A 72,089-nucleotide genomic window follows, 5' to 3' on the forward strand; every position below is an offset into this window, starting at 1 on the left:
GTCAGGCAGCTGCTGCAAAGGCAAATAAAATAATGGGATGCATTAAAAGAGGCATAGATACTCATGAGGAGAACATAATTTTGCCTCTATACAAGTCATTAGTGCGACCACACGTAGAATACTGTGTACAGTTCTGGTCTCCGGTGTATAAGAAAGACATAGCTGAACTAGAGGGGTGCAGAGAAGAGCGACCAAGGTTATTAGAGGACTGGGGGGTCTACAATACCAAGACAGGTTATTACACTTGGGGTTATTTAGTGTGGAAAAAAGAAGGCTTAGGGGTGATCTTATTACTATGTACAAGTATATGAGGGGACAGTACAAAGACCTTTCTACTGATCTTTTTACTCTGAGGCCAGAGACGGGGACAAGGGGGCATCTTCTACATCTGGAGGAAAGAAGGTTTAATCATAATCACAGATGGGGATTCTTTACTGTAAGAGCAGTGAGACTATGGAACTCTCTGCCGCATGATGTTGTAATGAGTGATTCACTGTTAAAATTTAAGAAGGGCATGGATGCCTTTCTTGAAAAGTATAATATTACAGGTTATATATACTAGATTCCTTGATAAGGCGTTGATCCAGGGAACTAGTCTGATTGTCGTATGGAGTCGGGAAGGAATTTTTTTCCCCAATGTGGAGCTTAGTGTTTGCCACATGGTTTTTTTTTTGCCTTCCTCTGGATCAACATGTTAGGCTATGGGTTGAACTAGATGGACTTAGTCTTCCTTCAACCTTAAAAACTATGTTACTATGTGACAGGTCACATGACTCAATGACGTCATGGCAGGTCCTTCACACCACCGCGACCCATACAGCAGAGCAGACGGAGGGGAGAAAACACCGGGAGGACATCGGAAGGTGAGTATAATCTTTATTTTTTATTTTAAATTCTTTTTTTTTACAGTTTCTATGGTACCCAGGTCTGGATGAGAGTCTCCTCTTCTCCAGACCTAGGTACCATCCGCACATTGAACCGTGTGATATCCGCTTGTGCAGATGCAGTGATGCGGATGTCACACGATCCAATGCAAGTCAATGGCGGCGATTACGCTGCGTGTCCGCAAAATTAATGGACATGCTGCGTATTTTTCCGCAATGATAATCCGTAGCGGAAATTTCCGCAACATGTGCACAGCACATGCAGATTATCATTAGGGACCATGGGGCACGTATTACTAAGCGTTTTTTAAGCGTTTTCGCTGCGGCAAAAACGCTTGAAAAACGCATAGTGGGCACGCAGCCTTACACAGAAACTCCAGAGACAAATAGACAGAAAAAGAGTATCTTTCTTTTTTGGCGTGTATGTGGAATTGCAAAAAATAAGAATGACCCTGAGGCAAGTGCATGCCCAGCGATCAGTAACTCTTTTATCCTATTTACAATACACAATCACTTTTAAAACATTAAGTCCTTCTGCGTCCGCCCCAAGGCTGTTGTGACTACATGAATGCTCCCGCCCGCTCTCTCTCCCCTCCACATCGATGTCCAAATTTGTACCCGCCGGCTCAGTCCATGACATGTTACAATTCTCATCCCATGACACACCTGCCCGAAAATCCACAGCCCCCGGCCTGGGGGGCTGTTATTGGAAAAGCGGGGAGAGTGACATGTTCTGATCTCTCTTGAGGGGGAGATATAGACGCTGATCTCTCAAGACTGAGGGGATGGAGGTTGTAATATGCTCTGATCTATCTGGGAGGGTAAGGTGACAAGGTCTCATCCATATTTATGTATTACTCAGGAGATGAATAATGACATTTAATAAAAAGTAACAACATGGAACATAAATAGCACAAAATGTGATGGTTTTCAATAGCTTTGTTTTACTTTTGCCTAATAGACCAGGTTTGTCACAAAGTGACAGCTCTTAACAGTCAACTAATGTGTCAATAAAGTGTCAGTTTTGGTGCTGGCACACCTCTGCCTGCCTAAACAACAGTTCTTCCCATGAAAAAAAGCAATTGTTTGTGTAGGTAGAGTTATGCATGCCTCAGGATCAATAATCCCAATCATAGCAGAGCAGTCTCATCATATGTCTAGAAGTGAGAAAAGTCTTAGTGAATGCTTAGTGTATATAAACAAGACCTCCGTCATAACTTCATCGGCCTGCCCAACAAATATATAACAGTTGACATACCATACTGTGCAAAAGTTTTAGACAGGTGTGGAAAAAAATGCTACAAAGTAATAATACTTTCGAAGATAGAAGTTTGAAAAATAGTTTATTTTTATCAATTAGCAAAATACAATCAGAGCGAATAAAGGTCAAATCTAAATCAAATTAATATTTGACGTGATCACCTTTTGACTTCAATACAACCTCAGTTCTTCCTGGTAGTCTTGCACTCAGTTTTTGACGGAACTGGACAGGAAGGTTGTTCCAAACATATTGGAGAACTAACAACAGATCTTCTGTGGATGTAGATTTGCACAAATTCTTCTGTGTCTTCATGTGATCCCACAGAGACTCGATGATGCTGAGATCCGGGCACTGTGGGGGCCATAAGATCACTTCCAGGGCTCCTTGTTCTTCTTTACACTGAAGATAGTTCTTACTGACATTGGCTGCATGTTTTGGGTCGTTGTCCTGCTACAGAATTTATTTGTCGCCAATCAGACGCCTTCCTGATTTTATTGCATGATGGATAAATATCTGCTTGTATTTCTCAGCATTGAGGACGGCATTAATCTTGACTAAATTAACAACTTCCTTTGCTGAAATGCAGCCCCAAACTTGCCAGGACCCTCCATCATGCTCCACTGTTGCCTGCAAACACTCAATATTGTACCACTCACCAGCTTTCCGCTACAGCCAAATAGTTCACATTCTGACCCATCAATCCAGAACTTCTGCTGTCATTTTTCTCCATCCCAGTTCCTATGTTTTCATGCATAGTTGAGTTACTTGGCCTTATTTGCATGCCAAAGATATGTTTTTTGGCCACAGTTCTTTCATGAAGACCACTTCTGGCCAGATTTCTCTGAACAGTAGACGGATATAGCTAAATCTCACTGGTTGCTACTGGTTCTGAGCTGATGCCACTGATGGACATCTTCCGAATTCCAAAGGAAGTAAGCATGATATGTGTTTCATCTCCTGCACTATGATTCCTTGGCCGTCTATGGTTCTCAGCGTTTCCCACTTCTGCTCTCAGGCAGATACTTATACATCATGTAATGCCATCGGGGAGGCGTTTTATTGTCTCCAAAATTATTTTGCAATAATATAAATAATCTGGCTTCCGACCGCACCATTCTACTGAAACTGCCCTGACTAAAGTCACCAACGACCTAACGGCCAAATCCAAGTGACACTACTCTGTCCTTCTCCTTCTGGACCTGTCATCTGCCTTTGACACAGTAGACCATTCCCTCTTACTACAGACTCTCTCATCTCTCGGCATCACAGACTTAGCCCTATCTTGGATCTCCTCATACCTAACAGACCGGACATTCAGCGTCTCCCACTCACACACCACCTCCACACCTCGCCCTCTATCTGTCGGTGTTCCCAAGGCTCAGTTCTAGGACCCCTGCTCTTCTCCATCTACACCTTCGGCTTGGGACTGCTCAGAGTCTCACAGCTTTCAGTATCCCCTCTATGCTGATGACACACAGAGCTACCTCTCTGGACTTGATATCACCTCCTTACTAACCAGAATCCCACACTGCGTGTCTGCTATTTCATCTTTCTTCTCTGCTAGATTTCCAAAAACGTAATATGGATAAAAAGGAATTCATCATCTTTCTACCATCTCGTTAACCCCCCCCCCCCATCTGACCTATCTATCAAAGTCAATGGCTGTCCATTCTCTCCAGTTCCGCAAGCTCGCTGCCTCGGGGTATCCCTTGACTCTGATCTCTCCTTCAAATCTCATATCCAAGCCCTTTCCACTTACTGCTGACTCCAGCTCAAATAGTTCCCGGATCTGCACATTCCTCAATCACAAATCTGCAAAAACACTAGCGCATGCCCTCATCGTCTCCTGCTTCGACTACTGCAACATCCTTCTCTGTGGCCTCTCTTCTAACACTCTCAAACTCCTCCAATCTATCCTAAACTCTGCTGCCCGACTAATCCACCTGTCCCCCCGCTATTCCCCGGCCTCTCCTCTCTGTCAATCCCTTCACTGGCTCCCCATTTCCCATAGACTCCAGTTCAAAACCCTAACCATGGCATATAAAACCATCCACAACCTGTCTCCTCCATACATCTGTGACCTAGTCTCCCGGTACTTACCTGCACACAACCTCCGATAGTCACAAGATCTCCTTCTCTACTTCCCTCTTATCTCCTCTTCCCACAATCACATACAAGATTTCTCCCGTGCTTCCCCCCTACTCTGGAACTCTCTACCCCAAAATATCAGACTCTTGCCTACCGTGGAAACCTTCAAAAGAAACCTGAAGACCCACCTCTTCCAACAAGCCTACAACCTGCAGTAACCCTCGCTCCACCATACTGCTGCACAATCAGCTCTACCCTCACCTATTGTATCCTCGCCCATCCCTTGTAGATTATGAGCCCTTGCAGGCAGGGTCCTCTCTCCTCCTGTACCAGTCGCTGACTCGTTTTTCTTCAAATTATTGTACTTGTTGTTTGCTATGTATACCCCTTTTAAACATGTAACGCGCCATGGAATTAATGGCGCTATAATAAAATAATAAATAACTATCTTCAGTGTAAAAAAGAACACGGAGTCCTGGAATTGGTGATATGGCTCCACAGAGCCCTCATCTCAACATCAAGTGTGACTGGGATTGCAAGAAACGATAGAGCCTATTACTAAAAATCCTCTCCATTCTCAGGGACATAGGGATATTTAATGTTATTGGTTACTGTTTATTGCCTAGGTTACTGGCCACTGCTCCGGTCTATCAAAGATGGCCAGTCTCCTAGGCAAGGAGCACAGTGCTCACAAACTCTTTGAGAAAAAGCCTGTAATAACTGCTCTGCAGCTACCCACTCCATGCTCCTCTGATGCTGCAGAGGCAAAACCTTCTCTGCTTAAAGCATGAGAAAGCACAGAGTTTGGACTAGCAGCGTGACGATGCCATTGGTCAAAACTGTTAGGATCACTCCTGGTAAGCAGGAAGCTGAGAGGCAGTGTCGTTATTTGGAGCTTATGGGCCCCAATGCAAAAGCTCCAACAGGGCCCTCCATTATTGCAAGTCTTTAACAGCATTGGTCTCTGGTGCACGTGTTTCTATAAGGCTATGTGCCCACGATGCAGAAATGCTCCGGATTTTTCCTGAGCATTTCTGCATCTCCCTGGCAGAAAAAAAGCATGCGGATTGTACATGCGGATTGTACATGCGGATTGTACATGTGTTTTTCCTGCCAGGGACAAGCGGATGTGAAGCGTTCTTCACATGCATTTCCGCATGCGGGTGTCAAGCGCTTTCCAAGCGATTTTAGCATCACTTGGAAAGTGCTTGTCAACTTGGTCACACTATATAAATCCATGCAAACGGCATGGATTTATATAGTGTGACCGTAAAGAATGGTAAAAAATAAAAAAATAAATCTATACTTACCTTCCGATGGCCCCCGCAGTCTTGCTTCGCTCCATCCTGGCTGCCGACAGATCGCGGTACACTGCACTGACCTGCTGTCACATGACTATGACGTCAGTGCAGGTCCTTCAGTCCACCGCGATCTGCTGGCATGGGAGGACGAGTGCAGCGGGGGCCGTCAGAAGGTAAATACAATATTTATTTTTTATTTTATTCTTTTTTTACAGATTCTATGGTACCCGGGTCCGGAGGAGAGTCTCCTCTTCTACAGACCCGGGTACCATCCGCACATCTACATATGCAGTGATGCGTAATCCATGCGTTTCAATGGCGGGGAAAACGCAGCACTTCCGCAAAATAATTGGTAGTGCTGCGTTTTTTTCCGCAATGATAATCCGCATCGGAAATTTCCGCATCATGTGCACAGCACATGCGGATTATCATTGGGGGACATGGCAGGCCTTCTACCATGCATTTTGTAAGCGTTTCTGCAGCGTTTTTGCCGCTGCGGAAACGCTTAAAAAACGCATCGTGGGCACACAGCCTTATACTTTCCTCTGATTATTCCAATCCTGGTTTTGGCTTACGAATTCTGATGTAAAATACTGACCAAATACTGAACATGTGAACGTGGCCTTAATCTGATAATCCAGTAATCCTAGCAATTGATTCCAGCAGAGAAAATCAGTATAATCTAGAATCATACAAAATCAGAAGCAGAAAATTGCAGCCAAGCACTAGTATAACTTAACCTTAGTATCATATTTTATATCTTCCCGAAGGTAATCTACCCATATTAGTGCATTCTATATTTTTTTCAATAATCATTTGAAAATCCAACATACCTTCTAATTGGAAATTTAATATATTATTTGTGGGTGCAGTGAATGAAAAAGAGAATGGGGCTCCATCACTGCCACCATTGTTATCTTAAAAGGATTAAACATCACAAAATGAAGTTCTGACGCTTTCTAATATAATTTGGGGGAGGTTATCATTAGGGAACTTTTTTAAGTAATTTTTTCTTGTAAGGCTGCGTGCACACGATGCGTTTTTCATGCGTTTATGCTGCGGAATTTCCGCAGCGGAAACGCATCAAAAACGCATGGTAATCCGCACCCCATGGTCCCCAATGGCATTCCGCAATGTCAATGCACATGCTGCGGATTTTTCCGCAGCATTTCTGCAGCGCAAATAAAGCTGCAGCATGTTCATTAATTTTGCGGAAGCGCAGCGGAACTCCCGCCATTGACTTGCATTGAGACGCATAGAATCCGAGTCTGTACATTTGTACAAGCGGATTATATGCGTCTCTATATGCGGATGGTACCCAGTTCTGGAGGAGAGAAGAATCTCATCCAGACCTGGGTACCATTGTACCTGTAAAAAAAAGAATAAAATAATAAATAAAGTTTATATTCACCTGTCCGGCGGCTTCTCTCTGCTTGCCAGCAGCGCTTATCTTCCAGGACCTGAGATGACGTCGCGGTCATGTGACCGCAGGCTGTCTCGTGAGATGTCGGCAACCCGGAAGAAGCCAGGACGAGCGCGACAGCACACGCGGCGGGGGATCGGGGGTAAGTATAGCTTTATTTTTACAGTCACACTGTATAAATCCATGCCGGTTGCATGGATTTATATAGTGTGACCTAGTTGTCAAGCACTTTCCAAGTGATGCTATCGCTTGGAAAGTGCTTGTCAGTCCGCATGCGGAAACACATGCGTTAACGCATGTGGATACGCATGTGAATCCGCATGTATTCTGCAGGAAAAACGCATGCACAATCTGCATGCGTTTTTTCTGCCAGGGAGATGCAGAAATGCTGCAGAAATTTTCTGCTTCATTTCTGCATCGTGGGCACATAGCCTAACTGTGTTGCCATTATTTGCACAAATACATTTGATGAATCTTTAGATATGCCATTTCTGTTTGAAGCAGTCCTTCCACTTTTTACGCCACCTCCGTACTGGAGTGAATTTGCTACTCTTGTGTGATTTTAACTTTTACACTGTGAGGCTGAAAACCTCTTCAGACTTCATAAAGATGCAACAATAGTATCCAGTCTAAACAATCCCCTGGGGACTAAACATGCTAGTAGCAAGTATTTCTTTCCTCTCTTCATAGTTGGCTACAATGTATGAAAATAAAGATGTAAAGTGTATCAGGGTGTATCAGGAAGATTGTCTGAACTGGACAGAACTGAAACAAGTCTTCAGCTGTGAGAAGAGGACACACAGTCCCCAAAGTGGCCATAAACACTAAGCTGAATTGCCTCCCGATCCGAGGATGTACAGTGATGCATGGACCTATCGCAGGTCTCCTTACCTGAACCTCACAGCCTCTTTTATATCTCCGAGTCTGTTAAGTTTGGTTCAGTAGACCTGTGGTAAGTCAGTGCATCACTTTAAGTCCTTGGACCGTGATACATGGAAGTCTGAATACGGCCATAGGGCTCATTCATACGTCACTGATTGTTCTTGTACGCAAAACGATCCTAATTTCATCAGTATTTTGGATCCGATTTTCATCAGAGTTTAGTCAGTCATCAGTTTTTACCATCACTTTTTCTCATATATCAAAAACTGATGTAAGATTTCAAGCTTCTCATATCAGTCAGGGCACCAAGTGCTGTCCGATTTTTTCTTCTTTTTTCACAGACCCATAGACTTGCATTAGTGACTCAGATCAAAATCAGATGTGCCACCATGATTTAGTGTGGACCACTCATTCAGACATCAGTTTTTCACATATAGGACTTGTATCTATTATAGTCTATGGAGTTGTCCACATGTCCGTGTATTTTCCTGGCCTGAGTGGTACGCACAAAATCACCAATTCGATCCGAGTCATGGATCAAACTTGGCAATGCAAATCTTAAGGTCCGTGAAAAAAATCTTCCAACACTCGTTTGCTATCTGTGTGCTTTACAATTTTCAAGGACCATTTGAAAGAAGCTTGAGAAACTTAGAATCATAGAATGGTAGAGTTGGAAGGGACCTCCTGGGTCATCTGGTCCAACCCCCTGCTCAAAGCAGGATTCACTAGATCATCTCAGACAGATGTCTGTCCAGCCTCTGTTTGAAGACGTCCATTGAAGGGGAACTCACCACCTCTCGTGGCAGCCTGTTCCACTCATTAATCACCCTAACTGTCAAAAAGTTTTTTCTAATATCTAATCTGTGTCTCCTCCCATTTAGTTTCATCCCATTGCTTCTAGTCTTTCCTTGTGCAAATGAGAATAAAGATGATCCTTCTACAATGTGACAGCCCTTGACATATTTGTAGACAGCTATTAAGTCTCCTCTCAGTCTTCTTTTTTGCAAGCTAAACATTCCCAAATCCTGCAACCGTTCCTCATAGGACATGGTTTGCAGACCAGTCACCATTCTGGTCGCTCTTCTCTGAACTTGCTCCAGTTTGTCTATGTCTTTTTTAAAATGTGGTGCCCAAAACTGTACACAGTATTCCAGATGAGGTCTGACCAAAGAGGAGTAAAGACCGATAATGACTTCACGTGATCTAGACTGTATGCTTCTGTTAATACATCCCAGAATTGTATTTGCCTTTTTTGCTGCTGCATCACACTGTTGACTCATGTTCAGTCTATGATCTATTAGTATACCTAAGTCTTTTTCACATGTACTGTTGCTTAGCTCTACTCCTCCCATTCTGTATATGCTTTTTTCATTTTTATTGCCCAGATGTAGTACTTTGCATTTTTCCCTGTTAAAAACCATTCTGTTGGTTGCTGCCCACTGCTCCAGTTTATTTAGGTCTTTTTGAATCCTCTCTCTCTCTTCTCTAGTATTAGCTATCCCTCCTAGCTTTGTGTCATCAGCAAATTTAATCAGTTTACCCTCAATTCCTTCATCTAAATCATTGATAAAGATGTTGAACAATACAGGTCCCAGGACGGAGCCCTGTGGTACCCCACTTGAGACATTCATCCAGCTGGATGTGAAGCCATTTACAACCACCCTTTGAGTCCGATCACTAATCCAGTTATGAATCCACCTAACAGTTGCCTGGTCCATTGCATACTTGGTCATTTTTTCAATAAGGATGGTGTGAGATACTTTGTCAAATGCTTTGCTGAAGTCAAGATATACTATATCTACAGCATTTCCCTGATCCACCCAGTCAGTGATTCTGTCATAGAAGGAAATTAAGTTAGTCTGACATGACTTGTTAGTTACAAACCCATGCTGACTCTGGTTAATCACTTCATTGTTATCCATGTACTTACATACATGTTGTTTAATAATTTGTTCAAAGATCTTTCCTGGTATAGAAGTCAGACTCACCGGCCTATAGTTCCCTGGGTCCACCTTCTTCCCCTTTTTGAAGATAGGAACAACATTTGCTCTTCTCCAGTCTTCTGGGACTTCTCCTGTTCTCCAAGAATTTTCAAAGATTATGGAGAGTGGTTCTAAAATTTCTTCTACGATCTCCTTCAGTACTCTGGGGTGTAATTCATCTGGACCTGGAGACTTGAACTCATTTATGTTAGCTAAATATTCCCTCACAATCTTTCTGTCTACAGATAACTTGGATTCCTCTATTCCTTTAAAAGGACAGTGAAGATCAGTTGATGTTACATTTTCTTTCTGAGAGAAAACAGATGCAAAATAGGAATTAAAAAGTTCGGCCTTCTCAACATCCTCTCTTACCATTTCTCCATTTTCATCCTGTAAAAATCCTATAGCATCTTTGACTTTTCTTTTACTTTTGACATACCCCCAAAATACTTTTTTATTGCTTTTGACATCTCTTGCAAGCCTTAATTCATTGTCAGCTTTAGCTAACCTGATGCGTGCCCTGCAGGATCTGCAGACTGCATTATAATCTTCTTTAGATATGCCTCCCTCTTTCCATTTAATAAACATTTCTTTCTTTCTTTTTAGCATGTGTTTAAGTTCTGTGTTCATCCATCCTGGTTTCCTTAAATGCTTCCCATTCTTCCTACTTTTCGGGATTGTTAACGATTGTGCTTTGAGAATCTCATTTTTAAAAATTTCCCATCCTTCCTGGACATTTTTGTCCTTAAGGACATCCAGCCATTGGATCCCTCCTATTCTCTTTCTGGGTCTCTTAAAATCTGCCTTTTTAAAATCTAACCTTGAAGTTTGAGTCTTCACATGTCTTCCTCCTCTAGTTATCCAAAATTCTATAATAGCATGATCGCTGCCTCCTAGGGTCCCAGCCACCTTTACCTCCTCAACCATTTCCTCCCTGTTTATAAGGATTAGATCCAAAGTAGCAGATCCCCTTGTTTTCTCCCCTACCTTTTGGAAGATAAAGTTGTCAGCAAGAGAGGATAAGAATTTGCTTGACCTGTTAGTTTTACTTGAGAGAGATTCCCAACAAATGTCTGGATAGTTGAAATCTCCCATGACCACTACGTCATATTTTTTGGAGAACTTGGTCATTTGAAACATAAAGAGTTCATCCATATCTTCAGCTTGCCCAGGTGGCCTGTAGTAAATGCCTACAATGGTGTCCTTTCTGTTGTTCTCTCCTTGTATTCTTACCCAAACAGTTTCCACAGAACTCCCAGTCTCTGAAGCTTCAATCTCTGTGCAGATATACGCTTTTCTAATATACAATGCGACACCTCCTCCTCGTTTATCAAGTCTGTTTCTTGCAAACAAGTTGTATCCTTTTAGCCTTTTATTCCAATCATGTGTATCGTCCCACCAAGTTTCAGTGATTCCAATGACATCATATTCCTTTTCCTGCATTAGTAGTTCCAATTCTCCTTGTTTGTTGCCCATGCTTTGTGCATTTGTATAAAAACATTTTAGTTTGTGATTGGTTTCTCTTCCTCCCATATTTTTATTATTTAGATTTTTTTGTCTTTGTTCTTCCTTTCCACTTCCAGTAGCAGAGATCTCAATAGTATTTGTCAGCTGTATGGCTTTTTCTGGCCTTTTGCTTCTGTGGCACCCCAGGGGTCTGGTTTCCACAGTAACAGCAATGTTATGTCTGAGAGCAGGTGGGAGGTCTCTTGGTCAGGGATCCTGTGCATGCCACACCTCCTGCCCAGTCCTGGGAGGGGAAGAACTTCCCCTATATAAACCTAGGGCTGAGGCAGGGTTAGTGAGTAGAGAAGAAGTAGAGACAGAGAAGAGAAGCAGATATAGGAAAAGAACATCAGGAGCTCTGTGGGAGCAGTGCTATAAGGAGTCAGGGGCTGGCAGCTGAAGAGCTCGCCCTGACTGAGAAGCTATCACCGGACCCGGAGTCCGAGGCTGTGGGGACTAATCTTTACCCAGCAGCAGAAACCGCCCGGCAGGGGATTTCAGGTCCTCTGGCCAAGAAACCCGAAGGCACGGTCACACGCGTGGGACCAGCACCGCCGTCGTGGAGCGGACGCCACTAGAAGGCCCCGAGTCACCGGCCATACGGGTGAGCACCACACGGTACACTCAGGGACGTGGGCTACTTATACCCGCCTCTAGCAAGGTAGCCAGAAGAGTACAGTCAGTTTGGGAGGCCTACAACTCCGCCTGGCCAGGGGAGATCCCATCTGCTCAAGGACTGACCAGGCCCCGATCGCTAGCCAGTACTCCGGGAGGGTCTATTTTTATCACCAGTAAAGACCCTGAATTACACCGCATCGTCTCTGAGTGATTCCTGCTACCCCATCATCCACGTCGGCTGCCCTGAGGCCATACCCCTCCCGTTGGGGGTGATACTATCACGCTGCACAATCCTACCACCGGCCTCAGCGGTCTGCCCTGCAGCGGCAGCTCCTTCGCTGCATTCAACGGGTGGCGTAGTCGTCCAACATCTACCGCTAATACAGCGCCACTTAGTCTGACTCCCTGGGCACGGACCGGGTCACCGCCACGAGACTACAACCCTCAACAGATCCGGCTCCGGGTAAGCTCCCGCGTGCGCAACGCTGCGCGACACAGGCCCAGGGGTGCGTCAACTTTTGGCGTAGTCGGCAGGATCTCGTGCCCGCAACCACCGGGTACTGCGTGCCTGAAAAAGACTGTTCAAACCTACCAGTGGTGAAGATTCCCGCCATCCGGCGCCATCTTCTGTCTTCTTCCCGCCATCCGCGAAGTTTTCCCGCCATCCGGCGCCATCTTCTGCCTTCTTCCCGCCATCCGTGGAGTTTTCCCGCCGTTGGACGCCATCTTGAAGACGCCGCGCGGGAAGAAGAGGGGCGTGGACTCCGAAAGCGCGCGAGAACTGAAGCCCCGCCTCACGTCCAGACGTTGCGTAAGGTCCTGGAAGGAGCCCAGCAGACGCCGACGTCACAGGAGCGCGACGGAAGGTCCTCAACCCTGACGATCCACTGCGGAGCCGCGGCCTACGGAAGAGGATCATCGCAAGGTAGGCCACGGTCCACTAGGGGGGAGAAGGATGTCGGATACGGAGGAGAGCTTCACCGCTTCAACCCCCGCCAGCGCCACCGCTGTTGCGGTCATGCCTTTCACCATGCCCTATATCCCGGGGGCAGCCTGGCTACCCCAGTACTCAGGGGAGTCACATACCCTGCATGACTTTAGAGAAAAGCTGGATAGCCTCTTCCAGGTGTATCCCCTCACAGAGGAGCAAAAAGTGAGCATCCTGGTGGCCCAATTAACCGGGGCAGCCCAAAGGGAGGTAAAGTCCTGGCCACCTGGGAGGAGGACTGTCGCAGAGATACTAACCCGGCTGAGGGACACCTTTGATACCCGCACCTCAGCCGAGATCAAGCTTAGATTCTACGGGTGCAAACAGCGGGCACATGAGAGTATAAGGGACTATGCCCTGAACCTACAAGAGGCCCTGAGAGCCATTAAGCAGACCGACCCTGACGGCGTGGGAGACGAGGACAGGCTGTTGACTGAACAATTTATAGAGGGTTTATATTGCAATGCCCACCGAACCCAGTTGCGGGCAATGGCCTTACAGGACCCTCATCTGGGATTTGCACAGTTCAAGGACAGAGCCATCCGGGTGCTCCGAGAACCGGCACCAGGTGGCGTTGTGACCCACAGACGCCCCACTACCACTTACCACCAGGAGGCGGCACCCTTGTCGGCAGGGCCTGTGGGAGCTGATGCGCAGGCTGTGAACAATGACCCGGCTCCAGACTTGCACCATCAGGTCCAAGAGCTAGCTAAAAGCGTTGCCGCGCTAACCCGAACTGTGCAGTCTTTACAGGTTTCCACTCCAGGGAAGATCCAGCTGGCATCCGGACCGGAGGACATCCCGTGGCGTCGACCAAGGAGGACCCCACCGGCCAGAGGAAGACCCAGCGACCGATACAACGAGGACGGACAACCCATCTGCCGCCGCTGCAATCAACCCGGACATATGGCAAGGTACTGTCCTTTAAACTGGCACAACCTGGGGTAGAGGGCCAAACCCCAGGAAAAAGATCATCAGGCCCATCGAACTGGCGCGACAAATATGTGGGAGGGCGTCCAGTCTTGCCCGTGGTACTGGATGGCATCCCCATGAGTGCCCTACTGGACACCGGGTCACAGGTTACCACTATCCCGTACGTGCTCTTCAAGCAGTACTGGAATGACTCGGATATCACCCGCTACCCTGACGACGACTTGAGTATCATCGCCAGCAATGGTCAGCCCGTGCCACAGATTGGATTTAAAGAGGTGACCATTAAAATCGGTAGAGTCAAACTGGCAGCACAGGGACTGATCATTGTAGACATTGACAAACACGAGAGTCACCCAAAGATAACTCTAGGAACTAATGTAATTGAAAATTGTCTTGCAGAGGTGATTTTCCTTTTACAACAGGTTGCCAAGAACGCCAGCTCCGGCCAGCAGCGAGTGCTCCAGAAAGAGATCCGGGCACTGATGCGACGGCAACAGATAGAACTCTCCGGTGGTGAGATTGGTAGCGTAAGAATGTGTGACCCTTTCCCTATTGCCATGCCCCCAAAAAGTGAAATGATGATTTGGTGCCGGGCAGCTATTGGTCTGAGAGGTAGAGATTACCAGGCAATGGTAGAACCAGTTTACTCAGACAGTAGGCCCACCATTTTGACAGCACGGGGGGTGGTCAATGTACGCCATGGGAGGGTGCCCGTTCGCATAATAAATATCGGGAAGAGGGAAGTGTACCTGCCCCGGTATGCCACGCTAGCCAAATTGTATACCATCAATCAAAATTCCATACAGTCCGTAGAACCCTTGCCTCCATCTTCCCCGGAGGAAGGTAACGGCTCTAAGGAAACAATGGAGGACTGGTGTCAGCAACTACATTTGGGTACTGACTCCACTCCCTCACACCAGAAACAGGGAGTCTATCGGGTGGTTCAAGAGTACGAGAGAGTGTTTAGTAAACACCCGTTAGACTTCGGGCGAGTCAAGGGGGTAGAACACCACATCCCCACGGGAGACCATCTTCCTATAAAAGAGAGGTATCGACCCGTACCCCCTGCACACTACCAACACGCCAAGGGGATGCTTAGGGACATGAAGGAGGCTGGGGTGATCAGGGATAGCTGTAGCCCCTGGGCAGCTCCACTAGTCTTAGTCAAAAAGAAAGACAACACCATGAGGATGTGTGTAGATTACCGGAAAATTAACCGTATCACACACAAGGATGCGTACCCCTTACCAAGGATAGAGGAGTCTTTGGCTGCTTTAAGATCTGCTAACTTCTTCTCTACCTTGGATCTCACTAGCGGGTACTGGCAGGTTCCTGTAGCAGAGGCGGACCGGGAGAAGACCGCATTCACCACCCCGATGGGACTTAGCGAGTTTACCTGTATGCCGTTCGGACTCTGCAACGCACCGGGAACCTTCCAACGATTAATGGAGTGCTGTCTGGGCCACAGAAACTTCGAGACGGTCCTGTTGTACCTGGACGATGTCATCGTATATTCCAAGACTTATGAGGACCACCTGAAACACCTGGCGGAAGTGTTCGAAGCTCTGGCAAGCTACGGCTTAAAGGTAAAACCCTCCAAGTGTCACCTCTTGAAACCAAAGGTGCAGTACCTGGGACACGTGGTGAGCGCTGACGGAGTGGCTCCCGACCCTGATAAGATCACCGCAATTAAGGAATGGCCAAGTCCCTCCAGTGTAAAGGAAGTGAGGCAGTTCCTCGGGTTGGTAGGCTATTACCGCAGATTCATCCCCGGTTTCACCAAAAAGGCAGCTCCTATGCAGGACCTCCTGATAGGCCAGTCCCGGAAGGCCAAGAACCAGAAGCCGCCCTTCAAATGGGAGAAGTTAGAAGAAGAGTCCTTCCGCCAGCTGAAGATGGCCCTCACGGGGGATGAAATCCTGGCGTACCCTGATTACAGCCAGCCCTTTATCCTCTACACCGACGCAAGTAACATCGGGCTAGGAGCCGTACTGTCCCAGATCCAGCAGGGGAAAGAACGAGTAATCGCTTACGCTAGCCGAAAACTGCGATCCACCGAAAGAAACCCTGAGAATTACAGCTCATTTAAGCTAGAGTTCCTGGCAGTGGTGTGGGCAGTCACCGAACGCTTTAAGCACTACCTCGCTTCTTCCCGGTTCACCGTGTACACGGATAACAACCCGTTGACACACCTGGACACGGCAAGACTCGGTGCCCTAGAGCAGAGATGGATGGCCCGTCTGTCCAACTACGAGTTCACAATCAAATACCGGGCAGGACGATCCAATACCAACGCGGACGCCCTGTCCAGGATGCCAAACCTACCGGACGTAGGAGAAGATCCAGAGGGACTGGAAGAAGTCGAACTCCCCGCGTTCCACCGTCATGGGACTATCCAGTATTCCCATCGGGTAAGGAGTAAGCAAGCCGCTACGTTTAACCCCTTGCCTCACTACAACTGGGAGGAAACGCAAGACAGTGACCCTGCCGTCCGGCTGGTGAAGGAGATGCTGACTCGGCCAGAGGCTCGCCTTGACCCAGACACTCCGGAGGAAGCCAAGCAACTGTGGGCTGAGAAGAGTCGACTGTTCCTTTACAAGGGGAAGTTGTGCCGCAGAATGGTTAACTCACGGACGCATGAACTAATCTGGCAAGTAGTGGTGCCACGGAGAGAAGCAGCCATGGTGATGGAAGCATACCACGATGGGGCTGGACACTTCGGATGGAAGAAGCTGGAGTTCCTGCTGCGTGGGCGGTTCCACTGGGTAGGCATGAGGGGAACCATCGAGAGGTGGTGCAGAGACTGTGGCCAGTGCAACCTAAGAAGGAAGGACCGTGCCAGCCAGAAGACTCCCCTGCAGTCCATCGTCACCCGGCAGCCGTTGGAACTGGTAGCCTTGGATCATGTAAAACTGACCCCAAGCAGAAGTGGCTACGTCTACGCGTTAACCATTGTGGATCATTACTCCCGGTTCTTGGTTGTCGTCCCCGTTAAGGACTTAACGGCTCAAACAGCAGCTAGAGCCTTCCAGCAGCACTTCTGCCGCCCACACGGGTACCCGGACCAAGTGCTGACGGACCAGGGACCTGCCTTTGAAGCGGAGGTCTTCCAGGAATTCTGCAATCTCTATGGCTGCCGGAAGATAAGGACGACACCCTATCATCCGCAAACTAATGGACTTTGTGAGAAAATGAACCAGGTGGTAATGGATCTCCTGAAAACGTTGCCCCTGGAAGAACGCAGTCTGTGGCCTGAGAAGCTGCCCGATCTGGTGGACCTATACAACCACATCCCGGTAGGTTCCACCAACTGTACCCCGGCTTACCTAATGAGGGCGAGACCTGGTAAGTTACCTGTTGACCTGGAAATGGGAGTCCTGACACCCGAGGACACTTCACCAGAGGCAGACTGGGACACAGAGAGGCAGCAGCAGTACCGGAAGGTACAGGAGAGCGTGGAGCGAAGTCTCTGTCAGGCTAGGGAAAGACAAGAGAAAACTTACAACCAGTATGCTCCCGCTGTTCCCCTGGTACCCGGAGAGCAGGTCTTGAAGAGGAAAAGACGGCTCCACAAGTTGGACGACCAGTGGGAGAAGGACCCGTACACCGTACTGCCCTCAAGCCACGAGAACCCGAAAGTCTGTACCATCAGTAAAGACGGAGGGGAGACCATAGCCATTGTATCCCGGGATCACCTGAAGAAGTGTCCTGAACAGCTACGGAACCCTGAAGAGGAACAAGAAGACCATCGACCCGTAGAGGAAAGGGAAGATATGGTTAGTACTGTGCTCGGAGACTTCCCTCGGTCCTGGACTCAAGTCAATGGTGCAGTTGTGGTACCCGTCCTCACGTTACTCCAACCAGCATCCCAAGTGCCTACGGAGCGACAGGTAGAGCTGGAAGAGCAGCCGGTCCAGGAGGCAGAAGACTCCACACAAGCAGAACAGGAGGATCAACCCTCTGCTTATAGTGAGCCTGCCGTACCCCTAGTGAGCCAAAGAGCCGGTAGACAGCTGCCCAGTTTACCCTTGACAGCTCCTACACCCTGTAGTTCAGGGCTAGACAGTCAGCTCCGTAGGTCCACTAGGGCCACTAGAGGCCAGTTACCCGCACGTTGGAGGATTTGAAGTGTATAAACTGTTTTATTTGTGGTTACCTGTTTTTCTTGTTGCTTGTGTATAATTATGTGTTTCTAGTTATTTATAGGAGTCCTTGGTGGATTTACCGGGAATCCTTGTACATGGTTGGAGCGTAACCTAGGAATGGACTAAAGACTGTTAAGGACTCGGGGCAGGACAGACCCCTACCTGGTTACGTCTCCCTGTTTTGGTGAAATGGACACCTTGCTTTTCTTCAAAAACTGCACCCGGTTGCGGACACGCCGTGACCATCTTTATATGTTTTTCTTATTGTACTATTATTGTTTATACCTTGTTATGTTTAAAAATATGTTTAGTCTCGGAGTACTAAATTTCACTAGGGGGGAATGTGGCACCCCAGGGGTCTGGTTTCCACAGTAACAGCAATGTTATGTCTGAGAGCAGGTGGGAGGTCTCTTGGTCAGGGATCCTGTGCATGCCACACCTCCTGCCCAGTCCTGGGAGGGGAAGAACTTCCCCTATATAAACCTAGGGCTGAGGCAGGGTTAGTGAGTAGAGAAGAAGTAGAGACAGAGAAGAGAAGCAGATATAGGAAAAGAACATCAGGAGCTCTGTGGGAGCAGTGCTATAAGGAGTCAGGGGCTGGCAGCTGCAGAGCTCGCCCTGACTGAGAAGCTATCACCGGACCCGGAGTCCGAGGCTGTGGGGACTAATCTTTACCCAGCAGCAGAAACCGCCCGGCAGGGGATTTCAGGTCCTCTGGCCAAGAAACCCGAAGGCACGGTCACACGCGTGGGACCAGCACCGCCGTCGTGGAGCGGACGCCACTAGAAGGCCCCGAGTCACCGGCCATACGGGTGAGCACCACACGGTACACTCAGGGACGTGGGCTACTTATACCCGCCTCTAGCAAGGTAGCCAGAAGAGTACAGTCAGTTTGGGAGGCCTACAACTCCGCCTGGCCAGGGGAGATCCCATCTGCTCAAGGACTGACCAGGCCCCGATCGCTAGCCAGTACTCCGGGAGGGTCTATCTTTATCACCAGTAAAGACCCTGAATTACACCGCATCGTCTCTGAGTGATTCCTGCTACCCCATCATCCACGTCGGCTGCCCTGAGGCCATACCCCTCCCGTTGGGGGTGATACTATCACGCTGCACAATCCTACCACCGGCCTCAGCGGTCTGCCCTGCAGCGGCAGCTCCTTTGCTGCATTCAACGGGTGGCGTAGTCGTCCAACATCTACCGCTAATACAGCGCCACTTAGTCTGACTCCCTGGGCACGGACCGGGTCACCGCCACGAGACTACAACCCTCAACAGATCCGGCTCCGGGTAAGCTCCCGCGTGCGCAACGCTGCGCGACACAGGCCCAGGGGTGCGTCACTTCCGTTCCCACATTGTTCTAGTTTAAAGCTCTTCTTCCATCAGTTTTTCTTTATTTTTGAATATTAGAAAAGTTAAAGAAACTCTGATAGTAAAAAATGACCAAACTGATGAAAATCTGTACATTTTATGCTTGCAAAAAAAATCCTTGACACCTGAATGGGGTCTTAAACTAACATAAATGGGACTGGCCAACTATCTAAGGTTTATATGATGCTTGGCAGATGTCGGGATAAAAAATGATTACACATGGCGAATTTCAACGTGCCTCTTCCTTTGTTCTAAAGGTAGATTAGCCTAGCAGCAATGTGTTCCCCTTGGCAGCACATAGGGGTACAGCATGGCAGCATCGTCCTCTGTGGGCATTGGATCTATGACACTTATTGGCAATAAGGCCATACACATGAAGTCCTGGACTAAAGTCGGCTATAATCACACATCCCATCATTGCCTCAGCTTAGGCTATAGTTTACCCATTTCCAATGTCAGATTGGTCACGTCTTCTCATAATACAAAAATTGACATATTGCATCATTTCAGAGCATTGCAAAAAACCACATAAGGTCCTGACATTAAACATGCTAATATTCTACTTATACAGTTATATGAAAAAGTTTGGGCACCCCTATTAATCTTAAGCTTAATGTTTTCTTAAAATTGGTGTTTTTGCAACAGCTATTTCAGTTTGATATATGTAATAACTGTTGGACGCAGTAATGTTTCTGCCTTGAAATGAGGTTTATTGCACTAACAGAAAATGTGCAATCTGCATTCAAACAAAATTTGACAGGTGCATAAGTATGGGCACCCTTATCATTTTCTTGTTTTAAATACTCCTACCTACTTTTTACTGACTTACTAAAGCACTTTTTTTGGTTTTGTAACCTCATTGAGCTTTGAACTTCATAGCCAGGTGTATGCAATCATGAGAAAAGCTACTTAAAGTGGCCACTTGCAAGTTGTTCTCCTGTTTGAATCTCCTCTGAAGAGTGGCATCATGGGCTCCTCAAAACAACTGTCAAATGATCTGAAAACAAAGATTATTCAACATAGTTGTTCAGGGGAAGGATACAAAAAGCTGTCTCAGAGATTTAACCTGTCAGTTTCCAATGTGAAGAACATAGTAAGGAAATGGAAGAACACAGGGACAGTTCTTGTTAAGGCCAGAAGTGGCAGGCCAAGAAAAACATCAGAAAGGCAGAGAAGAAGAATGGTGAGATCAGTCAAAGACAATCCTCAGACCACCTCTAGAGAGCTGCAGCATCAACTTGCTGCAGATGGTGTCACTGTGCATCGGTCAACTATACAACGCACTTTGCACAAGGAGAAGCTGTATGGGAGAGTGATGCGAAAGAAGCCGTTTCTGCAAGCACGCCACAAACAGAGTCGGCTGAGGTATGCAAAAGCACATTTGGAGAAGCCAATTTCTTTTTGGAAGAAGGTCCTGTGGACTGATGAAACCAAGATTGAGTTGTTTGGTCATATAAAAAGGCGTTATGCATGGCGGCAAAAAAACACAGCATTCCAAGAAAAACACTTGCTACCCACAGTAAAATTTGGTGGAGGTTCCATCATGCTTTGGGGCAGTATGGCTAATGCCGGCACCGGGAATCTTGTTAAAGTTGAGGGATGCATGGATTACACTCAGTATCAGCAGATTCTTGACAATAATGTTCAAGAATCAGTGATGAAGTTGAAGTTACGCAGGGGATGGATCTTTCAGCAAGACAATGATCCAAAACACCGCTCCAAATCTACTCAGGAATTCATGCAGAGGAACAATTACAATGTTCTGGAATGGCCATCCCAGTCCCCAGACCTGAATATCATTGAACATCTGTGGGATCATTTGAAGTGGCCTGTCCATGCTCGGCGACCATCAAACTTAACTGAACTGGAATTGTTTTGTAAAGAGGAATGGTCAAAAATACCTTCATCCAGGATCCAGGAACTCATTAAAAGCTATGAAGGAGCTCTGTAAGGCCCTCCAGATTGCCCAGCTGCGAACCTCCATTTACCATCTGCAGACAGACGGCCTAGTGGAGCGCTTTAATAAAACCTTAAAAGCGATGCTCAAAAAGGTTGTAGACAAGGATGGTCGTGCTACCGGTCCCCTGCTCTTCTCAGTAAGGGAGGTTCCACAAGCCTCTACTGGTTTCTCCCAGTTTGAGCTACTGTATGGATGACATCCGTGAGGGCTCCTGAACATTGTCAAGGAAACCTGGGAAGCTGAGGTTACGCCCCACCTGAGCATCATAGAACATGTTGCCCAGAAGCAGGAGAGAATGGCGAAAGTGATGCCTATCGTGAAGGCGCATTTCTTCCAAACACAAGAGGCCCAGGCAAGGGTCTATAACCAATCAGCAAGGCTGAGGCAGTTCCAGCCTTGGGCCGTGTTCTGGTGATAATCCCCACAGTCGAGAGCAAGCTCCTGGCCACGTGGCAAAGCCCGTATGAGATGGTGGAGGAACTCAGTGAAGGTAATTATAAAGTCCACCAGCCAGGCTGAAGAACGCCGCACCAGATATATCATGTAAACTTACTCAAGCCATGGCGAGATCGGGAACCCGTGGGAGCTCCTTGCCTGGGAGCTGGTCCCGAAGCCAAGGTGGAAGATGTCACGATAGCGGAGACTCTTTATGTACATGCATAAATAGAGACAGAAGGACAGTGAAAAAAACACTGAAAAAACACAAAAAAATGCATAAAATAAGCAGCAGAACCAGCGTTTTTGGCGCAGCTGATTTCCTGCCAGATATAAGCTATGCTGCAGATTTGTGACATAAAAAAAACACAACATGTGTGAACATAGCCTAAGAGTTTTTGCCGAGGTAAGAAAAGGTCTCATTCTAGATGTTTTTCATTCTACAGTCATGGCCAAAAGTTTTGAGAATGACACCAAAATTATATTTTCACATGATCTGCTGGCCTCTGGGTTTTATTAGTGTTTGTCTGATGTTTATATCACATGCAGAAATATAATTGCAATCATATTATGAGTACCAATAGGTTATATTGACAGTTAGAATGAGTTAATGCAGCAAGTCAATATTTGCAGTGTTGCCCCTTCTTCTTCAAGACCTCTGTAATTCTCCCTGGCATGCTCTCAATCAACTTTTGGACCAAATCCTGACTGATAGCAGTCCATTCTTGCATAATCAATGCTTGCATTTTGCCAGAATTTGTTGGTTTTTGTTTGTCCACCCGTCTCTTGATGATTGACCACAAGTTCTCAATGGGATTAAGATCTGGGGAGTTTCCAGGCCATGGACCCAAAATCTCTATGTTTTGTTCCATGAGCCATTTAGTTATCACCTTTGCTTTATGGCAAGGTGCTCCATCATGCTGGAAAAGGCATTGTTGGGCGCCAAACTGCTCTTGGACGGTTGGGAGAAGATGCTGTTGGAGGACATTCTGGTACCATTCTTTATTCATGGCTGTGTTTTTAGGCAAGACTGTGAGTGAGCCGATTCCCTTGGCTGAGAAGCAACCCCACACATGAATGGTTTCAGGATGCTTTACGGTTGGCATGAGACAAGACTGGTGGTAGCGCTCACCTCTTCTTCTCCGAATAAGCTGTTTTCCAGATGTCCCAAACAATCGAAAAGGGGATTCATCAGAGAAAATGACTTTGCCCCAGTCCTCAGCAGTCCACTCCCTGTACGTTTTGCATAATATCAGTCGGTCCCTGATGTTTTTTCTGGAGAGAAGTGGCTTCTTTGCTGCCCTCCTTGAAACCAGCCCTTGCTCAAAGAGTCTCCGCCTCACAGTGCGTGCAGAAGCACTCACACTAGCCTGCTGCCATTCCTGAGCAAGCTCGGCACTGCTGGTAGTCCGATCCCGCAGCTGAAACAGTTTTAAGATACGGTCCTGGCGCTTGCTGGTCTTTCTTGGGCGCCCTGGAGCCTTTTTGACAACAATGGAAGCTCTCTCCTTGAAGTTCTTGATGATGCGATAGATTGTTGACTGAGGTGCAATCTTTGTAGCTGCGATACTCTTCCCTGTTAGGCCATTTTTGTGCAGTGCAATGATGGCTGCACGTGTTTCTTTAGAGATAACCATGGTTAACTGAAGAGAAACAATGATACCAAGAACCAGCCTCCTTTTAAAGTGTCCAGTGATGTCATTCTTACTTAATCATGACTGATTGATCGCCAGCCCTGTCCTCATCAACACCCACACCTGTGTTAATGGATCAATCACTAAAACGATGTTAGCTGCTCCTTTTAAGGCAGGACAGCAATGATGTTGAAATGTGTTTTGGGGGTTAAAGTTCATTTTCTGGGCAAATATTGACTTTGCAAGTACAGTAATTGCTGTTAAGCTGATCACTCTTTGACATTCAGGAGTATATGCAAATTGCCATTACAAAAAATGAAGCAGTAAACTTTGGAAAAATTACTATTTGTCTCATTCTCAATACTTTTGGCCATGACTGTATATGGAGGACTATGGGGAGTGCATTATAATATAGGGAGGACTATTGGGGGGGGTGTTATACTATATGGAGGATTATGGGCTGTGCGTTATACAATATGGAGGACTATGGTGCGTGCATTATACTTCTGCTGTGGAGCCCCATGACCTCTATGTATGCCCCTGGTGAGTATAAAGATTTTTTTTTTCTATACATTAAAGAACAGCGACAAAACAGGCGACATATACCAGGATGGGGCCCAGGATAAGGGACATATACCAGGATGGAGGGCACACACATACAGACATACATACATGCATGTGTGTGTATATATACAGTACAGACCAAAAGTTTGGACACACCTTCTCATTTAAAGATTTTTCTGTATTTTCTTGACTATAGAAATTGTACATTCACACTAAAGGCATCAAAACTATGAATTAACACATGTGGAATTATATACTTAACAAAAAAGTGTGAAACAACTGAAAATATGTCTTATATTCTAGGTTCTTCAAAGTAGCCACCTTTTGCTTTGATGACTGCTTTGCACACTCTTGGCATTCTCTTGATGAGCTTCAAGAGGTAGGCACCGGAAATGGTCTTCCAACAATCTTGAAGGAGTTCCCAGAGATGCTTAGCACTTGTTGGCCCTTTTGCCTTCACTCTGCGGTCCAGCTCACCCCAAACCATCTCAATTGGGTTCAGGTCTGGTGACTGTGGAGGCCAGGTCATCTGGCGTAGCACCCCATCACTCTCCTTCTTGGTCAAATAGCCCTTACACATATGTTTGGGGTCATTGTCCTATTGAAAAATAAATGATGGTCCAACTAAACGCAAACCGGATGGAATAGCATGCCGCTGCAAGATGCTGTGGTAGCCATGCTGGTTCAGTATGCCTTCAATTTTGAATAAATCCCCAACAGTGTCACCAGCAAAGCACCCCCACAACATCACACCTCCTCCTCCATGCCTCATGGTGGGAACCAGGCATGTAGAGTCCATCCGTTCACCTTTTCTGCGTCGCACAAAGACACGGTGGTTGGAACCAAAGATCTCAAATTTGGACTCATCAGACCAAAGCACAGATTTCCACTGGTCTAATGTCCATTCCTTGTGTTCTTTAGCCCAAACAAGTCTCTTCTGCTTGTTGCCTGTCCTTAGCAGTGGTTTCATAGCAGCTATTTTACCATGAAGGCCTGCTGCACAAAGTCTCCTTTTAATAGTTTTTGAAGAGAGGTGTCTGCTGCTAGAACTCTGTGTGGAATTGACCTGGTCTCTAATCTGAGCTGCTGTTAACCTGCGATTTCTGCGGCTGGTGACTCGGATAAACTTATCCTCAGAAGCAGAGGTGACTCTTGGTCTTGCTTTCCTGGGGCAGTCCTCATGTGAGCCAGTTTCTTTGTAGCAATTGATGGTTTTTGCAACTGCACTTGGGGACACTTTCAAAGTTTTCCCAATTTTTCACACTGACTGACCTTCATTTCTTAAAGTAATGATGGCCACTCGTTTTTCTTTACTTAGCTGCTTTTTTCTTGCCGTAATACAAATTTTAACAGCCTATTCAGTAGGACTATCAGCTGTGTATCCACCAGAGTTCTGCACAACACAACTGATGGTCCCGACCCCATTTATAAGGCAAGAAATCCCACTTATTAAACCTGACAGGGCACACCTGTGAAGGGAAAACCATTTCCGGTGACTACCTCTTGAAGCTCAACAAGAGAATGGCAAGAGTGTGCAAAGCAGTCATCAAAGCAAAAGGTGGCTACTTTGAAAAACCTAGAATATAAGACATATTTTCAGTTGTTTCACACTTTTTTGTTAAGTATATAATTCCACATGTGTTAATTCATAGTTTTGATGCCTTCAGTGTGATTGTACAATTTTCATAGTCATGAAAATACAGAAAAATCTTTAAATGAGAAGGTGTGTCCAAACCTTTGGTCTGTACTGTATATATATATATATATATATATATATATATATATATATATGTGTATATATAAATATATATATATATATATATATATATATATATATATATATATACAGTGGTGGCCAAAAGTATTGGCACCCCTGCAATTCTGTCAGATAATACTCAGTTTCCTCCTGAAAATGATTGCAATCGCAAATTCTTTGGTATTATCTTCATTTAATTTGTCTTCAATGAAAAAACACAAAAAGAATTGTCCTAAAGCCAAATTGGATACAATTCCACACCAAACCTAAAAAAGGGGGTGGACAAAAGTATTGGCACTGTTTGAAAAATCATGTGATGCTTCTCTAATTCGTGTAATTAACAGCACCTGTAACTTACCTGTGGCACCTAACAGGTGTTGGCAATAACTAAATCACACTTGCAGCCAGTTAATGTGGATTAAAGTTGACTCAACCTCTGTCCTGTGTCCTTGTGTGTACCACATTGAGCATGGAGAAAAGAAAGAAGACCAAAAAACTGTCTGAGGACTTGAGAAACCAAATTGTGAGGAAGCATGAGCAATCTCAAGGCTACAAGTCCATCTCCAAAGACCTGAATGTTCCTGTGTCTTCCGTGCGCAGTGTCATCAAGAATTTTAAAGCCACTGTGGCTAACCTCCCTAGATGTGGACGGAAAAGAAAAATTGATGAGAGATTTCAACGCAAGATTGTGCGGATGGTGGATAAAGAACCTCGACTAACATCCAAACAAGTTCAAGCTGCCCTGCAGTCCGGGGTACAACAGTGTCAACCTGTACTATCCATCGGCGTCTGAATGAAAAGGGACTGTATGGTAGGAAAACCAGGAAGACCCCACTTCTTACCCCGAGACATAAAAAAGCCAGGCTGGAGTTTGCCAAAACTTACCTGAGAAAGCCTAAAATGTTTTGGAAGAATGTTCTCTGGTCAGATGAGACAAAAGTAGAGCTTTTCGGGAAAAAGCATCAACATAGAGTGTACAGGAAAAAAAAAGAGGCATTCAAAGAAAAGAATACGGTCCCTACAGTCAAACATGGCAGAGGTTCCCTGATGTTTTGGGGTTGCTTTGCTGCCTCTGGCACTGGACTGCTTGACCGTGTGCATGGCATTATGAAGTCTGAAGACTACCAACAAATTTTGCAGCATAATGTAGACCCCAGTGTGAGAAAGCTGGGTCTCCCTCAGAGATCATGGGTCTTCCAGCAGGACAATGACCAAAAACACACTTCCAAAGCACTATAAAATGGTTTGAGAGAAAGCACTGGAGACTTCTAAGGTGGCCAGCAATGAGTCCAGACCTGAATCCCATAGAAAACCTGTGGAGAGATCTCAAAATAGCAGTTTGGAGAAGGCACCCTTCAAATATCAGGGACCTGGAGCAGTTTGCCAAAGAAGCATGGTCTACAATTCCAGCAGAGCATTGTAAGAAACTAATTGATGGTTACCGGAAGCGGTTGTTCGCAGTTATTTTGGCTAAAGGTTGTGCAACCAAGTATTAGGCTGAGGGTGCCAATACTTTTGTCTGGCCCATTTTTGGAGTTTTGTGCGAAATGATGAATGATTTGATTTTTGCTTCCTTCTCTTTTGTGTTTTTTACTTGCAAGCAAATTAAATGAAGATAATAATACCAAAGAATTTGTGATTGCAATCATTTTCAGGAAGAAACTGAGTATTATCTGACAGAATTGCAGGGGTGCCAATACTTTTGGCCACCACTGTATATATATATATATATATATATATACACATACAGTACAGACCAAAAGTTTGGACACACCTTCTCATTTAAAGATTTTTCTGTATTTTCATGACTTTGAAAATTGTACATTCACACTGAAGGCATCAAGACCATCAATTAACACATGTGGAATTATATACTTAACAAAAAAGTGTGAAACAACTGAAAATATGTCTTATATTCTAGGTTCTTCAAAGTAGCCACCTTTTGCTTTGATGACTGCTTTGCACACTCTTGGCATTCTCTTGATGAGCTTCAAGAGGTAGTCACCGGAAATGGTTTTCACTTCACAGGTATGTTCTGTCAGGTTTAATAAGTGGGATTTCTTGCCTTATAAATGGGGTTGGGACCATCAGTTGTGTTGTGCAGAAGTCAGGTGGATACACAGCTGCTAGTCCTACTGAATAGACTGTTAGAATTCGTATTATGGCAAGAAAAAAGCAGCTAAGTAAAGAAAAACGAGTGGCCATCATTACTTTAAGAAATGAAGGTCAGTCAGGCCGAAAAATTGGACAATCTTTGAAAGTGTCCCCAAGTGCAGTTGCAAAAACCATCAAGCGCTAAAGATACTGGCTCACATGAGGACCGCCCCAGGAAAGGAAGACCAAGAGTCACCTCTGCTTCTGAGGATAAGTTTATCCGAGTCACCAGCCTCAAAAATCGCAGGTTAACAGCAGCTCAGATTAGAGACCAGGTCAATGCCACACAGAGTTCTAGCAGCAGACACATCTCTACAACAACTGTTAAAAGGCGACTTTGTGCAGCAGGCCTTCATGGTAAAATAGCTGCTAGGAAACCACTGCTAAGGACAGAAAACAAGCAGAAGAGACTTGTTTGGGCTAAAGAACACAAGGAATGGACATTAGACCAGTGGAAATCTGTGCTTTGTTCTGATGAATCCAAATTTGAGATCTTTGGTTCCAACCACCGTGTCTTTGTGCGACGCAGAAAAGGTGAACGGATGGACTCTACATGCCTGGTTCCCACCGTGAAGCATGGAGGAGGAGGTGTGATGGTGTGGGGGTGCTTTGCTTGTGACACTGTTGGGAATTTATTCAAAATTGAAGGCATACTGAACCAGCATGGCTAGCACAGCATCTAGCAGCGGCATGCTATTCCATCCGGTTTGCGTTTAGTTGGACCATCATTTATTTTTCAACAGGACAAACACACCTGCAGGCTGTGTAAGGGCTATTTGACCAAGAAGGAGAGTGATGGGGTGCTACGCCAGATGACCTGGCCTCGAGAGTCACCAGACCTGAACCCAATCGAGATGGTTTGGGGTGAGCTGGATCGCAGAGTGAAGGCAAAAGGGCCAACAAGTGCTAAGCATCTTTGGGAACTCCTTCAAGATTGTTGGAAGACCATTTCCGGTGACTACCTCTTGAAGCTCATCAAAAGAATGCCAAGAGTGTGCAAAGCAGTCATCAAAGCAAAAGGTGGCTACTTTGAAGAACCTAGAATATAAGACATATTTTCAGTTGTTTCACACTTTTTTGTTAAGTATATAATTCCACATGTGTTAATTCATAGTTTTGATGCCTTCAGTGTGAATGTACAATTTTCATAGTCATGAAAATACAGAAAAATCTTTAAATGAGAAGGTGTGTCCAAACTTTTGGTCTGTACTATATATATATATATATATATATATATATATATATATATATACATACACACTGCTCAAAAAATAAAGGGAACACTCAAATAACACATCCTAGATCTGAATGAATTAAATATTCTCATTGAATACTTTGTTCTGTACAATGTTGAATGTGCTGACAACAAAATTACACAAAAATCATCAATGGAAATCAAATTTATTAACCAATGAAGGCCTGGATTTGGAGTCACCTCCAAAATTAAAGTGGAAAAACACACTACAGGCTGATCCAACTTTGATGTAATGTCCTTAAAACAAGTCAAAATGAGGCTCGGTATTGTGTGTAGCCTTCACGTGCCTGTATGACCTCCCTACAACGCCTGGGCATGCTCCTGATGAGGTTGCGGATGGTCTCCTGTGGGATCTCCTCCCAGACCTGGACTAAAGTATAAGCCAACTCCTGGACAGTCTGTGGTGCAACGTGACGTTGGTGGATGGAGCGAGACATTATGTCCCAGATGTGATCAATCGGATTCAGGTCTGGGGAACGGGCGGGCCAGTCCATAGCTTCAATGCCTTGATCTTGCAGGAACTGCTGACACACTCCAGCCACATGAAGTCTGGCATTGTCCTGCATTAGGAGGAACCCAGGGCCAACCGCACCAGCATATGGTCTCACAAGGGGTCTAAGGATCTCATCTCGGTACCTAATGGCAGTCAGGCTACCTCTGGCGAGCACATGGAGGGCTGTGCGGCCCTGCAAAGAAATGCCACCCCACACCATTACTGACCCACTGCCAAACCGGTCATGCTGAAGGATGTTGCAGGCAGCAGATCGCTCTCCACGGCGTCTCCAGACTCTGTCACATGTGCTCAGTGTGAACCTGCTTTCATCTGTGAAGAGCCCAGGGCGCCAGTGGCGACTTTGCCTATCCTGGTGTTCTGTGGCATTTCTTTGGAGGGCCGCACAGCCCTCCATGTGCTCGCCAGAGGTAGCCTGACTGCCATTAGGTACCGAGATGAGATCCTCAGACCGCTTGTAAGACCATATGCTGGTGTGGTTGGCCCTGGGTTCCTACTAATGCAGGACAATGCCAGACCTCATGTGGCTGGAGTGTGTCAGCAGTTCCTGCAAGATGAAGGCATTGAAGCTATGGACTGGCCCGCCCGTTCCCCAGACCTGAATCCGAGTGAGCACATCTGGGACATAATGTCTCGCTCTATCCACCGTCACACCACAGACTATCCAGGAGTTGGCGGATGCTTTATTCGAGGTCTGGGAGGAGATCCCACAGGAGACCATCCGCAACCTCATCAGGAGCATGCCCAGGCCTTGTAGGGAGGTCATACAGGCACGTGGAGGCCACACACAATACTGAGCCTCATTTTGACTTGTTTTAAGGACATTACATCAAAGTTGAATCAGCCTGTAGTGTGTTTTTCCACTTTAATTTTGGGGGTGACTCCAAATCCAGGTCTCCATTGGTTAATAAATTTGATTTCCATTGATGATTTTTGTGTGATTTTGTTGTCAGCATATTCAACTTTGTACAAAACAAAGTATTCAATGAGAATATTTCATTCATTGAGATCTAGGATGTGTTGAGTGTTCCCTTTATTTCTTTTGAGCAGTGTATATATATATATATATATATATATATATATATATATATATATATATATATATATATATATATACACACTGCTCAAAAAAATAAAGGGAGCACCTAAACAACAGAATATAACTCCAAGTAGATCAAACTTCTGTGAAATCAAACTGTCCACTTAGGAAGCAACACTGATTGACAATCAATTTCACATGCTGTTGTGCAAATGGAATAGACAATAGATGGAAATTATTGGCAATTATCAAGACACCCTCAATAAAGGAGTGGTTCAGCAGGTGAGGACCACAGACCACATCTCAGTACCAATGCTTTCTGGCTGGTGTTTTGGTCACTTTTGAATGTTGGTTGTGCTTTCACACTCGTAGTAGCATGAGACGGACTCTACAACCCACAGAAGTTGCTCAGGTAGTGCAGTTCATCCAGGATGGCACATCAATGCGAGCTGTGGCAAGAAGGTTTGCTGTGTCTGTCAGCGTAGTGTCCAGAGGCTGGAGGCGCTACCAGGAGACAGGCCAATACACAAGGAGGCGTGGAGGGGGCCGTAGGAGGGCAACAATCCAGCAGCAGGACTGCTACCTCCGCCTTTATGCAAGGAGGAACAGGAGGAGCACTGCCAGAGCCCTGCAAAATGACCTCCAGCAGGCCACAAATGTGCATGTGTCTGCACAAACGGTTAGAAACTGACTCCATGAGGGTGGTATGAGGGCCCGACATCCACAGATGGGGGTTGTGCTCACAGCCCAACACCGTGCAGGACGCTTGGCATTTGCCACAGAACACCAGGATTGGCAAAGTCGCCACTGGAGCCCTGTGCTCTTCACAGATGAAAGCAGGTTCACACTGAGCACATGTGACAGACGTGACAGAGTCTAGAGACGCCGTGGAGAGCGATCAGCTGCCTGCAACATTCTTCAGCATGACCGGTTTGGCAGTGGGTCAGTAATGGTGTGGGGTGGCATTTCTTTGGAGGGCCGCACAGCCCTCCATGTGCTCGCCAGAGGTAGCCTGACTGCCATTAGGTACCGAGATGAGATCCTCAGACCCCTTGTGAGACCATATGCTGGTGCGGTTGGCCCTGGGTTCTTCCTAATGCAGGACAATACCAGACCTCATGTGGCTGGAGTGTGTCAGCAGTTCCTGCAAGATGAAGGCATTGAAGCTATGGACTGGCCCGGCCGTTCCCCAGACCTGAATCCGTTTGAGCACATCTGGGACATCATGTCTCATTCCATCCACCAAAGTCATGTTGCATCACAGATTGTCCAGGAGTTGGCGGATGCTTTAATCCAGGTCTGGGAGGAGATCCCACAGGAGACCATCCACAACCTCATCAGGAGCATGCCCAGGCGTTGTAGGGAGGTCATACAGGCACGTGGAGGCCACACACAATACTGAGCCTCATTTTGACTTGTTTTAAGGACATTACATCAAAGTTGGATTAGCCTGTAGTGTGGTTTTCCACTTTAATTTTGGGGGTGACTCCAAATCCAGGCCTCCATTGGTTAATAAATTTGATTTTCATTGATGATTGATTTTGGTGTGATTTGGTTGTCAGCATATTCAACTTAGTACAGAACAAAGTATTCAATGAGAATATTTCATTCATTCAGATCTAGGATGTGCTATTTGAGTGTTCCCTTTATTTTTTGAGCATATATACAGTACAGACCAAAAGTTTGGACACACGTTCTCATTTAAAGATTTTTCTGTATTTTCATGACTATGAAAATTGTACATTCACACTGAAGGCATCAAAACTATGAATTAACACATGTGGAATTATATACTTAACAAAAAAGTGTGAAACAACTGAAAATATGTCTTATATTCTAGGTTCTTCAAAGTAGCCACCTTTTGCTTTGATGACTGCTTTGCACACTCTTGGCATTCTCTTGATGAGCTTCAAGAGGTAGTCACTGGAAATGGTCTTCCAACAATCTTGAAGGAGTTCCCAGAGATGCTTAGCATGGGGTCCTAGGTGGACCCGTTGAAGCGCCAGAAGGCAGCTAAACGGCCGTTGTCCTCAGTCTCACTCCCCCGCACACTTCTCGGGGGTCGCTATCCCAAGCCACTGGCCAGCATGCTTTACCGGTGATAATAAAGGATCTCTTCAGATATATCAGTGAGTGCTACCTTTATTCCTTTCTTCAAGTCTCATATATATGTATATAGTACTTGTAGCTTCACATTATTCAGACGGCCGCTCACCTGCTCATTTTCTTTAGCCTGCAGCTACAAAAAATAAATGAAAGCAAGCCAGCCACTTAGTTACCATGCCAATAGACCTGTTAACTTTCCACCGCCTATGGTAAAATAACCACAGTCACATCCTTTTCCTTCCCTCCCAACAATTATGTAAAAGTGATACTAAACAATAACAAAGAGCAACAATCCTAAACGCCTTCTAGTTGGCGTTAATTTTCGCCGAGCGGCTCAAATCCTTCCAGCAGGCACTGAAATAAACAGCCCAGAGACGTCAGGGGCCTGATGGAACCCGGAAGTGATGACGTGTGCCGGGAATAGTGGAGTCAGCCTTGGAGCGTAGGCAGCCGATTACCGATTAATATATAATCGATTGCCGAGCTCAGATTGGCGACAGTCAGGATCTGGAGCCATGGAGGCTCTTTACCATCAAAGTAACAAGTGAGTGTCAGTGACAGGTGGGGGGACATGCTCGTCCATGGCTCCATAGAACACATGGGTATAGGCATGGTGTGTTATTACAGATGGTTATACATAATCTACTACTGTTGTGCTTATTATTATCAGTTACACATAATCTGACTGTTAATATTGTAGAAAATACCTCAAATAGGGAATATATTGTTTTTATTGTTCCCTAATGACGATCTCCGGTAAGGCCGCATGTTAGTGCTTGTATTTTGCCCTCAATATATGGACTTTCCGTATATTTACTAAGGTTAAAAGGGATGTCCACTTTTTTGGGGCAGTTTATATTTTGTTTTATACTTAAATGAATTTATTTGGGATTAAACATAATTTTTGCAATTAGATTTAAATAAAAATTGGAATTTTTTTCTGAGGAGCACAAAAAAAAAGCCAGATAAAGAAAAACAAACTGTCAGAGCGAACTCACTGATGGATTCTCAGCTAACTCATGCTGCAGCCAGCAATACACAGTGCAAACAAAACTGAGGCTATAGAAGACAAACAATGCAATGTTTTTAACGGAACCCAATTGTAAAAACGATATTTGGCCCCAATTACAGGCATTTAATTTAAAACCCCAAAATGACCTCAGAGATTGACAATCCCTTTAAATTTCACCATCCAAAAAATGCCTCCAAGCAAGGCACTCTTGGCAATTTTTTTCCCCCCTAATCCCAGCTTTATTTCTGGGTCTTTTCTTGCAATTGTCATAGCAAAGTTGGAACTGTTGTCAAGTAGATCCACGGCCCTACTAAAATGTGGCAACGTTAAAAGGGTTTTCCAAAAATTTGGTTTTTTTTTTTTTTCTTTCTCGGTATAGGTATGTCTAGGTTAAAGTTACAAAATCTGCTGCATTTAACAGTTCAACCTAAATTAATGTGATTTGATGAAAACTTAGGCTGCGTTCACAGAATTATGACCACGGTACGTTTTTCTGACCCACAAATTTTGAAAATGGCAGCAAAACTTCAATGTGAACGCAGCCTAAAAATAACAAATTGGTATTTACTCACCCATTGCTGTGTTAGTACCAGATCATGTATTCAGCACCTAACTATAGCAAAGTGTGCTGTGGTCTTGATGTCACCACTGCGGCCTGTCAACAAAGACCAGGAGCTGTGGCAGAAAGTCATCGCTGGAGCAGTCCTGCCTCATGGCATCTCCATAACTCGACGTGATGGAACATGCCATCATTTGTATGAACTTGTGAGAGTAAAGAAACAAGAAATATGAGATATAATATTGCCCAATAGATTTCTAAGTATTAGGTCAGTAAAAAAAACTGACACGAAAAACCTATTTAATGATTTTCTTTTCTTTTTTTCTTTAGACATGTTCATGAAGTTCAGAGCCAGATGGGACGGCTGGAGTCGTGTGACAAACAATCTGTACATCGTAAGCATTACAACTATCCATTAGTGTTATTAATGCCATTTTTCTGTTCTGTTAGGAACAGAAAAAAATATCAATTGTAGCCAGAGACAGATTTGCTATAGCTAGTTAGACTCTATTGACACGCGAGTTAGACCCTATTGACCTTAGTGATGTCCATCAGCAGAATACTGCACGATTCCAGTAATAGTGTCTCCCAATACTAATGTGAACCCAGACTTATTATTGGGGGTTGGGGAAGCCTCCAGATTCTCCTAAGATTGATGATAATACAGGATCTGGCATGTTTAATTTTAGTGCCTGATCATTTCGTTCTCAGGGAAGATGCTCCTCAGCCAGTGGTGTCTGGAAGTGGCACATTTATCTGAGTATGGGTGTGTGTATAGAGAGGTCAGAGTAGCGGTGAGCGTGCATGCGTATAGAGAGGTCAGAGTAGCGGTGAGCGTGAGTGCGCATAGAGAGGTCAGAGTAGCGGTGAGCGTGCGTGCTTATAGAGAGGTCAGAGTAGCGGTGTGCGTGCGTATAGAGAGGTCAGCGTAGCGGTGAGCGTGCGTTCGTCTGCATAGAGAGGTCAGAGTAGCGGTGAGCGTGCGTGCGTATAGAGAGGTCAGAGTAGCGGTGAGCGTGCGTTCGTATAGAGAGGTCAGAGTAGCGGTGAGCGTGCGTCCGTATAGAGAGGTCAGAGTAGCGTTGAGCGTGCGTCCTTATAGAGAGGTCAGAGTAGCGTTGAGCGTGCGTCCTTATAGAGAGGTCAGAGTAGCGGTGAGCGTGCGTCTGTATAGAGAGGTCAGAGTAGCGGTGAGCGTGCGTCTGTATAGAGAGGTCAGAGTAGCGGTGAGCGTGCGTCCCTATAGAGAGGTCAGAGTAGCGGTGAGTGTGCGTTCGTCCGTATAGAGAGGTCAGAGTAGCGGTGAGCGTGCGTCCGTATAGAGAGGTCAGAGTAGCGGTGAGCGTGCGTCCGTATAGAGAGGTCAGAGTAGCGGTGAGCGTGCGTCCGTATAGAGAGGTCAGAGTAGCGGTGAGCGTGCGTCCGTATAGAGAGGTCAGAGTAGCGGTGAGCGTGCGTCCGTATAGAGAGGTCAGAGTAGCGGTGAGCGTGCGTCCGTATAGAGAGGTCAGAGTAGCGGTGAGCGTGTGTCCGTATAGAGAGGTCAGAGTAGCGGTGAGCGTGCGTCCGTATAGAGAGGTCAGAGTAGCGGTGAGCGTGCGTCCCTATAGAGAGGTCAGAGTAGCGGTGAGCGTGCGTCCGTATAGAGAGGTCAGAGTAGCGGTGAGCGTGCGTCCCTATAGAGAGGTCAGAGTAGCGGTGAGCGTGCGTCCGTATAGAGAGGTCAGAGTAGCGGTGAGCGTGCGTCCCTATAGAGAGGTCAGAGTAGCGGTGAGCGTGCGTCCCTATAGAGAGGTCAGAGTAGCGGTGAGCGTGCGTCCCTATAGAGAGGTCAGAGTAGCGGTGAGCGTGCGTCCCTATAGAGAGGTCAGAGTAGCGGTGAGCGTGCGTCCCTATAGAGAGGTCAGAGTAGCGGTGAGCGTGCGTCCCTATAGAGAGGTCAGAGTAGCGGTGAGCGTGCGTCCCTATAGAGAGGTCAGAGTAGCGGTGAGCGTGCGTCCCTATAGAGAGGTCAGAGTAGCGGTGAGCGTGCGTCCCTATAGAGAGGTCAGAGTAGCGGTGAGCGTGCGTCCCTATAGAGAGGTCAGAGTAGCGGTGAGCGTGCGTCCGTATAGAGAGGTCAGAGTAGCGGTGAACGTGCGTTCGTATAGAGAGGTCAGAGTAGCGGTGAGCATGCGTCCCTATAGAGAGGTCAGAGTAGCGGTGAGCGTGCGTCCGTATAGAGAGGTCAGAGTAGCGGTGAGCGTGCGTTCGTATAGAGAGGTCAGAGTAGCGGTGAGCGTGCGTCCCTATAGAGAGGTCAGAGTAGCGGTGAGCGTGCGTCCGTATAGAGAGGTCAGAGTAGCGGTGAGTGTGCGTTCGTTCGTATAGAGAGGTCAGAGTAGCGGTGAGCGTGCGTCCGTATAGAGAGGTCAGAGTAGCGGTGAGCGTGCGTCCGTATAGAGAGGTCAGAGTAGCGGTGAGCGTGCGTCCGTATAGAGAGGTCAGAGTAGCGGTGAGCGTGCGTCCGTATAGAGAGGTCAGAGTAGCGGTGAGCGTGCGTCCGTATAGAGAGGTCAGAGTAGCGGTGAGCGTGCGTCCGTATAGAGAGGTCAGAGTAGCGGTGAGCGTGCGTCCGTATAGAGAGGTCAGAGTAGCGGTGAGCGTGCGTCCGTATAGAGAGGTCAGAGTAGCGGTGAGCGTGCGTGCGCATATAAAGGTCAGAGTAGCGGTGAGCGTGCGTCCGTATAGAGAGGTCAGAGTAGCGGTGAGCGTGCGTTCGTATAGAGAGGTCAGAGTAGCGGTGAGCGTGCGTCCGTATAGAGAGGTCAGAGTAGCGGTGAGCGTGCGTTCGTATAGAGAGGTCAGAGTAGCGGTGAGCGTGCGTTCGTATAGAGAGGTCAGAGTAGCGGTGAGCGTGCGTTCGTATAGAGAGGTCAGAGTAGCGGTGAGCGTGCGTTCGTATAGAGAGGTCAGAGTAGCGGTGAGCGTGCGTTCGTATAGAGAGGTCAGAGTAGCGGTGAGCGTGCGTCCGTATAGAGAGGTCAGAGTAGCGGTGAGCGTGCGTCCGTATAGAGAGGTCAGAGTAGCGGTGAGCGTGCGTCCGTATAGAGAGGTCAGAGTAGCGGTGAGCGTGCGTGCGCATATAAAGGTCAGAGTAGCGGTGAGCGTGCGTCCGTATAGAGAGGTCAGAGTAGCGGTGAGCGTGCGTCCGTATAGAGAGGTCAGAGTAGCGGTGAGCGTGCGTTCGTATAGAGAGGTCAGAGTAACGGTGAGCGTGCGTCCGTATAGAGAGGTCAGAGTAGCGGTGAGCGTGCGTCCGTATAGAGAGGTCAGAGTAGCGGTGAGCGTGCGTCCCTATAGAGAGGTCAGAGTAACGGTGAGCGTGCGTCCGTATAGAGAGGTCAGAGTAGCAGTGAGCGTGCGTCCCTATAGAGAGGTCAGAGTAGCGGTGAGCGTGCGTCCGTATAGAGAGGTCAGAGTAGCGGTGAGCGTGCGTCCGTATAGAGAGGTCAGAGTAACGGTGAGCGTGCGTCCCTATAGAGAGGTCAGAGTAGCGGTGAGCGTGCGTCCGTATAGAGAGGTCAGAGTAACGGTGAGCGTGCGTCCGTATAGAGAGGTCAGAGTAGCGGTGAGCGTGCGTCCCTATAGAGAGGTCAGAGTAGCGGTGAGCGTGCGTCCGTATAGAGAGGTCAGAGTAACGGTGAGCGTGCGTCCCTATAGAGAGGTCAGAGTAGCGGTGAGCGTGCGTCCGTATAGAGAGGTCAGAGTAACGGTGAGCGTGCGTCCGTATAGAGAGGTCAGAGTAGCGGTGAGCGTGCGTCCGTATAGAGAGGTCAGAGTAACGGTGAGCGTGCGTCCGTATAGAGAGGTCAGAGTAGCGGTGAGCGTGCGTCCGTATAGAGAGGTCAGAGTAACGGTGAGCGTGCGTCCGTATAGAGAGGTCAGAGTAGCGGTGAGCGTGCGTCCGTATAGAGAGGTCAGAGTAGCGGTGAGCGTGCGTCCGTATAGAGAGGTCAGAGTAACGGTGAGCGTGCGTCCGTATAGAGAGGTCAGAGTAGCGGTGAGCGTGCGTCCGTATAGAGAGGTCAGAGTAGCGGTGAGCGTGCGTCCGTATAGAGAGGTCAGAGTAACGGTGAGCGTGCGTCCGTATAGAGAGGTCAGAGTAGCGGTGAGCGTGCGTCCGTATAGAGAGGTCAGAGTAACGGTGAGCGTGCGTCCCTATAGAGAGGTCAGAGTAGCGGTGAGCGTGCGTCCGTATAGAGAGGTCAGAGTAACGGTGAGCGTGCGTCCGTATAGAGAGGTCAGAGTAGCGGTGAGCGTGCGTCCCTATAGAGAGGTCAGAGTAGCGGTGAGCGTGCGTCCGTATAGAGAGGTCAGAGTAACGGTGAGCGTGCGTCCCTATAGAGAGGTCAGAGTAGCGGTGAGCGTGCGTCCGTATAGAGAGGTCAGAGTAACGGTGAGCGTGCGTCCGTATAGAGAGGTCAGAGTAGCGGTGAGCGTGCGTCCGTATAGAGAGGTCAGAGTAACGGTGAGCGTGCGTCCGTATAGAGAGGTCAGAGTAGCGGTGAGCGTGCGTGCGCATATAGAGGTCAGAGTAGCAATTCACCTAATGAGCATCATAGTCCGACCACCTTTAGGCTAAACCTATGAAAATCTTCTTATTTCTTCCCTTTGTTTGTGACGTGGGATTGTCTGTTATTAGCACAGATTTATTACCTTCATATGGAGCATAAAATAACCTGCTCCATCTGTACGTTCAGGAATCTTTGTGCATAACAAACCAGAGGAAATCACCTGTAACTATGAACCTTCCGCCAGGCTGAGGACGGCGTCCTCTGACACATATTTATGCTGACTTGTTCTTTATTAGTCCTAGAAAACGAGATCCAAGCCAGAATAGACCAGATCTTTAGTAACCTGGAGCGTCTGGAGATCTTGTCTAGCAAAGAGCCGCCTACCAAACGGCAGAATGCCAAACTGTGAGTAATTGGGGTATCCGCTGTGTGAGCTATTGGGCAACCTTACTGAGTGGCCGTATTCCTCATGATTAGTCATCCGGCATTAAATAATAGTTCTTTTCACCGATAAGATAATAAGGTTATGCGTCCTATCGGCATGTTCAGATGTCTATGGTTTGTTTTTTGTTTTGCAGCAAAACCTGTTTGCTGCATATCTTGCAGCATTTTTTCACTTTCTCATTGTTTTGTATGGATGAAAAAACGCTGAAAGAATCAAAACCGCTGCAGTTCTCAAATTCAGTCAGAAAAAAAAATCAAGCGGTGTAATAAGATTTCTGAAATCTCATAGATTTTGTTGTTACTGTAAAATACAGAAGCTTCTGATCTGCAGCAAAAAATGTAAAGGAATGCTACGTGTGAACATAGTCTGTTAATAGGACAAAAATTTGTGAGCTTGCTGCCAAAAAGAAAAGGAAAAAAACAGCATTATTCAGATGGCTGGTACTGATTTCCAGTCCCAGAAATTTTGCATGTGAATATAATGCCTTCAGGTTAGGAACAAATTGGTTCTTAGATTCTTAGAAGGCTTAAAAGGGTATTCCCATCTCCAAGATCCTATCCTAATATGCAGTAGGTACAATAATAATTATTATTATTATATATTGCCAATTCGAAATATAGTAAAGTTCTTCTGGTAAGCTATATCTCTTACCCCATGTGGAGGGCATTGCAGTTGCTTAGGTATCCATGGTTACCTCCACTGATACAATGACAGTTAGCTAAACAGCTCTTAGTGGTCGTAACCATGGATACCTAAGTTACTGCAATGCCCTGCACATGAGGTAAGTGACATAGTGAATCAGAAGAACTACACTACGTTTCTAATTGGAGGTATTTACAAATATTAATATTATTACACCTACATATTGGGATAAGATCTTGCAGATGGGAACACCCCTTTAACTTTACCCATCATGTGTTGTCTGCTTGCATTGGTCTACATGTGTAGTCGGCCATCAAACATCACAGCATCAAGCCCTGTTCTTCATGTTGCAATGATGCGGTCACAGTACAGGAGAGTGGATCTCTTTAGTTTCTATTGCGTACATTTTTACGGCTGCAGCAGTCGTATTTTCCCTTCCAGAAACGCCGCCACTTCTGTCCACAGGCTGCATCTGGTACTGCAGCTCTGCACCATTATGGAGACCAAGTTGTGTGCTGTGGATGGATAATATGTAACCTGTGCCAATATCTGTGATCCTCTGATCAGCCATGGTTTAACTGATAACCATTATTCACCGGCTTATCAAAAACAAAAATGCATGAAAGGGTTTAAAAAAACAAATTTCCCACCGTGAAGCGGAAACTTGAATCATTTCTTTACACATCGTTGCTTCAATCGTCCTAATTATTATTTTTTTTTTATGGTTTCAAATAAGAAAAAAAAATTCCCAGATCCTATCTCCTGTTATAACCTAAACTTCAAAAAGGTAGAAAATGCTTCAGAATAATAATTTACTAAAAAGAAGTAAGGGAGGGGGGTAAGGAGCGAGAAGTGAAATACTTGTGAGGCTGGCATGCAGACCCCCTCCTCGGATTCCACACACACCCCGGGGCGTTCTTGGGAAGCTTTTAATTGAAGCAGGTCAGAGAAAGGGCACAGAACAGGTTTCCTGTGGACGCTTTTCTGATCGGGATTCTAGTTTCCATATTGAGCAGGTATATACCTCCGTTAACCCTCCTTGTACCAAAGGCGAACATTGGATGTGACCCAAAAAGGTCGGCTGCCTAGATGACGGACAGCGACAGGTTTAGTGTTAGTGTATGCAGTGAGACATTTTACCTGCAGGGGGTGGTATAGATCACCTCTATTTTGTAAAGTGTGTCCCATTGACTTACATGGAGTCACACAGCTCCCTTCAGACACGTGGGAATCCTCATAAATAATTTGCATTCACAGAAATGACACAGCAGCCAAAATACTTAAAGGGATTGCGCATGATTAGAAAATCTGGCTAAAATACCACAACACCTGCTCACAGGTTGTGTGAGATTGACGCTTATCCCCTTTTCTCTTCATTGGAGCTGAGTTGCAATACCAGATGTAACCTGTGGAGGAGGGAGTCCCGGTGACCGGCGCTCCCAAAGGCAAAAAATAGATCATACACCTAAATTAATAAAAATGTATCAATGACTCAACGCGTTTTGGCTGTACCCAGCCTTCCTCAGGTATTTCTAAAGTAAAGTGGCTGTACAAATTGAAACACTATGCCATGACATGTTTCAATTTGCTTCCTCAGGAGCTGAGCTGCAATACTAGAGATAAGCTGTGGACAGTTTTGGCCCCGTTTATAGAAGGAAACACTAAATCACTGACAATCCATTTGAAGGGGTTGTCCACTACTCGTACAACCCCTTCTCAATTGCTATAGTCCCCCTCATGAAAATAACCACAACCTGTAAACTCTCCTTTGGTGTCGGTCCTGTTACAGCGATGGTGGCACTGGGGCTTGTGTGACGTTATGTCATGTGAGCCCTCCAGCCACTCAGCGTCCGCTTCACTCTCACTTCCTTCGGACGAAACTGACACCCGGAAGAATTGAGAGCTGCTGCGGCTCTCAGGTTTCCTCCAAATATTAGTTACGACCGAAGGAAGTGAGAGTAAAGCGGCCACTGATTGGCCGTAGGACTCACATGACAATATCATGCGAGTGTCGGGAGAGCCAGTACCGCCATAGCTGAAACCGGAACGGAGGTGAGTACAGGCTGTGGTTACTCCACATTGGGGAATATAGCAATTGAGAAGGAGTTTTCCGACTAGTGGACAGCCCCTTTTAACTACCTGCTACCTCTGAGAAACGCGCGTGCATTGCCTATATGTGACAAGTCACAAGTGATATAATAAATGACTTTTTATTAAACCACTGACCTATTTCTACTTTCGACAGGAGAGTGGATCAGCTGAAATATGACGTGCAGCATTTACAAACAGCATTACGGAATTTTCAGCATCGGCGCTACAACCGAGAGCAGCAGGACAGAGAGCGAGAGGAGCTGATGACGCGGTCTTACACCACCAATGTGAGTTTAGATCCCCACTGATATTTAGCTACATTGTATCCCTGAATTATGTTGTCTGACCGCCCTCCTTTTCCCTCATACACCTGCACTCTCATCTTGGTTGAGCGTCCATGTGTTCCCAAATAAAAAAGGATCAGGCATGTTAAAAAACAACACGCTTGGTTTTCTTTTTTCCCATCATCTGCGATATTTAAAGATTATAGCTACCCCCTTAGGGTATGTGCATACAGAGGGTTTTGGGGAGTTTTTTGAGCAAAAACTCTCCAAATCTTCTAGAAAATGAGCAAAATGACTCAGTGGGCACAAATCCTTACACATTAGATGTTTTGCTGGTCCCTGTGAAGACTTTCATACAATGTGTCCACTTTTAGCTTTTTTTAAAAAGTTGTACGATATAATAAAATATAGCTGTTTTTTTCTTACAACAGTGCCACATGTGTTCATAGGTTGGTTGTGGTATTACAGTATCATAAATTCAAAGCAGCTGAGCTGCCATACCGCCATACCAGTCACAGCCTATAAACAGGTGTAGTGATATTTGTGGAAGAAAGCAGCCATGTTTTCTTAATCCCGTGCAATCCTTTAAACATCTAAAAAAGTCTATAAAAGATTAAGCCAGCCGGTGTTGAAGACTTTCATCTGTCTGAAATGTAGATTAAGGACTTACAAAATAATTTAAAGAGCACCTATTACTAGTCTGAGGTTGCCCTTTTTATTTAAAGCACCACTCCAGCAGTTTTTTTTTTTGCAGTGCTGATGTCGTGCTACTAGTGATGAGTGAGCATGCTCGTTACTTGAGATTTACGAGCATGCTTGGGTGTTTTCCGAGTATCTTCGGCGTACTCAGTGATATGTTTGAGTCACTCCATGTGCATGATTTGCGAGTGTTTGACAGCTTTAATACATGTGAGGAATGCCTAACAAAGAGGCATTTCTCACATGTATTAAAGCTGTCAGTCACAAATTATGCACACGGAGTGACTCAAACATAACACCAAGCACCGCAGAAGATACTCTGCAAGCACCCGAGCATGCTCGCTGAAAGAGTTAACAGCACACGCTCTCTCATCAGTTCCGTGCTACTAATGTGAGACCCCTGCCACTACTCTCATACTTACCAACCACTGTCTTCTCCTTTTTACCCGCACCCCTCCGGTCACTTTGTGACCAGCAGTTTGTTACTGCCGGATCACTCCAGTGTTTGCTGGAGTGAGCCGGAGGTCATTTTTCAATACAAGTCTTTGAGAGCTTCTTTCTGGTTCTCATAGGCTTACATTGGGAGCTCGTAACCATTCCCTCTGAATTCTGGTCAGTCACAAGATGGCGATGCGGGAAGAGCTGAAGACTGCGGGGGATGAGTATAGCGTTAGGTGCAGAGATCTGTGGCACCACTCTAGCGCCAAAATGTAAAAAAAAATAATGCTGGAGTGGTGCTTTAAGAAAAGAGTGAGCAGCCTGAGACTTGAGATTTTTCTAAACATTCCTATGAGCAAAAGTGGTTACAAAGGTCCTAAAGGTCCCAACTTTCTAGCAAAAGTTGAGTTGGATCCCGCAACCCTCTGCGTCCCTTCTCTCTGCGATTTCTTGGCAACAGCTTACTAAAAGGTGCATCAGCACTGGAAAAGTGTCAATTGTGAAATCTTGAGATAACACTCGAGATCTCTCACTGTCACAGAGAGGAGGGCCGTGTAAGGTTGTACTTTTTAAGCCACCGGAGAATTTTAGTAAGCACTTTCAGAGCTGCCGATTCGTAGACCAGCTAAAGGTAATCAAGAATTGATCGTTCTTACACATTTGACTAAAGTCAACAGAACCCGCCAATATTGATGGGGTCAGCCGACAGTCTAATGTGTATGGGAATCTCCCAAAGGATCGGAATGGTTAATTTCTGACAGCTGATCTGTTTGTTCTCCCTCGAAATAAGCTGCTGCTCTCATAGAGAACACAGGAGTATTTGGCCGATTGTTCCTGTGTATGGGAAAGTCAGAAGAGAAGCTGTTGGCCAAACAATCGCTACCTAATGTGTACAGGACCCTTTTGATTCCTTAGAAGGGACTTTAAATGTTTTTGTTGTTATGATCCCCAAATGTCATTCAATATTCTTTTGGAGAACCTGGCAGCAAGTGTTACATTTTCCTGCACCTCCAGTTTAAGCAGTTGACCATTCTCTGTTCAATCAGTTGGCCGTCTGGTCTTCCAGAGCAAGAGACTCTCTTAGTAGCCTTTTAGACAGGGATCCTAAATAGGTGTCCGCCACCCCCCACTACAGCTCCATTATGGGGTGTTTGAAACATGATTTTTTTTTTTTTTTTTTTTAAAAGGAGACAATTCCTATTATCAAACTAGATTCCACATCACATTCAGGTGGACTACAGACATTATTTGGAAAGTATATGAAAAACTATTGAGAATAAAAATATTCCTTTATGATGTTCTACTCCGGTCTGGGGATGTGGTGATGGCTTGTTTAATGGTAATTTTAATTTAAAACGGTTTTTGTTTCTTTCAATAACACATAACCACTGGGGTCACCCCCTTCCCAATTTCTCACACAGGACTCAGAAACCTCCATACACATTGATGAGACCCTTCAATTTAATTCATCCGTCCGTAATGCTCACCAAGGGATAGACGACCTTCTGGGGAGTGGGACCACTATACTGGAAGGGCTGAGGGACCAGAGGAAGACCTTAAAGGTGGGGAATCAGAAGGGACAGGAAAGATTATTGGTAGAGAGCTGTAAACCACGCACACACTGCTCTGTATAGTCTGCTCCATGTTTGGTGTCAGTGATGATCCTGGGACTGCTCCGAATTAGAAAAAGCGGTTTGGTTCGTTTTCCAAAGAAACAGCGCCACTCTTGTCCAAGGGTTGTATCTGGTATTGCAGTATATTCCCATATAAGTAGGGCTGAGCGGTAATACTAAAACGCTGTCTATAAACAAGTGTGGCACTTTTTCCGGGGCAAAAAAAATTGCACCTTTTTATTTAATCCTGCTCTGTCCATTAATGTTTCTGTTGCATTCATCTAAAAGCTCCAATAAGAAATCATATCTTTTGGCAGGTAGCAAAAGGTAGTTTACATAACCATGATCCTTCAAAGCTGTCCCATAAAAACAAGGTCTTTCCCTATTTTGTTTTATATACTTTAGATTTTTAGTGTCTCGCTTGTGGTTACAGCTGACAGTTCTCTGTGTCTGTTCTTCTGCCACATGGCTTCATTGCCGTCACAAGAAGTGCCACCAGGTTTTTGTCCTGTAATCTGAGAGCAGCATGATGTAGACGTAAAAAGACCCTGTTTCCAGCAATGTGTCGTCTACTGGGCTGCTTGCTGTCATTTTAATAAAATCATTATCTCTTCTGCAGATCTAGCAGTTCTCTGAATGCTGAGCTCTGTATAACCCCGCCCACACCTCTTATTGGCAGCTTTCCTGTGTGCACTGTGCATAGGCAGAAAGCTGCCGATCAGTGGTGGGGGCGGGGTTACACAGAGCAAGAGGCAACTGGTCCTCTAGTGATAATCTCCTGCTGATAAAACCCTGTTTTCTCTAATCACCTTTCATGACTTCATAGGAGGTTGTCACCACGCCCTAATGGGGGACAGGAAACACAAAGAGGTTTAAAAACCCTTCCCACCTCCCAATTGCCAGTATCTTACCTGTCCCCCATAGGGCATGGAGAGGTTATTCCTTGCTGCGTGGCCGGCTTATGTAGCATGGATAAGTTTACCTGCCGGGCAGCGGTGGTCATCGGCTTGCCCTCCTCCCCCGTGCTGCTCCTGTCATCTAGGGACTCGGGACCATTCCTGGCCTTCCTGCGCTCCCTGGTGGGGTAAAGTGGGCCAGAGTACTAGGACCGGAGACCTCCCTGAGCTCCCCGGTCCTCTCCTGCTACGCACGTGCTTCCCTGTCGGCGCGACCTGGAAGGGGCGTTCACTTCCGGGTTGTGCGTTCCGCGCTGGAGCGCATGAGTTGAGTCATGGGAGCACATGGACTCGTTCCCACTATGCTGGTGCCTGTCCTGACTCGGAAGTATGGAGGGAAATTTTATTGAAATTTTGACCAAAAGTCCAGTAAGTGACACATCGCTGGAATCAGGGTCTCAGCCCCTGCATCAAGCTGCTCTCAGATTACATAGTAAAATCTTGCCAACAGATAACCTTTAACAATTGTGGAAATTGTCTTTCAACCTCTTGCTTACAACATCCCGCTATCATAAACCGGGAGTTATACTGTGTTGTATAAATGAGCCGAAAGACTGCCCTAAATGCCCTGCGGACCTCCTACCTGCCGCCGTCCCCCGCTTCTCGTATGATTAGTAGGCCTGTCACGGTGTCATTCCTGTGTCTCACCGGGCCTACTAATAAGAGCAGGTGTCGGCAATAGCAGCAGGTAGGAGGAGGGTCACAGGGCTCTGATCTGCTGCCCACTGACTACTGACATGGCTGCCAGGTCAGAGCCCTGTGACTCTTATTACTTAATTGTACTCCTGGGAGATGATTTCCAAGTACAGGATATCGCGCGTAGCAGTCTTGAAGGGGTCATCCAGCAGCCCTCACGTCCATATTGGCAGCTAGTTTTTTCTGCTGGTGAGCCGTTCTTTGGACCCTTGGCAGATATCCTGCATACCAAATAGATATTGGGCACCTGTCCTAATGGTAATGACTGGGCTCGTGCTCCGTGCCTGCCAAGGGGCTGACATATGCCAAGACACCAGTGCTTCCTGCTCTCAAGGCCGAAGAGAGAGGCGTCAAATAAGTGGTGTAAAAAGGTTGTTCTTTTCCCAGAAACCACCCCAAGATTGTCTGTGTTTGGCATTGCCATTCACCCACTTCCACTGCACATAACCATTGCTCCAATACCTGACCCACTGCAAAGATTGGTTCTTTCCATTCTGCCCAGTGGCAGCTGTAGGGGGGCAGAATTGTATCACTTAACGGTTTGGCAGTATTTGGAGCCCTATATCAGTAAACCATGACTGTTTTTTGTATTGCAACTCAATTGCAAGTGAATGGGTCTGAGCTGCAATACCACACACAACCTGTAGACAGGTGTGGTGCTGTTAGAAGATAGCAGCCATGTTATCTATTTAATCTACCCAGTCTTTTGTTACCTCTGGAACTAAATGGCGCCCTTACTAAAATAACATATACATTTTTGACTAGGTGTATCTTCTTGCCATTGGGGAATGCAAGTGATGGGCATTCTTGCTTAGATTTCAGGTTCTGATGCCATGATGATGACTATACTTCTGTGACCTGTCTCCTGTCAGCTCTTATCTTCTATGACCTTGCTCCAGAGTAACTCAATGTTTTCACCCCTGTTTGTCACTCCTCACTTTCCTTCCCCCCTGTTTTTTTGTTGCCTTTCCCTAGGGAACCCAGAAGAAGATCCTGGATGTTGCAAACATGCTCGGCCTGTCCAACACGGTTATGCGTCTTATCGAGAAGCGAGCGTTCCAGGACAAGGTCATCATGATTGGAGGGATGCTGCTGACCTGTGTGCTCATGTTTCTAGTCTTTAAATACCTGACGTGAGATGGAGGATTAACAATCTGTTTCCTGGACTGTGCCTCGGCCGCCCCTCTGTGCTTTTTCCACCCCCCTCCCCTATTGTACGCTGTGAAATCTCAGTAAAGGCAGAGGAAGTATTTTAAGGAAGAACGCAGACTTTTAACAAAGACATTTAATGCTTTACGAACTAGAGATGCTGATGTTCTTATGTGTATTTAATACGGTCTCTTAACTGCACATTGTCTATTAAACCACGTGGCCCCATGCAGCGCAGTGACACGGAGTGTGGACTGATGGCCTTGAGCGGCTGGCTCAGTGAGATAAGGACAGTGATCACTGCCAGGTATACACTAAGCACACTAGGTCCTTATGTATGTCTCTGATCACATAGGCCTCTTGCACTCGGGGTGGATTTACTGCAGATTAGCTGCAATTTTCTAGTGAAATCCATGTGTTACAGGTAGATTTTGCTACAGATTTGTCTAAGAGTTCACCTTTTGCATTGCAAAGAATTGACATCATGCAGATTTTAAAATCTGCACTGGATGTCAATTTCCAAAGGAAAATTTATTGCAACATATAGAAGAGATTTAACGAATACTGTGGGGTACCGCCACCGATCAGCTGTAACACGTGCGGCTGCAGCTGGATATAATCGGTGTACAGAACAGCATCGCTTCATACTTTGTGTGGCAGATACTATTGCCTTCTATAGGAGCTGACCATCACTACCTGACAGCAGCCACTAAACTGTGCAGATGTGTGAGGACGGCTGATCAGTGGGGCTGCCAGGTGAAGGACCACCACCAATTTTATATTGATGACCTCTCCTGAGTATAATAGTAGTGGACATCCCCCTTTAAGTAACAAGACTTCTGCTCACAGCCTCTCTGCCCCTATGATAACTCTTTTTGTCTCTATGGCAGATTTCCCTATCTGAGTACGGACTACTATGCACGGACAGGGCACTTAGCTGCTAATTCAAACTTAACAGCCTCTTAGACATATATGAGACTGTCGAGTTCTGCTCTTGCTGATCCATACAGTCCTTACTGAGAACGGGGAACACGGATGTGTAAGACCTGCCTTAATTTTGCATATTAGCCTTGTCAAAAGGATATTTAGGCTAAGAACTGTTCTAAACAAAAATGTTGGTGTGATCTATAGCAACTAATCAGATCACTTCATTAATTTCCAAATAATGTGGTGGGGAAAAAAATGAATGAGTAGTTGTTATGCGCATCATTGATGTTTGTTTTTTTTATCACGGTTTCATGCATGGTGCTTGTGTGGATTGAGGTCTCGTCCAAACTACAATGTGGGACCTAGTGTGAATGCCATTAAAGACTGGGTGGAATATTATCGAGGTCGGTGAAGATCTTAGTGTTTGCCTGTCCACGTCAGAGCTCTGATCTAACTTAAGTCAGTGTATGGCCGTGACAAGCAGCCGTATTTCACAGTCCACGTATGAGCTGCAACCCAACCCGAAATGACAGCCTCATCGATGCAGATAAGGCTGTACGTTCCAGGGTATTGGCGTCCTTGTACAATTCGCGAAATGAGCTGGGGCCAGTTTCACACATCCGGGGACAGACCGCAGTGTACGTACAGGCCACGGATCTACTGCCTCGAATGCAGCAGTCTCACTTATGCCTTTGTGGTTGTTCAGTCTGGGTCAGGAGACCCCCTCCTATACGTACATCGCAGTATGTACTCAGAGCTTGATTCACGTGTCTGTGAAATCGCCCTAATAAAATAATTAGTGTTGATAAAGGTCTGAGGGAAAAGTGGTTAACTCCGCTAGATCCTGCAAAAAGAATATGCATCGGCGAAGGTGAACACACAGCTGTACATCTGAGAACTGATTAATGTTATACGGTAAGGACAAAGTCATTGAAGCGGGGAGTATGCAGGTCCACAACCAGAACCCTTATTTATGCTTGGCACAGCCATGTGTGTGTGAATACTGTTATATTTGCTGTAGCTAGAATGTGCTTATGATTAGTATATGTGCTTAATTCTCCTTCACAGGGCAAATATAGGTTGTAGGCACATGATCTGTTGTGTTCGGGTGCCATATTCGTTTTTGTGCCGATCGCAGATTGCAGTAGGACTCCTTCCTTTTTTTTTCTTTTTTTTTTATTGGTGTGCTTTGCAGCAGTTTCCAATAATATTTGGTAACCTGCATAATAATACTCGTGTAGAAAACAAAACACAGAAAAAAACCCCAAGTGTGAACCAATCTGCACTGTTTAATATGATGGATCTCTGCACAGAGGGAACTCAGTGACGATGAAACGGCACCCTCTAGTGGTAAGTTCTTATTTAGCAGGTTGGCTGATTAGTATTCGATATTTAATAGGAAAGGTAAACAGAGCTTCTAGCTTTGCATCCTTTAGGCCTCATTTAGACCACACCCATTATGATCGATGAAGGTGTCATAAATTATTTTTTTGCACACCTGTTTTACCAGTTAGATTTCACATCTACAGTCATGGCCAAAAGTATTGAGAATGAGACAAATAGTAATTTTTCCAAAGTTTACTGCTTCATTTTTTGTAATGGCAATTTGCATATACTCCGGAATGTCAGAGTGATCAGCTTAACAGCAATTACTGTACTTGCAAAGTCAATATTTGCCCAGAAAATGAACTTTAACCCCCAAAACACATTTCAACATCATTGCAGTCCTGCCTTAAAAGGAGCAGCTAGCATCGTTTTAGTGATTGATCCATTAACACAGGTGTGGGTGTTGATGAGGACAGGGCTGGCGATCAGTCAGTCATGATTAAGTAAGAATGACATCACTGGACACTTTAAAAGGAGGCTGGTTCTTGGTATCATTGTTTCTCTTCAGTTAACCATGGTTATCTCTAAAGAAACACGTGCAGCCATCATTGCACTGCACAAAAATGGCCTAACAGGGAAGAGTATCGCAGCTACAAAGATTGCACCTCAGTCAACAATCTATCGCATCATCAAGAACTTCAAGGAGAGAGCTTCCATTGTTGTCAAAAAGGCTCCAGGGCGCCCATGAAAGACCAGCAAGCGCCAGGACCGTATATTAAAACTGTTTCAGCTGCGGGATTGGACTACCAGCAGTGCCGAGCTTGCTCAGGAATGGCAGCAGGCTGGTGTGAGTGCTTCTGCACGCACTGTGAGGCGGAGACTCTTTGAGCAAGGGCTGGTTTCAAGGAGGGCAGCAAAGGTACAGGGAGTGGACTGCTGAGGACTGGGGCAAAGTCATTTTCTCTGATGAATCCCCTTTTCGATTGTTTGGGACATCTGGAAAACAGCTTATTCGGAGAAGAAGAGGTGAGCGCTACCACCAGTCTTGTCTCATGCCAACTGTAAAGCATCCTGAAACCATTCATGTGTGGGGTTGCTTCTCAGCCAAGGGAATCCGCTCACTCACAGTCTTGCCTAAAAACACAGCCATGAATAAAGAATGGCACCAGAATGTCTTCCAAGAGCAACTTCTCCCAACCGTCCAAGAGCAGTTTGGCGCCCAACAATGCCTTTTCCAGCATGATGGAGCACCTTGCCATAAAGCAAAGGTGATAACTAAATGGCTCATGGAACAAAACATAGAGATTTTGGGTCCATGGCCTGGAAACTCCCCAGATTTTAATCACATTGAGAACTTGTGGTCAATCATCAAGAGACGGGTGGACAAACAAACACCAACAAATTCTGGCAAAATGCAAGCATTGATTATGCAAGAATGGGCTGCTATCAGTCAGGATTTGGTCCAAAAGTTGATTGAGAGCATGCCAGGGAGAATTACAGAGGTCTTGAAGAAGAAGGGGCAACACTGCAAATATTGACTTGCATTAACTCACTCTAACTGTCAATATAACCTATTGGTACTTATAATATGATTGCAATTATATTTCTGTATGTGATATAAACATCATACAAACACTAATAAAAACCAGAGGCCAGCAGATCATGTGAAAATATAATTTTGGTGTCATTCTCAAAACTTTTGGCCATGACTGTATACACGCCACTCCTATACAGCGGCATATTGCCGTGGCTGGTTTTTGGAGGTGGATCCACCTACTTCTCATTTCTTGTTATGTCCTTATTGAGGAAAGGGGAGAAGTATTTTAAAAAGAATGGCAAAAAAAGACATTTAATTGTGCATATCTGTTTTTGCACACCTATTTTACTTGTTCATACTGGATGTGTAACATTTATTGTTACATCTTTTTTGGGAACTGGGGGGGGCGGATAATTGGGGTTGAAAAGATTTGATGCAAAGTAATTATAGCGTTGTTAAAAGTATATAGTAAAAGAAAAAATTTCAATGGATGAGATAATATAAAAGAAAAAAATCACCCATAGCATGGCTAAGAATGTGTAAGCCAGATGCAGCACCACCATTGGCACCAGCTGTCTGCGCATTAGTAGTATCAAGTGCAGGTCTCAGTTGGCCTTCTTTGCCTCTGGCATGCGTATCAGCGAGGAGGAAGTGGGGGACGCTATTGAATATGTGGCATCACTCGTCTCAGTCACAGCAGAATAGTGTTACCCCTGGCGGTGACCCTATCAGTTTGAGTCAGTGTTCTGTAGAGACCTTTTCCACCTGTTCCCTCAATGACCCCTCTATCTGTTCTGCCCTGTAAGCTGCAGCACTGTGGGGTTCCAGTTAATTTATTGTATGACATGAACAGTCTGCCTTTGTACTCAGAAGATAGGGGGCTAGATGAGATGGAGGAGACAATTCAAATGTCTAGTTGTGTTGATGGCTCTCTCAGATGTGGTGGTATGGACACTCACAGTCACACGCTAACTAAGGTAAATCTGAAGGTGGGAATCAGGCAGAGGGAACAAGGACCTCAAGAGATTTCCCATACTGAAGCAATGGTCACCCAAAGCCTTGGTGATGATGATTATGATAATGATTGTACTCGGACACAAGATTGGGGTGATGAGGATGTGATGTCATCATCATCAGAGGAGGGTGGTGTTGGCAAAGAGTAGAGCTGATGTTTGGCCAAAAGATTTGGGGTGTAATCTGCATCTTCAGTAGTCCGCTCGGGAGTAAGTGATGCCGCCGCTGTTGGTGGATGAGGCTCAACAGCTCCTGAAAGCTCTTATTTAATAATTAAAGCTTTTTCAATTAACCAATAACAAACCTGATTCTACTCCCCAAACAATGAAAAAAATGGGGACCACGACTTGCCAAAAAAAGCTACAGTTCCTTCCCAGTACCACCGTATGTGTATAAAAACTGGCATGTTTGTTATATATGTTATATAATTTTTAGACCGTTTTTACATTTTAAAATGCATGAAGAGTCTGTAAGTTCAGCGTTTTACCTCCGGTTAACATCCCTTTACTCAGAGCCAGATATGTTGAGGTCATATTAATAAGTTGTGTTTGCATTAAAGGGATTGTATTGAACCCTATTCAATCATAGAAGACCTCGCGTTATGGGTTTTTTTTCTGGGAAATTAAAGACTTTGCACTACTTGGGATTCGCGGCGAATCTAATTTTTGAGAAATATTCAATTGTTCTAGCAAATTGGAATTTGAAAAGGTTGGGTCATCTCTAGAATATAAGAGAGTGGTCATTGAGTTTAGGTCCATTTGTCAGGAATCTACATCGTATACTATACCCCACATGCGGATATTTACGGATTAGCTCGGTTATCTCCTTATTTAGTAAATATGCGCAGTGTCGCCTAGCAACCAGCTATTTTTATTTTCTTGTTTCCCATGTGACATCTAGATAGTTCCTTGCAAAGATGCAGTTATTATCATACATTCTCGTGTGGCGGTAGGGATAGCGTGTGAATATAACATCAGCTGGACTGAGATGGGCGGCATACAGTTTCCAGTCAGCTGCAGAATGGAAAAAGTATGAGCCTGATGGAGAGGAGACGGAAGGGAGACACAGGGAACAGGCAAACATGACAGATAGAGGAAAGATTGATAGGAAGACAGAGTGCTGGCCGCATGTACGGCATTCAGAGCAAAGGCGGTGTCCGCAGTGACACGCAAGGTTTCCAGCCACTGTGGCATTCACAGAATTTTCTCCTGGTCTTTCAATGTCCGGCTGGAGTCAAGGACAACTTGAACCTCTGGGCAGCACATCAACAACAGCCAGGATACACCTGTCCTGACCTTCTCCAGCCAGAACATCACAGGAGGGGGAGCAGCAAACAAGAGCCATCATGCAAATAGTGAAGGGCAGCAGGAGGGGTTGGAGGACTGGCTTATACTTGTGTTCTTTGCACTTCCAGCAAGGAACCTGTATGCCATTGCAGAGTCTTAAAGCAGACAAGTGAGTGTTCTGCCCTATGGCACCTGCGTAATAAGACATGCCATAACTTTTATCAATTATTCCATGCCATAGAATCCATGAGAAAAACAAAATGAAGTGCGATTTTATTCTGCAAATCTGCATATACTAATGAGACAAGACTAGTCTGGTGGGGCAGCTGTTCCTGCAGACTAGTCTTGCCTCAGATCCTCTAATCACGCACCCTCGGGGCATGATTGACAGCCTCCATAGGGCCCACTAATTTACCTTTTTTTTAACGTTTACAGCAATATTGGAGTCCATGTATTCATTAATCGTAGTGTTCTGATGCATCGTGTATGTATGGGTTTGAATATTAGAGACATACTTGTTTTGTGTAATTATACGTTAAAACTAAAGGACTGTGGGTCCTATTATTTTTTATAATATCTATGTGTGCACTAAATGAAAAACGTAAATTTTCCCATCTCAATTGTTTATTTTCATCTGTTAAAGTGAGAATGACCAAATAACTCAAAATGTCCAAAAATACATTTGTTTAGAAAAAAAATACCAGTGACCCATATAGCCCCCCTTTTCAATAATGGCCATAAGCCTTCCATGCATGGAGTCTGTCAGTTTCTTAATTAACTTTTTGGGCAGCACCAACCACAGCCTCCCAGACTCTGATCAGAGAGGTGACTTTTTTAGCCTTCATAGTAAATCTCCCGTTTAAGAAGGGCCCACAAGTTCTCAATAGACTAGGTCAGGAGAAGAAGGGGCCTTGTCATTATTCTTTCATCTTTAAGGCCTTTACTGGAAGCCAAGCAGTGGAGACTTCAGTGCTGCAATGGAGCATTGTACTACATAAAAATCATGGTTTTCTTTATAGATGCAGACTTTTTCTTGTACCACTGGTTCAATAAAGTGTCTTCTAAAAACTGACTGAAAATGCACTCAAAATCAACTCTCAAACCTACAACCAGAAAAAATCCAACTAGTTCATCTAGCAGTACCCCACCTCCACCTTGCTGGCATTTGAGTCAAATTGGAGGTCTGTGCACATTACTGATCCAGTCACGGGCCCATCCATCTGGTTTGGCAAGAGTCACTCATCTCATGAGCCCATAAGATCATAAAAATTTGTCTTCAGATATTTCTTGACCCCATCTTGACATATTAGCTTCACCGTTGGCGAGTTACTCATCTCTGGCACATTAGATGAAGATTGGGGTCCTGGCTGGGTGTGTGGACTTGTGCTGTGAGTGCGCTATGCTTGTGCAGGCTGCATGTAACCAATGACTCTGGTTTGTCAGGACCAGATGTTTTGCAGTTCAATGAGGGAGACCACCATTCAACAATAAACTTTTTACTGAATGGGAACTTGGTAGGGAATATATATGGGAGATAGCAGGTACACAATGTTATGAATGTTTCCTTCACAACTCTGAGCATTTCCTGCCAGTTTCAATTCCTTCCTCTTTACTCCCTTGTCCTCCTGCATTCGCTGATCCTCACTACTTCACCACAACCTAGATCGAAACTACAGTTTTGTTTATGCAGAGTCCTTTACTCGTCCCACGGTTCCACATCTTCTTTCCCCTTAGGTGAGCTATGGTGCCAGTATGGCCAGTATTCATCTCCTCTAATGCTGACGCTCTGGAACTCCTGCCCGGGACACTCTATTCGTCATGCATACTCAGTCCTGTCTAGGCCCGTTACTTCACTTGAGTTATAAAGTGTGGGCCTCCCTGCTCGTCGTCCTCTCGCAGTACCCATCTTCGGTAGATCACTTTGTCTATTAGCGAGATCTGGAGCAGAAGTGACTATCTCTTCCTTTTTGTCTCCTCTCACTTAGGAACGCCCAAGAATGTGGCACTGCTCACATTGGACCTTAGGTCCTTTCTCTTTGCACTCCAAGCCCTATCTTAACTCACTACCAGGAGCTGTCGTTATTCCTTCAACTTTTCTCCTCCCACTCTGGGCTAGTCTTAAACATTTACTCTCGTTATCCTTTCTGTCAAAATACACACATTATCAACATTATTAACACAAGTCAAAATTCACATTATACATCACAGTTTACATTACACATCAAAACAATGTACATATTCTTTAAGTGGGTAGTATGTTCACATCCTTCCAGTGTCTTGTTCGGGTTTCAGTCCTCCTCCACCTTGGCCATGTCTCTGAGCACTGAGCACCTTGTACTTCTGGGCGCTCCAGGGATGTTGCAACATTGGAATATGACAGCCCTGGAGGATAATGGCTTCTTGGTCGCTTCATGTTTGATTCTTCACAAATCTTGGTAGTTAACCCCTGTCTGACTTGACCCATATTAATGCGTCCCTATTCCCTGGGCTTTAATGACCAGGTAAGTGTTATTACGTCTCAACGATCGCGCCCGCACAGAGGCTATGCGGGTGCAATCGCCGCCGGGTGTCAGCTGATTCGCTCCCGGCACTTTAACCTCCTAAATGGTGTGATTGCAGCATTTTTAAAGAGCGATCAGAGGGACAAAAGCCCTTCTGCTCTTGGACCGGAGACTCCGATATATATATGTGTATGTGTGTGTATATGTGTATGTGTGTGTGTGTGTATATGTATGTATATATATATATATAATATAATATACTGCTCAAAAAAATAAAGGGAACACTTAAACAACAGAATATAACTCCGAGTAAATCAAACTTCTGTGAAATGAAAATGTCCACTTAGGAAGAAACACTGATTGACAATTAATTTCACATGCTGTTGTGCAAGTGGAATAGACAATAGATGGAAAGCTATTGGCAATTATCAAGACACGCTCAATAAAGGAGTGGTTCTGTAGAGGGGGACCACAGACCACATCTCAGTACCAATGCTTTCTGCCTGATGTTTTGGTCACTTTTGAATGTTGGTTGTGCTTTCACACTCGTGGTAGCATGAGACGGACTCTACAACCCACAGAAGTTGCTCAGGTAGTGCAGCTCATCCAGGATGGCACATCAATGCGAGCTGTGGCAAGAAGGTTTACTGTGTCTGTCAGCGTAGTGTTCAGAGGCTGGACGCGCTACCAGGAGACAGGCCAGTACACCAGGAGATGTGGAGGGGGCCATAGGAGGGCAACAACCCAGCAGCAGGACCGCTACCTCTGCCTTTGTGCAAGGAGGAACAGGAGGAGCACTGCCAGAGCCCTGCAAAATGACATCAAGCAGGCCACAAATGTGCATGTGTCTGCACAAACGGTTAGAAACCGACTCCATGAGGGTGGTATGAGGGCCCGACGTCCACAGATGGGGGTTGTGCTCACAGCCCCACACCGTGCAGGACGCTTGGCATTTGCCACAGAACACCAGGATTGGCAAAGTCACCACTGGCGCCCTGTGCTCTTCACAGATGAATGCAGGTTCACACTGAGCACATGTGACAGAGTCTGGAGACGCTGTGGAGAGCGATCTGCTGCCTGCAACATCCTTCAGCATGACCGGTTTGGCAGTGGGTCAGTAATGGTGTGGGGTGGCATTTCTTTGGAGGGCCGCACAGCCCTCCATGTGCTCGCCAGAGGTAGCCTGACTGCCATTAGGTACCGAGATGAGATCCTCAGACCCCTTGTGAGACCATATGCTGGTGCGGTTGGCCCTGGGTTCCTCCTAATGCAGGACAATGCCAGACCTCATGTGGCTGGAGTGTGTCATCAGTTCCTGCAAGATGAAGGCATTGAAGCTATGGACTGGCCCGCCCGTTCCCCAGACCTGAGTCCGATTGAGCACATCTGGGACATCATGTCTCGCTCCATCCACCACCACAGACTGTCCAAAAGTTGGCGGATGCTTTAGTCCAGGTCTGGGAGGAGATCCCACAGGAGACAATCCGCAACCTCAGCAGGAACATGCCCAGGCGTTGGTGGGAGGTCATACAGGCACGTGGAGGCCACACACAATACTGAGCCTCATTTTGACTTGTTTTAAGGACATTACATCAATGTTGGATCAGCCTGTAGTGTGTTTTTCCACTTAAATTTTGGGGGTGACTCCAAATCCAGGCCTTCATTGGTTAATACATTTGATTTCCATTGATGATTTGTGTGTGATTTTGTTGTCAGCACATTCAACTTTGTACAGAACAAAGTATTCAGTGAGAATATTTCATTCATTCAGATCTAGGATGTGTTATTTGAGTGTTCCCTATATTTTTTTAAGCAGTGTATATACAGTGGTGGCCAAAAGTATTGGCACCCCTGCAATTCTGTCAGATAATACTCAGTTTCTTCCTGAAAATGATTGCAATCACAAATTCTTTGGTATTATTATCTTCATTTAATTTGCTTGCAAGGAAAAAACCCAAAAAGAATTGTACTAAAGCCAAATTGGATATAATTCCACACCAAACCTAAAAAAGGGGGTGGACAAAAGTATTGGCACTGTTTGAAAAATCATGTGATGCTTCTCTAATTCGTGTAATTAACAGCACCTGTAACTTACCTGTGGCACCTAACTGGTGTTGGCAATAACTAAATCACACTTGCAGCCAGTTAACATGGATTAAAGTTGACTCAACCTCTGTCCTGTGTCCTTGCGTGTACCACATTGAGCATGGAGAAAAGAAAGAAGACCAAAGAACTGTTTGAGGACTTGAGAAACCAAATTGTGAGGACGCATGAGCAATCTCAAGGCTACAAGTCCATCTCCAAAGACCTGAATGTTCCTGTGTCTTCCGTGCGCAGTGTCATCAAGAAGTTTAAAGCCCATGGCACTGTGGCTAACCTCCCTAGACGTGGACGGAAAAGAAAAATTGACGAGAGATTTCAACGCAAGATTGTGCGGATGGTGGATAAAGAACCTCGACTAACATCCGAACAAGTTCAAGCTGCCCTGCAGTCCGAGGGTACAACAGTGTCAACCCGTACTATTCGTCGGCGTCTGAATACAAAGGGACTGTATGGTAGGATACCCAGGAAGACCCCACTTCTTACCCCGGGACATAAAAAAGCCAGGCTGGAGTTTGCCAAAACTTACCTGAGAAAGCCTAAAACGTTTTGGAAGAATGTTCTCTGGTCAGATGAGACAAAAGTAGAGCTTTTTGGCAAAAAGCATCAACATAGAGTGTACAGGAAAAAAGAAGAGGCATTCAAAGAAAAGAACACGGTCCCTACAGTCAAACATGGCGGAGGTTCCCTGATGTTTTGGGGTTGCTTTGCTGCCTCTGGCACTGGACTGCTTGACCGTGTGCATGGCATTATGAAGTCTGAAGACTACCAACAAATTTTGCAGCATAATGTAGGGCCCAGTGTGAGAAAGCTGGGTCTCCCTCAGAGGTCGTGGGTCTTCCAGCAGGACAATGACCCAAAACACACTTCCAAAAGCACTATAAAATGGTTTGAGAGAAAGCACTGGAGACTTCGAAGGTGGCCAGCAATGAGTCCAGACCTGAATCCCATAGAACACCTGTGGAGAGATCTCAAAATGGCAGTTTGGAGAAGGCACCCTTCAAATATCAGGGACCTGGAGCAGTTTGCCAAAGAAGAATGGTCTACAATTCCAGCAGAGCATTGTAAGAAACTCATTGATGGTTACCGGAAGCGGTTGTTCGCAGTTATTTTGGCTAAAGGTTGTGCAACCAAGTATTAGGCTGAGGGTGCCAATACTTTTCTCTGGCCCATTTTTGGAGTTTTGTCTGAAATGATCAATGATTTGATTTTTGCTTCATTCTCTTTTGTGTTTTTTCCTTGCAAGCAAATTAAATGAAGATAATAATACCAAAGAATTTGTGATTGCAATCATTTTCAGGAAGAAACTGAGTATTATCTGACAGAATTGCAGGGGTGCCAATACTTTTGGCCACCACTGTATATATATATAATATATAAAGCTGAATGTGTGTGTATGTATGTGTGTATGTCCCGGATTGGCATCTGCACCGTCGCAGCTACAGCCACAAAATTTTGCACAGTCACACGTCTGGATCCCGTGAGCGTCATAGGCTATGTTGTGAGGTGAAATTTTAACCCCGCGCATTCCAATTCAAACAATTTTGCCCCTATCTACATAATGGGGAAAAAGTGAAAGGAAAAGTTTTTGGAGGCAAATTGACAGCTGCCACATGTGAACAAGGGAGAATTAAAGAATGAGAGCGATGGCGCCAAAGAGTATATACCTTACAGTTGCTAAGGTGGGGCCACGACATGGGATACTCATAGTCACCACACACGGGGATATGAACACACACACAAAATGCGCCACACACTACCACGTGCTTGAACACATATACCACCCTCAGCACACACAAAACTCATCTCACAAAGATTTATCAAGCTGCCAATAGCAACCAATCCCAGCTCAGCTTCTATTTTGCTACAGTTAATTAATCTGAGCTGTGATTGGTTAATATAGGCAACAAAGGACATTCTCAGTATAACAAAGCTTGTGTAAGGTAATAATATGTCAGCTAGGGTGTGTTGGTGGAAAGGCTGATGTCAGTCACATTACTTCTGTGTGAGATGATATAGAAACTGCCAGTTACAGACTATTTTTACCACAATAATGCCTCATAAGAAAAAGGAATTTCATGGCACGAATGTCAGCTGATGCGAAAAGAAAAGCTGCATTACGGGCCAATGAAAAATGTGAAGACCGAGAAACAAGGCTGACACACATGAGAACAGCAGCTGCTTCCTCAAGAGCCAATGAACTTTCTGAGCAGAGGGAAACGAGGCTTGCAGACATGAAAACAAGAGCTGCTTCCTCAAGAGCCAATGAACTTTCTGAGGAGAGGGAAGCGAGGCTTGCAGACATGAAAACAAGAGCTGCTTCCTCAAGGGCCAATGAACTTTCTGAGGAGAGTGAAGCGAGGCTTGCAGACAAGAGAACAAGAACTGCTTCCTCAAGAGCCAATGAACTTTCTGAGGAGAGGGAAGCGAGGCTTGCAGATAAGAGAAGAAGAGCTGCTTCCTCAAAGGCCAAGAGTCATCTCAGCAGAGAGAAGGCCGACTTGCCACTAAGAGAATTGCTATTTCTTCCACCAGGGCACAGGAAATGGTTGGAGATTTGAAACATGCTCCCTTTTGTTACCAGTCAGACATAAACTATCAGGATAATCCTAAAGTTCAGATAGGAAAAATGGATGTGGTCTGCATGTACTGCAGTGCCCTGAAATGGAAAGATGAACCGCCAGGTTTATGCTGTGCAAATGGTAAGATAAAACTTTCACCTCTCCTGTCACCACTAGATCCCCTAAAGTCTCTGATGACAGGTACCAGTACAATATCAAAGCATTTCTTGGACAACATTAGGAAGTACAACTCCTGCTTCCAAATGACATCACTTGATGCAACAAAAGAAAGTTTACAACAGGATTTATGCCGACATTTAAAGTTCAAGGACAGGTTTACCACTCAATTGGCTCACTGCTTCCATTACAAGGAGAAGAACCTCAATTTCTTCCACTCTTCTTTATGGGAAATGCAGAAGCAGAGGCTCAGCGGAGATGCTCTTTAATTCCTAACACTCGCCTTGATATTGTCACTATTTTGCAGCAGTTCCTTCACTCCAACAATCTATATGTTCAACTTTTCAAGACTGCACTTGAATGCATGCCAAATGACGATTACAAGGTTGTCATTCGAGCTGACAAAACACCACAAGGTAAACATCAGCGACGTTTCAATGCTCCCACACTTGATGAGGTAGCCATCTTGATTGTAGGTAATGATTTTCAAAGTCGTGACATTGTGCTTCAGAAAAGGAACAATAGTTTGCAATGAGTAGCAGAAACTCACAGGTCCTATGATGCTCTGCAATATCCAATCATCTTTTGGCAGGGACAGGATGGCTATCACTTTGGAATACCTCAAACAGATCCTACAGCAGGCAACCCTTCAGGAAAAAAAGTGTCTGACATGGACTTCTGTGCATATAGGATCATGACCAGATTTGCAGAGGAAAATCACATCTTGAAATGCAAACACCAATTTATTGTTGACATGTATGCACAGATTGAGAGTGAACGTCTTTTATATATCCGACTAAATCAAAAGAAGCTCAGGGCAGAGGAATATATTCACCTTAGAGATGCTGTTGCAAATGATGCTGATCCAGAGTTGGGGAAAATGGTTATTCTTCCATCAACTGTCACTGGAAGCCCACGACACATGCATGAATACACACAGGATGCAATGACTTATGTGAGAAAGTATGGCCATCCAGATCTTTTCATCACTTTTACTTGCAGTCCTGCCTGGGAGGAAATTGGAGGGCACCTGTTGCCGGGCCAAAAAACAGTGAATCGCCATGACCTTATTGCTCGGGTTTTCAAACAGAAACTTTCAAAAATGACTAATCTCATCACAAAATCACATATTTATGGTGAGAAGCAGTGCTGGATGTATTCAGTTGAATGGCAAAATAGAGGCCTTCCTCACGCCCACATCTTGATTTGGCTGAAGCAAAAAATACAGCCTACCGAAATTGACAATATCATCAGTGCCGAATTGCCAGACCCTCAGATTGACCCATTGCTGTTTGACACCATCACAAAAAACATGATCCATGGTCCGTGTGGGAGTCTGAGCAAAAATTCTCCCTGTATGATTGATGGCAGGTGTTCAAAGCATTACCCACGATCCCTGGTCCAAGAAACCCAAACAGGACAAGATGGATATCCAGTCTACCGAAGAAGAAAGCCAGGGGATGGTGGTTTCATAGCAAAGCTCGAAATGCGTGTTGGATCATCACTCCAAGAGATAGAAATTGACAACAGGTGGGTAGTGCCTTACAACCCTTTGCTCTCAAAAATCTTCCAGGCCCACATAAATGTCGAATCTTGCCACTCTGTGAAATCAATCAAGTATATCTGCAAATATGTCCACAAAGGAAGTGATCAAGCAGTTTTTGAACTACAGAAAAATGGACCTATTATTGATGAAGTGGAGGCATTCCAGATGGGCAGGTACATAAGCTGCAATGAAGCTGTTTGGAGAATACTAGGATTCTCGATTCATGAGCGCTACCCATCAGTTGTGCATCTGAGTGTGCACTTGGAAAATGAACAGAGAATTTACTTTAACCCAGCAAACTTGCAGCAGCAGCTCCTAACACCACCTAAGACCACCCTCTTGGCATTTTTTGAGCTGTGTCAACAAGACCCTTTTGCAAAAACAATTCTCTACTGTGATTTACCAAAGTACTACACTTGGAATGCCTCCATAAAAACACTGGAACGGAGGAAACGGGGGCTTGATATTGAAGGCTATCCAGGGGTGAAAGCAACTGATACTCTTGGTCGCGTCTACACTGTTCATCCGTCAAATGCAGAGTGCTTCTACCTGCGCATGTTACTTCATGTTGTCAAAGGCCCTACATCATTTTCTGACCTGAAGACCGTCGGAGGCCATGTGTGTGAAACATACAGGGAAGCTTGCCAAAGAAAAGGACTTTTGGAAAATGATGGACACTGGGACATGACCCTCAGTGAAGCAGCAGCCACACAAACCCCAAAGCGACTAACACACCTCTTTGCTATTATTCTAACAACCTATAGCATTTCAAATCCTCTTAAGATTTGGACAAAGTACAAAACTGATCTCAGTGAGGACATCCTCATGCAGATTAGAAGGGAAAATCCTCAGCAACTCATCAACTTCACTGAGGAAATGTTCAATGAAACTTTAATGCTCCTTGAAGATCAGTGCATAGCAATGTCAGGAAAAGCCTTACAGTTGCTTGGGTTGCCTGCTCCAATAAGAAATCCTGAAGGCATCCAAATGTGTAGGGTGATTTTCCTAGAAACAAACTACGATATTGATGAACTGACAGCATTTGTGTCTCAGAACGAGCCACTATTGGTACCAGATCAAAGGGACGCCTATAACTACATTTTAAGTTTCAGTGAAACCAACAAAGGTGGGATTGTCTTCCTTGATGCTCCAGGTGGAACAGGAAAGACATTTGTAATCAACTTGCTCCTGGCAAAATTTCGACAACAAAAAAAGATTGCACTTGCAGTGGCATCTTATGGAATTGCAGCTACGCTTTTAAAAGGTGGCAGGACAGCACATTCGACATTCAAACTACCACTTAACCTGTCTCATAGTGACAGTCCCGTGTGTAATATTGCCAAGGGATCAGGACTGGCCAAATTGCTTCAAAAATGCAGTGACATCATTTGGGATGAATGCACCATGTCACACTAAAGGGCTCTGGAAGCAGTGGACAGACTTCTGCAAGACCTGCGTAGCAACAAATATATCATGGGAGGAGTAGTTGTTGTTTTGGCAGGTGACTTCCGCCAAACACTACTTGTTATTCCAAGATCAACCCCTGCAGACGAACTGAATGCCTGTCTCAAAGCATCGTACCTTTGGAGAAAAGTAAAGAAAATGTCACTGAACACAAACATGAGGGTCTACATGACAGGCGATGTTTCTGCTGGACTGTTTTCGAGCCAGCTGTTGACTATTGGAGATGGCAAGGAACCAGTAAACTCAACCACTGGACAGATCACCTTCCCAAGCAACTTTTGTTGCATTGTGACTTCCATTGAGGAGTTGAAAGCAAAGGTTTTTCCAAACATTCAACTCCACTTCAAAAATTCTGGCTGGCTGTGTGAAAGGGCTATTCTAGCTCCCAAAAATGACAGTGTCAACAAGATCAATCTTCAAATTCTAAATCTCCTTCCAGGTGTGTGCACAACCTACAAGTCAGTGGATACAGTAAAAGACCCTGCTCAAGCATTATTTTATCCAACTGAGTTCCTCAATTCCTTGGAGCCACAAGGACTTCCTCCTCACAACCTCTTTCTAAAACCTGGAGCACCTATTCTGCTATTGAGAAATTTGGATCCACCAAAGCTGTGTAATGGAACAAGACTCTTAATTAAGAACCTGTTTACACATGTAATTGAGGCAACCATTTTGACAGGATGTGCCGCAGGAGAAGATGTTTTCATTCCAACAATTCCTCTCATTCCATCTGATTTGCCTTTTGATTTTAAACGCCTCCAGTTTCCTGTTCGACTGGCATTTGCTACGTCCATCAACAAGGCTCAGGGACAGTCCTTGAAAGTAGTTGGAATAAATTTACAATCTCCATGCTTTTCTCATGGTCAACTTTATGTGGCCTGTTCAAGAGTTGGAACAGCCAAAAATCTGTTCGTGTTTGCACCTGAAGGAAGAACTAAGAATGTCGTTTATCAAAAGGCTCTCGAATAAGGAGTAGAAGATTACTTCACATTACTTGGCCAATTTAGTTAAATCTGTGTGGAATATCTCTGGTGTTGAAATATATGTTGTGAAATGCTTCTATTAGCTTAGTTTTTGCCTTTTAATAATTACATTTCTATCTGTTTGTTTTGTGGTTTTTGTGTGGAGAATAAATTTTTGTTAACACATTCTATTTTGCTAACAGCAATTATTAACCCGGGCGAAGCCGGGTAGTACAGCTAGTATATATGTATAATAGTACTCATAAATAAATATTATTCTGAAAAAAACAAAAGTACACATATTTGGTATTGCCGACTCCGGAACGACCTGACCTATAAAACTGTCCCATTAATTAACCCCTTTAGTGAAAATGGTAAAAATAATTTAAAAAATTAAGCAAAAAAGGGTTCTTTATCATCATACTGCCAAAAAAAAAGTGGAATAAAACGCGATCAAAAAGACGAATGTAAACAAAAATTGTACCGCTGAAAACATCATCTTGCCCTGCAAAGAAACAAGCCACCATTCAGCTCCATCAGCGCCAAAATATAAAAATATATAAATCTTGTATCGCTGTAAACGTACTGACCAGAAGAATGACACTGCCTTATCAATTTCACAATACACGGAACGGCATAAAAAAAACAACAAAAAAACAATTCCTGAATTGTTGGGTTTTGTTTATTCTGCCTCCAAAAAATCGGAATAGAAAGCGATCAAAAAATGTCACGTGCCCGAAACTGGTACCAATAACAACGTCAACTCATCTAGCAAAAAAAAAAAGCCATCACATGACTGTTGGCCGAAACATGGAAAAATGATAGCTCTCAAAATATGGCAATGCAAAAACCTAGTCTTTGCAAAAATAAAAAAAAACATTTTTTAGTGTGTGACAGCAGCCAAACATAAAAACCCGATATAAATCTAGTATCGCTGTAATCGCACCGACCTGAAGAATAAAGTCGTCTAATCACTTATGCCGCATGAAGAACAGTGTAAAAAAAAAAATAAAACCAATTATTCATCTGCTGCTGATTTGTTAATTTTGCCTCCCAAATATCGCAGTAAGGCTCGGCTCACATTTATCCTGCACTGAGCGCTTACACCGGGGTTTCTGTGTAAATCTCTGAAATACGTGATTCAGACAGAACCCCCAGCGGAAGATTCCCTGTAGTGAGGCAGATGGAGGCACTGTAGACACCGTCTGGCCTGTGATCCCACAGTGTCCGTCTTTTTACTAGGCGTGCATAAAAGTGCCGTCGGCCACAGTTTTGTGAACCTTTGGAAAAAAGGACACCGCTAAACAGAGGCCAGATGAAGTCCACAGAAAGGCTGGTTTCACACGTCCTGATATTTCCGGTACCGGAAAAAACAGTACCGGAGGTATGTGTGTCCATGTGCACCTGTGGGGCAACCGTGTGCCTCATCAGGAGCACACGTACTGGCGCCTGTGAATCAGCGGTACAGTTAGCGCTGTTCCAAGCGCCAGGTGCTGAACGCAGCCCTCATCCTTGTCCCCTGCCGGCGCTGTGATTAGCGTGAGCAAGGGACAATGTTGAGAGTAGTATTCCGCTCCCGCTGTGTCCTGGTTTAAAAATAATAAAAAAATCCTTTTGCTCACCTGTGCGAAGATGTCGCCCTCTGTAACCCATCTGACCGTTCACACAGAGGAGCTGGAGAGAATGACTCGCTCCAGCGAGCGGGCCCAGGTGTCCTGTCACTCACTGAGCTCAGCGCAGCTCTGAGGCTCGCTCCTGGAGTGTCATTCTCCCCAGCTCCTCTGCGTGAGCAAGCAGGTGGATTACAGCGGGGGACATCTTCGGACAGGTGAGTATAAGGAATATTTTTATTTTATTCCTATTTTTACACCAGGACACAGTGGGAGCAGAATACTACTCTCATCATTGATCACTGATCGCAGCACAAGCAGGAGACAATAATGAGGGCAGCATTCAGCACCCAGCGCTGTTCCCAAGCGCCAACTGTACACTGATTCCCAGGCGCCGGTATGTGTGACACTGATGATACACGGAAATCATCCGTGTGTCATCAGTGTGGGATGTTTTGCCTAAACCAAAGAAGTTTATGAGCACCAATTGTCATCTCAAATCTCAGTAATGGGAATATCTGTCTTCATTGAAGACAGATTTTACTCTGGAATTGAGAGTGAAATATCAGTAAAGGAGAAGAAAGAAGCAAATTTATCTGATTAAGAAAATAAAAAACTGTTTAATATTTTTCTTATCTTCACTTACTATTGATTTCTGACAAAAAATAAAATAAAATGATGGTTACTCTTTAAGGGTACACAATTTCAAAAGAAAAAAAAGGAACATATATTTTTTTTTAAATGCACTCCCTAATAAGTTGCTCCCCACTGGTGATATCCTAGGTGATATCTTGTGATCAGATCAGATATGATTTTGGGACAACCCGTTTAACAACACAAAGTTCCAAACACAGCGCCACAGAGCAGTTGCAGAGCAGCCCTAAATGGAGCTGAACTGCAATACCACACATAACCCAAACACAGGTGTGGTGTGAGTAGGGAAGAAAGAAGCCATGTTTTTCTAATCCTGTACCATTCTTCTTAGAGAATGCATGGCATAATACTGCTTTAACACGTTTAGCAGAGAAATGTTACTAAATCCCAATACCTAGTGTACAGGGGGTTAATTCTCACATCCCTGCAGTGACTATTGGGCTACAAAGCTATCATGATTATAACGTACATGGTTGGAACCAACTTGACAAGATACACGAAGAAGCTTAAATTGACACAGGATAAAATAATGATTGGGAGACGTGGAATTCAAGCAATCCAGATATTGCCCACCGAGCTGTAATTGGCTAATTAGCCGGAGTTTGGGAACCCATGTCACATGAGAGATCAATACAATGCGGAAATTGCCCAACAAAGCTGATAGGACCTGTCACCTCCTCGGGATTGTAATACATCCTGTGCTGTCACTCCAAACCTTACTTACATAGACATCTATACATACAAACATATATTACAAGCAACATGTCTTAGACACACATTCAGCTGAAGTGTATTGCAGCGCACAGACCCATCGAGTCTGTGCGCGGCAATACACGCTGCCGACCAATCAGAGGTCAGCAGCTGACGTTGGCGTGCACGTGACTGGGGGCGCATGGCAGTAACATAATGCACTCTCGTTGCTTTAACTCTGAAGTCAGCTGCTGGGTCCAGAAGAGGACGCCACAAGGCGGGGGAGCAGAGGGAAGGTGAATATAATTGTTTATTTTTTTCTATGCAATAAAGAACAGTGGCAGAACGGGGGGACATATATACCAGCATGGGGTCCAGGATAAGGGACATATATACCAGGATGAGGGATATATATAACAGGATGGTGTCAGGAAGGGGAACATATATACCCGGATGGAGGGCATATATACACTGGGGAAAATAAGTATTTGATACACTGTCGATTTTGCTGGTTTTCCCACCTACAAAGAATGGAGAAGTCTGTAATTTTTATTGTAGGTACAGTTCAACTGTAAGCGACAGAATCTAAAAAGAAAACACAGAAAATCACATTGAATGATTTTTACATAACTAATTTGCTTTTTATTGCATGAAATAAGTATTTGATACAATAGAAAAACAGAACTTAATATTTGGTACAGAAACCTTTGTTTGCAATTAGAGGTCAGACGTTTCCTGTAGTTCTTCGCCAAGTTTGCACACACAGCAGCAGGGATTTTGGCCCACTCCTACATACAGATCATCTCCAGATCTTTGAGGTTTCGGGGCTGTCACTGGGCAACATTGAGTTTCAGCTTCCTCCAAAGATTTTCTATTGGGTTCAGGTGTGGAGACTGGCTAGGCCACTCCAGGACCTTGAAATGCTTCTTACGGAGCCACTCCTTAGTTTCCCTTGCTGTGTGTTTCGGGTCATTGTCATGCTAGAAGACCTAGCCACGACCCATCTTCAATCCTCTTACTGAGGTAAGGAGATTGTTGGCCAAAATCTCGAGATACATGACCCCATCCATCCTCCCTTCAATACAGTGCAGTCTTCCTGTCCCCTTTGCAGAAAGGCACCCCTAAAGTATGATGTTTTCCCCACCATTCTTCACTGCTGGAACGGTGTTCTTAGGGTTGAACTCATCCTTCTTCTTCCTCCAAACACAGCGAATGGAGTTGATACCAAAAAGTTCTATTTTGGTCTGATCTGACCACATGACCTCACCCACGCCTCTTCTGGATCATCCAGATGGTCATTGGCGGACTTCAAACAGGCCTGGACATGTGCTGGTGTGAGTAGTGGGACCTTGAGTGCCCTGCAGGATTTTAATCTAAGACGGCGTAGTGTGTTACTAACAGTAATGTTTGAGACTGTGGTCCCAGCTCTCTTCAGGTCATTAACCAGGTCCTCCCATGAAGTTTTGAGCTGGTTCATGACCTTTCTCAGAATCATCCTTACCCCACGAGGCGAGATCTTGCATGGAGCCCCAGACTGAGGAAGATTGACAGTCATCTTGTGTTTCTTCCATTTTCTAATAATTGTGCAAACAGTCGTTGCCTTCTCACCAAGCTGCTTGCCTATTTTCCTGTAGCCCATCCCAACCTTGTGCAGGTCTAAAATTTTGTCCCTGGTGTCCTAAGACAGCTTTTTGGTCTTGGCCATGTTGGAGAGGTTGGAGTGCGATTGATTATGTGGACAGGTGTCTTTTATACAGATAACAAGTTCAAACAGGTGAAATTAATACAGGTAATGAGTGCAGAGTAGGAGTGCTTCTTAAAGAAAAACTAACAGGTCTGTGAGAACTAGAATTCTTGCTGGTTGGTAGGTGATCAAATACTTATTTCATGCAATAAAATGCAATTTAATTATTTAAAAATCATACAATGTCATTTTTTGTTTTTCTTTTTTAGATTCTGTCTCTCACAGTTGAAGTGTCCCTACGATAAAAATTACAGACCTCTCCATTCGTTGTAAGTGAGAAAACGTGCAAAATCGGCAGTGTATAAAATACTTATTTACCCCACTGTATACCAGGATGAGGCCAGTATGAGGGATATATATATCCTCTGTCCTGGTATCTATATATATAACAGTATAACAGGAAGTGGAACATGTATACCAGGATGGAAGGATGGAGGGTATATATATACACACTGCTCAAAAAAATAAAGGGAACACTCAAATAACACATCCTAGATCTGAATGAATGAAATATTCTCATTGAATACTTTGTTCTGTGCAAAGTTGAATGTGCTGACAACAAAATCACACAAAAATCATCAATGGAAATCAAATGTATTAACCAATGGAGGCCTGGATTTGGAGTCACCCCCAAAATTAAAGTGGAAAAACACACTACAGGCTGATCCAACTTTGATGTAATGTCCTTAAAACAAGTCAAAATGAGGCTCAGTATTGTGTGTGGCTTCCACGTGCCTGTATGACCTCCCTACAATGCCTGGGCATGCTCCTGATGAGGTTGCGGATGGTCTCCTGTGGGATCTCCTCCAAGACCTGGACTAAAGCATCCACCTACTCCTGGACAGTCTGTGGTGCAATGTAACGTTGGTGGATGGAGCGAGACATGATGTCCTAGATGTGCTCAATCGGATTCAGGTCTGGGGAACGGGCGGGCCAGTCCATAGCTTCAATGCCTTCATCTTGCAGGAACTGCTGACACACTCCAGCCACATGAAGTCTGGCATTGTCCTGCATTAGGAGGAACCCAGGGCCAACCGCACCAGCATATGGTCTCACAAGGGGTCTGAGGATCTCATCTCGGTACCTAATGGCAGTCAGGCTACCTCTGGCGAGCACATGGAGTGCTGTGCGGCCCTCCAAAGAAATGCCACCCCACACCATTACTGACCCACTGCCAAACTGGTCATGCTGAAGGATGTTGCAGGCAGCAGATCGCTCTCCACGGCATCTCCAGACTCTGTCACGTCTGTTACATGTGCTCAGTGTGAACCTGCTTTCATCTGTGAAGAGTACAGGGCGCCAGTGGCGACTTTGCCAATCCTGGTGTTCTGTGGCAAATGCCAAGCGTCCTGCACGATGTTGGGCTGTGTGCACAACCCCCATCTGTGGACGTCGGGCCCTCATACCACCTTCATGGAGTCGGTTTCTAACCATTTGTGCAGACACATGCACATTTGTGGTCTGCTGGAGGTCATTTTGCAGGGCTCTGGCAGTGCTCCTCCTGTTCCTCCTTGCACAAAGGCGGAGGTAGCGGTCCTGCTGCTGGGTTGTTGCCCTCCTATGGCCCTCTCCAGGTCTCCTGGTGTACTGGCCTGTCTCCTGGTAGCGCCTCCAGCCTCTGGACACTACGCTGACAGACACAGCAAACCTTCTTGCCACAGCTCGCATTGATGTGCCATCCTGGATGAGCTGCACTACCTGAGCAATTTCTGTGGGTTGTAGAGTCTGTCTCATGCTACCACGAGTGTGAAAGCACAACCAACATTCAAAAGTGACCAAAACAGCAGCCAGAAAGCATTGGTACTGAGATGTGGTCTGTGGTCCCCACCTGCAGAACCACTCCTTTATTGAGGGTGTCTTGATAATTGCCAATAATTTCCATCTATTGTCTATGCCATTTGCACAAGGCACAACAGCATGTGAAATTGATTGTCAATCAGTGTTGCTTCCTAAGTGGACAGTTTGATTTCACAGAAGTTTGATTTACTTGGAGTTATATTCTGTTGTTTAAGTGTTCCCTTTATTTTTTGAGCAGTGTATATATGTATGTATATA

General features: G+C 45.3%; 1 protein-coding gene across 2 annotated transcripts; it reads left to right on the forward strand.

Annotated features, from left to right (window-relative positions):
* The first annotated feature begins 33,158 nt into the window (after positions 1-33,158).
* Positions 33,159-53,782, forward strand: GOSR2 (golgi SNAP receptor complex member 2). 2 transcript variants are annotated; one of them, XM_073683137.1, is made up of 6 exons: positions 33,160-33,339; positions 34,697-34,761; positions 39,219-39,327; positions 42,255-42,387; positions 44,943-45,083; positions 47,762-53,782. In XM_073683137.1, the coding sequence occupies exons 1-6, from the start codon at positions 33,311-33,313 to the stop codon at positions 47,921-47,923; spliced, it is 639 nt and encodes a 212-aa protein (XP_073539238.1). In that variant the 5' UTR covers positions 33,160-33,310; the 3' UTR covers positions 47,924-53,782. The 2 variants fall into 2 exon arrangements, with proteins under 2 accessions (XP_073539239.1, XP_073539238.1); XM_073683138.1 differs by lacking the exon at positions 44,943-45,083 and having other exon boundaries at positions 33,159-33,339.
* The last annotated feature ends 18,307 nt before the right edge of the window (positions 53,783-72,089 follow it).

Source organism: Phyllobates terribilis, unplaced genomic scaffold (assembly GCF_046119375.1).
Source record: "Phyllobates terribilis strain yellow unplaced genomic scaffold, ASM4611937v1 Scaffold_5__5_contigs__length_657084704, whole genome shotgun sequence".
Taxonomy (NCBI): domain Eukaryota; kingdom Metazoa; phylum Chordata; class Amphibia; order Anura; family Dendrobatidae; genus Phyllobates; species Phyllobates terribilis.

Bases quoted from the DNA above. Each gene is read 5' to 3' on its own strand.
- GOSR2 (XM_073683137.1), top strand. From the start codon at position 33,311: ATGGAGGCTCTTTACCATCAAAGTAACAA. The intron at 39,328-42,254 runs GTGAGTAATTGG...TACTTTCGACAG, and splicing joins AAACGGCAGAATGCCAAACT to GAGAGTGGATCAGCTGAAAT. The intron at 45,084-47,761 runs GTGGGGAATCAG...GCCTTTCCCTAG, and splicing joins ACCAGAGGAAGACCTTAAAG to GGAACCCAGAAGAAGATCCT.